General features: G+C 46.9%; 2 pseudogenes; one reads left to right on the forward strand and one right to left on the reverse strand.

Moving 5' to 3' along the window:
- Positions 1-22,069: 22,069 nt before the first annotated feature.
- On the reverse strand, positions 22,070-22,276 carry LOC142261651 (U2 spliceosomal RNA; annotated as a pseudogene).
- Positions 22,277-54,698: 32,422 nt separating this feature from the next.
- On the forward strand, positions 54,699-54,907 carry LOC142261652 (U2 spliceosomal RNA; annotated as a pseudogene).
- The last annotated feature ends 17,182 nt before the right edge of the window (positions 54,908-72,089 follow it).

Below are 72,089 nucleotides of genomic sequence, written 5' to 3' on the forward strand. Positions count from 1 at the left end.
GCACCCACCGACAATAGAATAGCGCCAGATTTAGGAAGCTGGCTGAGGTCTGCAAAGTCTGTAGCCAGGTGACAAAATTGTCCAACCTGGGTTTCTTCCTTAAGTAGTCTCTGGTATGATGATATGGTATAATCCTGGCAGCCGGAGTCGAAATCCCTAGATTGCGGTTATGATCTCCAATCGGAATTGGAGCCCCTAGATTGAAGCCATGTAGCCAAGTGATCCTCTAGTTGAAGCCAAAGTCCCTAGACCGAGTCCACAAGGCATCAAGCTGCATGGATAATGTTCATTTAAATGATGTGGATAGAAAGACTGAAGATATCTACATGTAGTCTGAAATCCATCATGAATCAATACTATTTTACACAGTCATAAGCAGCCCATGGGCATTCACCTGCATTCAAACCAATAACAGCTCATAGACCAGACAATCCATCTACCACTGGACCAAAGACAGGAAGTTAAATCCACTGCCTGCGGTAACCAACTTAATCCTATAGGCTACTCACACAACAAACCCAACAGAAAGGAAAAAAACATGGCTTCGATTATCCATCCAATGAAAACGCATAACCATTGTGAGCCATTGGACAATGCAATTGGACACTTGGTGACATGGTGCACGGCCCAATGAATCAAGTCTTTACTTCATATTCACGGTTTAAGCCCTTGGGTTCTAATGTGCCCAGAGTACATATCCAGAAAGATTCTCTTTCTTTGAGCTAAACACAAGTCAACAATACATTGTAAGCAGATTCTATTACCAGTCCCACACCATTTTGTGACGCATAATCACACAGTGATCCAATTAAGATTCCAAGTCATCGAACATGTCCAAGCCATACGCAGAGGAGGCAATAGAATTAGGAAGCTCAAAGAAAGGGAATCTTTCTGGATATATACTCTGGGCACATTGGAACCCAAAGGCTTAAACCATGAATATGAAGTACAGACTTGATTCATTGGGCCATGCATGGACATAATGGACATAATTCTAATAGGCAGGACAGGTAATAAGGAGCACAAGTTATATGCTAAAATGTGTTGTGTGACAAGACAGACACAGGAAAGGACATGATAACAGGTGTAGGGACCAACAAGGTGAGACAAGGGGTATCAGGATAGGGTCAAGTAGGTATGAATGTAGTAATGGGGCAGGCATAGAGAATTGTATGTGAATGTGAATTACAATAAATCACTAAGGAAAGGAATATGTGAGTGTGTGCCTAATGTAAACTAATATTGTACTGGCAAAATTATAGATGGAAAGGGAGAAGGGGAGGGGGGAGAGAGGAGGCTGTAATTGACTACAAGGGTATGAGTTATGAGTGATCATAGGGATAGTGTTACATAAGTGGAAATACCTATGGAGGACCGGATGTGTAAGCGCATACCTTATACAAACCTATAGAGTGCTGATGGGTGAGAGTGTGATGTTAGATATAAGACATCCTATAGTGAATAGTGAGCCGTAATCAAGTGCAACAGGGATATTTCACGTGACTATGGGAACCTGGAAGGTAAAGAAAGGGGAGAAAAAACTGTTAGACAAGGTAATCAGACATAATGTAACCAGTTGATCAGACATGATCACCTGGTTTGAGACCCCCTGCCTTACACTATATAGATATCATGTTCATTCCCCATCTATCTTGCTCAGGAGAGCATCTCCCTCCCCCGGCACCAAGAGCAGCTCATACTGAATTGTTACATTGACTAGTAACACTGCACACAGAAATGCACCTTAATATTCCACTGTTAACCCTTTCCTCCCAGCAGTAACACACAACTCCTCACCTTGATATCATGGTGATTTATGGTCAGAATGACTTCAATGCGATCAGTGATTTCTATTCTAGCTCTGCTCACATAGATTTTATATCCACACTCAACTATAGGCCGTTCTTCATATTTTGGGGGCTTTTAGTCAGATATACTAGTTTGTGCCTGTATAGTATTGGTGTAGATGGGAGTGTAGGGCATGGGTTACATGGCACTGTGGTGGAATACTGATGGGAGGTATTGGTGCTGTGTTTGATGCTTCTACTGGGTATTTTCCTACAAATACTGGAACAGCTCACTGCTTAGAATGATCCTTCCCAGCTCTATAATATATTATATATACCCCACAATGCAGGCTCACACACACATTTGTCTCAAGTGTGTTGTAGGGACACAGATACAGTCTTGGTCATGTGACTAAAGGCTACTTTACACACTGCGATATCGGTCCCGATATCGCTAGTGTGGGTACCCGCCCCCATCTGTTGCGCGACACGGGCAAATCGCTGCCCATGCCGCACAACACCGACCAGACCCGTCACACATACTTACCTGCCCGGCGACGTCGCTGTGTCCGGCGAACCGCCTCCTTTCTAAGGGGGCGGTCCGTGCGGCGTCACAGCGACGTCACTGAGCGACGGCCCAATAGCAGCGGAGGGGCGGAGATGAGTGGCCGGAACATCCCGCCCACCTCCTTCCTTCCTCATAGCGGCTGGGAGGCAGGTAAGGAGAGGTTCCTCGTTTCTGCGGTGTCACACGGAGCGATGTGTGCTACCGCAGGAGCGACGAACTACATCGTTACTGCTGCAGTAACGATAATCGAGAATGGAGACCCATGTCACCGATGAGCGATTTTGCACGTTTTTGCAACGATGCAAAATCGCTCATCGGTATCACACGCAGCAACATCGCTAATGCGGCCGGATGTGCGTCACAAATTCCGTGACCCCAACGACTCCGCATTAGCGATGTCGCAGCGTGTAAAGCCCCCTTTAGTGGGAGTGATGTACAGGGTCTTAGCAGTAAAGAGTATTCCATATTTCTGCCAGATACCCACAGAGATATTGAAATCTGAAAAAAGAGACTTCTGCTCATTGAAGGTAAGAACTACTCACATAGCGTTCAACTCCACAGCAAACGAGTGCTCTAGCACTGGCATCTCAGCAGGGATATTCCCCTACTACACATGTGTGTCTAGGTCACTGTGACAGTTTACAGGACATAACTCAGGGCACCTAGACAGAAGGCAGAGGGACTACTTTCTATTTCTGGTGTAGAGCTTAGTACAATATATATATATTTATACTATTACATGGGACACATGTACCTTGTATTACCATTATTCGCTGTATATGAACCCCTTTTCTCCGGGCATTATTTGTCTATAGCATTTTTCACGAACCTGAGGCAACTGAGAACCCTTCAGTGAAGGAATTCCACTAACCCTCACAATACCTACCAGGGGCCTCCCTGCAGTAACTCAGGTAGTTGTACCCATTCTCTTTCCGCATTCTATGTGTTCTTCTTCTTTCTTCTTTTTTTTCTTTTTTCTTCTTTTTATTTCTATCATGTAGTTCAGGGGTTTATAGATATATGTCCTGCATCTCATATTTCCTTTAGTGGTGCTTCTTACCCATTCTCATATCATTTACCCTAGTATTTCATGATCCTGAGGCGACTGAGAACCCTTTAATAAAGGAATCCTTTTTCACCTGAATTGTCAAGTGATACTTACCAGTGACTATCACGTAATGTTACAGGTAGTTCCATTTTCTTCCTCTTCTTTCTCTCCTTTCTTCTTTGTCACACGGTCCATTGTGTTATAGCCCACGTGTCATGATAACACTTGTACCATCTTTTCATTTAGATTCCACCTACAATTATTTACCGATTCCAGTTCTGGAATAGGCTTTCATCATCTACTCACTAGAATTCTCAAGTTCATAAGGTACTGAGACATATACATGTTCACACCATTATAAAGAACAAAGTATAAACATTGAGGTTTTTCTCACACCCATGTTCCTGTGTTCTTTGATATGATATGTGTTCATTTCCTTCACTATATAGGATTGCAAGTTTTCCATTTGTACCTTAATGGCAATGACGCTATACAATTGAACACATATCATCCTGTTATCCATATAGGTGTGTATTTACCTGCTTGACTATTTTTGGTTGTTTGATCCAGAATGTTTCTCCAGATAGGTCATGTGGAAATTTTCTTTCCTCAGTACAAATGTTTTCACTATGGCTTTGGAAAATTTTTTTGTATGTGCATCATGGTCATTTGACCCATTGTACTCTCAAGTAGCAATATATTGTACTGTTATGTTGTACTATGTACTAATTACGTGTTTATATGGTTTTGTAACCCTTTATGATCTTAGATAACTTTATCCTTGATAAAGACCTAAAAACAAGCTCGAAACGTTGGATGAATTATCCTTTTGCACAAATAAAGAATTTTCAGCATTCTAAGAGTTCTTTTCTTACGTTATTGATCACTATAGTGTGCCAGAGCTATTTCTATTGAATTGACTCTTATTTTTTCTGAGCACCTGCTATATACACAGTGAGCCAGACATATTCAATTTTCATTCAGAAGGCAGAGGGAAGCCTTAGCAGCTGAGCCTATATCTTGGCTTGTGAGCATTAGAACAGGCCGGCGATTACAGGGTAACATGAAAAATGTCCAGCTTGCATTATGACTAGAACATGACAATATCCTTTTAAGTACTAACCTATGATGCGTTCCTAAGCAGTTGATGTTATATGTTCTACATTTCATTTTCTGCATACTTTACAAGTAGTAGAATTTGCTTTGATATAGGCAACTGGATTTTCATTTTTTTTCTGTTTATCAGTAGGACTTCAAAATAACAAAGGTGATCGCCTCCCGTTGCCTGGGAACCGTCCAGGCACAAGAGGGCTATGTGTCACCAGAAGGCGCACACACTCCCTCAAGGCCGGCAGACGTGCAATCCCAGGCACCTTCCAGTACCGACCAAGGTAGCGTCCTCCGAAACTACACTTGATCTTAGCCAAAAGGCCGAGAAGCTATAACCCGAATTGGTTACGGCCTTGAGTGGCACCCTGGCCTATACCGGACACATCTTAGGGAGAGGGAGACAAACCCACGCCTACAGAAGACATTTTGTCACCCAAGCCAAACCCTTGAAAAGGCTGTTTTGCAGAGCAAAAACAAGGAGAATGGTGCTTTTTGCAGCCGCCGCCCACTGCAATGAATCTGAATAACTCCTCCTTTTGGGCACAAGCACCTCCCCTCCCCCTTGCAGTCTTTCCAATTCATGATACAAAAAGACGGACGGACAGGACAGGACAGGACCATCTGCCTGACTTTCCGTCACTGCCACCCTTTGCCATCCTTGCCCGTAGAAAGCCCTTTCATCATCCCCAAACCCTAATCTTTTCCCTTCCCTTCCCAGCTGCGTCTCACTCCCTTTCATTAGGAAGTGAGCGCAGCCTTTTCTCCGTTCTGCACATGCGCGACGTTAAACACAAATGCGCAGGCGTGCGTTCCATTAGCCTCACTGCATTCCACTCCCATACAGGAAGTGGGCACAGCTATTACTACGGTCGCACATAAAAGAACCCACGGCCACCACTGCACATAGCTGACTCCACCACAGGACACCCACTTCTACACCAACGCAGGTAAGACAGGATCGGCACCTCTATGCTCCCGTTACAATCAGGCTCAGTCACCATGTGATAACGCTCTCAACTCTTTAGTTGCAGGCTCCCCTTGCTTCACCTCCACTGGCTGTGCTGCCATTTCCTCTCCCACCTGGAAGGTATACTTTATTCCACTATTTTCCTGTTTCTCTCTTCCCCCTTTTCCCATAACCTACTTTTATCTGCATTTGTGGGGTATCTATATGCTATTTACATCATAGTTTTATTCATTAATATGGAAGGGAAGAGTGCCCATGAGAGTGTTGAACTGCGGAGAGCAAAAGATTAAGCTGCTCCGATTTGCCACCATTGATAAGCTGTTCTCAGTAGATACACATGCTATCCAAACAGCAGCATCCACCATTGCTTCAGCCCACCCATTCAGTGACAGCTCACCAAGTCAGCCAGAGGAGTGGTGTAAGGAATTACACGTAGGCACTGACTCCACACCTTCACATCACAAGAAGGGGGTCTACAGGCTAGTGCAAGAATACGAGCAAGTCTTCAGCAAACATCCGCTAGACTTTTGAAAAATAAAAGGGGTCAAACACTACATCCCCACAAGTGCACACCCACCCATCAAAGAGAGATATAAGCCAAATCTACCTGCACATTACCAGTGTACCAAGGACATGTTGAGCAACATGAAGGAGGCTGGGGTTATCCGTGACAGTTGTAGCCTCTGGGCAGCTCCGTTGGTCCTGTTAAAGAAGAAGGACAGCACCACTCCCCTGTATTGAGGAATAGCTAGCTGCATTGACAACTGCAAATTATTTTTCTACCCTTGATCTCACTAGTCACTATTGGCAAGTGTCCGTTGCTGAGGCAGACCGGGAGAAGACCGCCTTTGCCACCCCGATGGGTCTCTGCGAGTTCAAAAGCATGCCCTTCGAGCTGTGCAATTTGCCAGGAACCTTCCAGAGGCTGATGGAATGCTGCTTGGGACACCGAAACTTTGAAACGGTACTGCTATACCTTTATGATGTTATTGTTTATTCTAACGCAAACAAGATTTTAGGGTGTATAAAAAGGGAGATTAGATCCGATGATCCCAACGTATTGTTACCCCTCTATAAATCACTTGTAAGGCCACATCTGGAATATGGGGTAAAGTCCTGAGCAGGTTGATAACCATTGGTTTGAGCATGGTAGGGTGTAGTACGCATCTTCCTGCATCGGTAAAAGCTGCAGAAGTCCTTGAAGATTTCCGCTTCAAAGGCAGTGCCTTGATCTGTGAGGACTCTCTCTGAGTAGCCATGAGGTCTGCATAAGTGTGCTTGGAAGACCTTCGCTGCAGTATGGGCCATTAGATCTTTGACTTGTACCACAACCATAAATCTCGAGTAGTTGTCTACCATCGTAAGTGCATACGTGAGCTCACCTCGATATTCTGCAACAAAACTCCCTTTTTCGATTTCAGTTTCAGCAAACACTCCTCTTCCTGTAGAAAATATTTATCATTACCTAAGACAGTCATTCTAATGCATGACAATATTAAGGCAATTTAGTTAAAACTTGTTTTAACTCACCTTTAAGGGGATTGATGTATTTCATGGTCAATCCAGGTTTGTCAGTGATGGCACTGACATAATGTATGGCGTCTTTTTCGGGCGTTATCCTTTGCCTTTTCATTGTGAAAATCCAGTTGCCTATATCAAAGCAAATTCTACTACTTGGAAAGTATGCAGAAAATGAAATGTAGAACATATAACATCAACTGCTTAGGAACGCATCATAGGTTAGTACTTAAAAGGATATTGTCATGTTCTAGTCATAATGCAAGCTGGACATTTTTCATGTTACCCTGTAATCGCCGGCCTGTTCTAATGCTCACAAGCCAAGATATAGGCTCAGCTGCTAAGGCTTCCCTCTGCCTTCTGAATGAAAATTGAATATGTCTGGCTCACTGTGTATATAGCAGGTGCTCAGAAAAAATAAGAGTCAATTCAATAGAAATAGCTCTGGCACACTATAGTGATCAATAACGTAAGAAAAGAACTCTTAGAATGCTGAAAATTCTTTATTTGTGCAAAAGGATAATTCATCCAACGTTTCGAGCTTGTTTTTAGGTCTTTATCAAGGATAAAGTTATCTAAGATCATAAAGGGTTACAAAACCATATAAACACGTAATTAGTACATAGTACAACATAACAGTACAATATATTGCTACTTGAGAGTACAATGGGTCAAATGACCATGATGCACATACAAAAAAATTTTCCAAAGCCATAGTGAAAACATTTGTACTGAGGAAAGAAAATTTCCACATGACCTATCTGGAGAAACATTCTGGATCAAACAACCAAAAATAGTCAAGCAGGTAAATACACACCTATATGGATAACAGGATGATATGTGTTCAATTGTATAGCGTCATTGCCATTAAGGTACAAATGGAAAACTTGCAATCCTATATAGTGAAGGAAATGAACACATATCATATCAAAGAACACAGGAACATGGGTGTGAGAAAAACCTCAATGTTTATACTTTGTTCTTTATAATGGTGTGAACATGTATATGTCTCAGTACCTTATGAACTTGAGAATTCTAGTGAGTAGATGATGAAAGCCTATTCCAGAACTGGAATCGGTAAATAATTGTAGGTGGAATCTAAATGAAAAGATGGTACAAGTGTTATCATGACACGTGGGCTATAACACAATGGACCGTGTGACAAAGAAGAAAGGAGAGAAAGAAGAGGAAGAAAATGGAACTACCTGTAACATTACGTGATAGTCACTGGTAAGTATCACTTGACAATTCAGGTGAAAAAGGATTCCTTTATTAAAGGGTTCTCAGTCGCCTCAGGATCATGAAATACTAGGGTAAATGATATGAGAATGGGTAAGAAGCACCACTAAAGGAAATATGAGATGCAGGACATATATCTATAAACCCCTGAACTACATGATAGAAATAAAAAGAAGAAAAAAGAAAAAAAAGAAGAAAGAAGAAGAACACATAGAATGCGGAAAGAGAATGGGTACAACTACCTGAGTTACTGCAGGGAGGCCCCTGGTAGGTATTGTGAGGGTTAGTGGAATTCCTTCACTGAAGGGTTCTCAGTTGCCTCAGGTTCGTGAAAAATGCTATAGACAAATAATGCCTGGAGAAAAGGGGTTCATATACAGCGAATAATGGTAATACAAGGTACATGTGTCCCATGTAATAGTATAAATATATATATATTGTACTAAGCTCTACACCAGAAATAGAAAGTAGTCCCTCTGCCTTCTGTCTAGGTGCCCTGAGTTATGTCCTGTAAACTGTCACAGTGACCTAGACACACATGTGTAGTAGGGGAATATCCCTGCTGAGATGCCAGTGCTAGAGCACTCGTTTGCTGTGGAGTTGAACGCTATGTGAGCAGTTCTTACCTTCAATGAGCAGAAGTCTCTTTTTTCAGATTTCAATATCTCTGTGGGTATCTGGCAGAAATATGGAATACTCTTTACTGCTAAGACCCTGTACACCACTCCCACTAAAGGGGGCTTTACACGCTGCGACATCGCTAATGCGGAGTCGTTGGGGTCACCGAATTTGTGACGCACATCCGGCCGCATTAGCGATGTTGCTGCGTGTGATACCGATGAGCGATTTTGCATCGTTGCAAAAACGTGCAAAATCGCTCATCGGTGACATGGGTCTCCATTCTCGATTATCGTTACTGCAGCAGTAACGATGTAGTTCGTCGCTCCTGCGGTAGCACACATCGCTCCGTGTGACACCGCAGAAACGAGGAACCTCTCCTTACCTGCCTCCCAGCCGCTATGAGGAAAGAAGGAGGTGGGCGGGATGTTCCGGCCACTCATCTCCGCCCCTCCGCTGCTATTGGGCGGTCGCTCAGTGACGTCGCTGTGACGCCGCACGGACCGCCCCCTTAGAAAGGAGGCGGTTCGCCGGACACAGCGACGTCGCCGGGCAGGTAAGTATGTGTGACGGGTCTGGTCGGTGTTGTGCGGCATGGGCAGCGATTTGCCCGTGTCGCGCAACAGATGGGGGCGGGTACCCACACTAGCGATATCGGGACCGATATCGCAGTGTGTAAAGTAGCCTTTAGTCACATGACCAAGACTGTATCTGTGTCCCTACAACACACTTGAGACAAATGTGTGTGTGAGCCTGCATTGTGGGGTATATATAATATATTATAGAGCTGGGAAGGATCATTCTAAGCAGTGAGCTGTTCCAGTATTTGTAGGAAAATACCCAGTAGAAGCATCAAACACAGCACCAATACCTCCCATCAGTATTCCACCACAGTGCCATGTAACCCATGCCCTACACTCCCATCTACACCAATACTATACAGGCACAAACTAGTATATCTGACTAAAAGCCCCCAAAATATGAAGAACGGCCTATAGTTGAGTGTGGATATAAAATCTATGTGAGCAGAGCTAGAATAGAAATCACTGATCGCATTGAAGTCATTCTGACCATAAATCACCATGATATCAAGGTGAGGAGTTGTGTGTTACTGCTGGGAGGAAAGGGTTAACAGTGGAATATTAAGGTGCATTTCTGTGTGCAGTGTTACTAGTCAATGTAACAATTCAGTATGAGCTGCTCTTGGTGCCGGGGGAGGGAGATGCTCTCCTGAGCAAGATAGATGGGGAATGAACATGATATCTATATAGTGTAAGGCAGGGGGTCTCAAACCAGGTGATCATGTCTGATCAACTGGTTACATTATGTCTGATTACCTTGTCTAACAGTTTTTTCTCCCCTTTCTTTACCTTCCAGGTTCCCATAGTCACGTGAAATATCCCTGTTGCACTTGATTACGGCTCACTATTCACTATAGGATGTCTTATATCTAACATCACACTCTCACCCATCAGCACTCTATAGGTTTGTATAAGGTATGCGCTTACACATCCGGTCCTCCATAGGTATTTCCACTTATGTAACACTATCCCTATGATCACTCATAACTCATACCCTTGTAGTCAATTACAGCCTCCTCTCTCCCCCCCTCCCCTTCTCCCTTTCCATCTATAATTTTGCCAGTACAATATTAGTTTACATTAGGCACACACTCACATATTCCTTTCCTTAGTGATTTATTGTAATTCACATTCACATACAATTCTCTATGCCTGCCCCATTACTACATTCATACCTACTTGACCCTATCCTGATACCCCTTGTCTCACCTTGTTGGTCCCTACACCTGTTATCATGTCCTTTCCTGTGTCTGTCTTGTCACACAACACATTTTAGCATATAACTTGTGCTCCTTATTACCTGTCCTGCCTATTAGAATTATGTCCATTATGTCCATGCATGGCCCAATGAATCAAGTCTGTACTTCATATTCATGGTTTAAGCCTTTGGGTTCCAATGTGCCCAGAGTATATATCCAGAAAGATTCCCTTTCTTTGAGCTTCCTAATTCTATTGCCTCCTCTGCGTATGGCTTGGACATGTTCGATGACTTGGAATGTTAATTGGATCACTGTGTGATTATGCGTCACAAAATGGTGTGGGACTGGTAATAGAATCTGCTTACAATGTATTGTTGACTTGTGTTTAGCTCAAAGAAAGAGAATCTTTCTGGATATGTACTCTGGGCACATTAGAACCCAAGGGCTTAAACCGTGAATATGAAGTAAAGACTTGATTCATTGGGCCGTGCACCATGTCACCAAGTGTCCAATTGCATTGTCCAATGGCTCACAATGGTTATGCGTTTTCATTGGATGGATAATCGAAGCCATGTTTTTTTCCTTTCTGTTGGGTTTGTTGTGTGAGTAGCCTATAGGATTAAGTTGGTTACCGCAGGCAGTGGATTTAACTTCCTGTCTTTGGTCCAGTGGTAGATGGATTGTCTGGTCTATGAGCTGTTATTGGTTTGAATGCAGGTGAATGCCCATGGGCTGCTTATGACTGTGTAAAATAGTATTGATTCATGATGGACTACATGTAGATATCTTCAGTCTTTCTATCCACATCATTTAAATGAACATTATCCATGCAGCTTGAAATCCATCCAATAAGAGAAGCAACCTTGTACAACCAATCTGATAAGGGCACAGTATATCCTAAGGGAAGGTTATGGCGGATGCAGGAAGATGCGCACTACACCCTACCATGCTCAAACCAATGGTTATCAACCTGTTCAGGACTTTACCCCATATTCCAGATGTGGCCTTACAAGTGATTTATAGAGGGTTAACAATACGTTGGGATCACCGGATCTAATCTCCCTTTTTATACACCCTAAAATCTTGTTTGCTTTAGAATAAACAATAACATCATAAAGGTATAAGATGACGCCATTATTAGCGTCACCATACCGCTACTCTGCCTTCTAAAACGGTCTCTGCTCAAAACCAAACATGATGCATTGCAGGCGGAGCGCGATGAGTTGCAGCAAGAAACAGTAGTGGGTGTGGGTGATAACACACAGCCCAGCCTCGTCTCATCACAACGTGCAGTGGAGGACTATGACGAGGAGGAGGATGAAGACATGGAGCAAATCTCCGGCCAAATTGAGGATATGACATGCACACCAGTCATATCCTCGGTTCAGCGTGGCTGGCCAGAGGACAGGGTAGATGAGGAGGAGGAGGAGGAGGAGGAGGAGGACAGCATGTTCAGTCAACGTGTTGGTCAGGCTACTGAAGTCCTGGCTGTTAAGAGTCTGGCGCACATGGCTGACTTTATGGTAAGCTGCCTGTCTCGTGACCCTCGCGTTAAGAACATCTTGGCCGACAATCATTACTGGTTGGTAACACTGTTAGACCCACGCTACAAGGAGAACTTTATGTCTCTTATTCCCGAGGCGGAGAGGTCAACCAAAATGCAGCAGTTCCGGAAGGCCATAGTCACGGAAGTAGGCAAAGCATTCCCCTCACAAAACGCTAGCGGCATAGGTCAGGAATCAGTGGACAACCAAGGCGTACAGCCGAGAGAGGCACAAGTCCAATCCGCCAGAGGTAGGGGAACAGTCTTTAAGATGTGGGACAGTTTTCTCAGCCCCTCACGTACCACAGCCCCTGAGGTGCGGGGTAGTGCCACAAGAAATCCTAAGTTTGCCCAGATGCTCAAGGAGTACCTTGCAGATCGAACAACTGTACTCCGACATTCCTCTGTGCCTTACAATTATTGGGTATCCAAGGTGGACACGTGGCATGAATTGGCTCTCTACGCCTTGGAAGTCCTGGCCTGCCCTGCCGCTAGCGTTTTGTCAGAGCGTGTTTTTAGTGCCGCAGGTGGAATCATTACAGATAAACGCACCCGCCTGTCAACTGAAAATGCTGACAGGCTGACTCTGATCAAGATGAACAAGGGTTGGATTGGGCCAGACTTCACCACACCACCAGCAAATGAGAGCGGAATTTAAAGTTTGTAACGGGAATTTGCCATGTACCTCCAGTCACCCATGGGTACACACTTCTGGACTTTGGATAATCGCTGGACTGCTCCTCCTTCTCCTCATGCGCCACCATGATGACCGTTACAAGAGTTAGGCCTTTGTTTCAGGTATACCCCCAGTGGTAATTTTTTTCGCCCATTCTTTGCAGAATGGACATTACAACGACAGGAGACCCGCTCCTTTGCAATGGGAACAATGTTTTGAGGCCCTCATGCACGTCTCTATGCAGGGACAACGTGGAGCCTCCCAATTTTTGGCTGCCCTGCCAAAGGGCTATACTATAATACACCCACTTCCTGACAATGGACACTTAATGTTTTGAGGCCCTCATGCACGTCCCTATCCAGGGACAACGTGGAGCCTCCCAATTTTTGGCTGCCCTGCCAAAGGGCTATACTACAAAAGACCCACTTCCTGACAATGGACACTTAATGTTTTGAGGCCCTCATGCACGTCTCTATCCAGGGACAACGTGGAGCCTCCCAATTTTTGGCTGCCCTGCCTAAGGGCTATACTATAATACACCCACTTCCTGACAATGGACACTTAATGTTTTGAGGCCCTCATGCACGTCTCTATCCAGGGACAACGTGGAGCCTCCCAATTTTTGGCTGCCCTGCCAAAGGGCTATACTACAAAAGACCCACTTCCTGACAATGGACACTTAATGTTTTGAGGCCCTCATGCACGTCTCTATCCAGGGACAACGTGGAGCCTCCCAATTTTTGGCTGCCCTGCCTAAGGGCTATACTATAATACACCCACTTCCTGACAATGGACACTTAATGTTTTGAGGCCCTCATGCACGTCTCTATCCAGGGACAACGTGGAGCCTCCCAATTTTTGGCTGCCCTGCCAAAGGGCTATACTATAATACACCCACTTCCTGACAATGGACACTTAATGTTTTGAGGCCCTCATGCACGTCTCTATCCAGGGACAACGTGGAGCCTCCCAATTTTTGGCTGCCCTGCCAAAGGGCTATACTACAAAAGACCCACTTCCTTCCAATGGGCACTTCAGGTTTACAGGCCCTCATGCACGTCTCTATCCAGGGACAACGTGGAGCCTCCCAATTTTTGGCTGCCCTGCCTAAGGGCTATACTATAATACACCCACTTCCTGACAATGGACACTTAATGTTTTGAGGCCCTCATGCATGTCTCTATCCAGGGACAACGTGGAGCCTCCCAATATTTGGCTGCCCTGCCAAAGGGCTATACTACAAAAGACCCACTTCCTTCCAATGGGCACTTCAGGTTTACAGGCCCTCATGCACGTCTCTATCCAGGGACAACGTGGAGCCTCCCAATTTTTGGCTGCCCTGCCAAAGGGCTATACTACAAAAGACCCACTTCCTTCCAATGGGCACTTCAGGTTTACAGGCCCTCATGCACGTCTCTATCCAGGGACAACGTAGAGCCTCCCAATTTTTGGCTGCCCTGCCTAAGGGCTATACTACAATAGACCCACTTCCTTACAATGGGCACTTCAGGTTTACAGGCCATCATGCACGTCTGTATGCAGGGGCATTGGTGAACCTCACAATTTTGGACTGCCCTGGCAAAGGAAAATACTACAAAGACTCAGTTCCTCAAAATGGGCACATTAGACTCAGAGGCCTTTATGTACGTCTCTTCTCAGGGACATCGGAGTGCCACACAATGTTTTACGTAAAATCTTTCATGTATTGATCTCAAAAAGTAACATACATTAGCTCTATCTCACTATTGGGTATGTGCCCTTAACATTTCCGCTATGAAAAATCATTTTGGTGTCATTTTGGAAGGTTTTCTGGTGAGTCCGTAAAAATGGCGTAAAACGTGGACAAAATTATTCACAGCTGTGACTTTTGAGTGATAAATGCTTCAAGGGGTCTTCCCCATGCTGTTGCCATGTCATTTGAGCACTCTTCGGAGACTTTTGTGCCATTTTTAGGGTTTCTACATGCTGCCGGTGGTCATTTCACAAAAATACTCGGGTCTCCCATAGGATAACATTGGGCTCGGTGCTCGGGCCGAGTACACGAGTATCTTGGGAGGCTCGGCCCGAGCTTCGAGCACCCGAGCTTTTTAGTACTCGCTCATCACTACTAATAAACCTAAAAAATAAAAATAAATTGAATAAAAATCATGAATGTTGTGTTATAACAGGAAATTCGGTGTAAGAATGAATATCCGGGATGAGAGTTCAGCGAATGAGTTATAGAAATTGTTACAAAAAGGAGTGTGTACGGTTTATGCGTAAATTTTCAGAATGCGTACATGAAAATTATATGTATGTGAGAATGTCCCCCATGCTTTGTAAAAAGTTATTTATGAAAATGTAAATAAAATATATAAAAATGCCTAATTATTTATAATTTATGAGAAAGATATATATGTATGGAAGAATGTTATAAGGTGTCCAAGAACCATAAAGAAAAAGGGTGCATATATAATGTTAGAGGTCTAGAGTTCCACCAGGCTATATCACCCCTAAAGAAATAGAAAGAAGACCTTACTACCTGTGTACCCCAAAAAAAGCTATATTTCTTAGCCAGGATTATGGTGGAGATATGCACAAGTGAAATAAGAATATAAAGTAATACAATAAGATTATAAAACCAATATGTGTGCATTCATGCACCACCCGGTACGCTACCCTTGCCAAATTGTTCACTCTAGATCCCCACACGATCCATGAAGCCGTTCCCCCGGTCACACCGCCTGCTGCCGGTTCCCACTCATCCCTGGGGGAGTTAGGCGAGTGGTATCGAGAGCTACATGTCGGCACTGATGATACCCCCATACACCACAAGGAAGGGGTATACCGGGTGGTACAGGAGTATGAGCGGGTTTTTAGCAAGCACCCTCTAGATTTTGGGCAGATTAAAGGGGTTCAACACCACATCCCTACCGGTACACACTCCCCTATTAAAGAGAGATACAGGCCTATTCCCCCTGCGCACTACCAATGCGCCAAAGACATGTTGAGGAACATGAAGGAGGCAGAGGTTATTAGGGACAGCTGTAGTCCCTGGGCCGCTCCGTTGGTGCTGGTTAAGAAGAAGGATGGCACCATGCGGATGTGTGTGGATTACCGGAAGATTAACCAGATAACGCATAAGGATGCTTACCCTCTGCCCCGCATCAAAGAGTCCCTGGCCTCGCTGAGAACCGCTAACTACTTCTCCACCCTTGACCTCACCAGCGGGTACTGGCAGGTGGCCGTGGCACCGGAAGACTGAGAGAAGACTGCCTATGGGACCGTTTTGCTGTACTTGGATGATGTGATTGTGTACTCACAGACGTATGAAGCCCACCTGGAGCACCTAGCCGAGGTGTTCGCGTCCCTTGCCAAGTATGGGATGAAGTTGAAGCCCTCAAAGTGTCATCTGCTGAAACCCAGAGTGCAGTACCTAGGACATGTGGTTGGTGCGGAAGGTGTCGCCCCCAACCCCGAGAAGATCACCGCCATCCAAGACTGGCCGAGACCGACCACAGTGAGGGAAGTGAGGCAGTTTCTGGGCCTGGTGGGATATTACCGTCGCTTCATTAAGGGGTACACAAAGATGGCTGCCCCCATGCAAGACCTCCTCGTAGGACAGACCAAGGGTGGTAGATCCCTAGTAGCCCCATTGGTGTGGGAAGAAAAGCATGAGGAATCCTTCCGCCAGCTGAGAACAGCCCTGACCGGAGAGGAAATCCTAGCGTACCCTGACTACAGCCGCCCATTCATCCTCTACACCGACGCCAGCAATGTGGGCTTGGGGGCTGTTCTATCCCAGGTCCAAGACAGAAGGGAAAAGGTAATAGCTTATGCTAGCCGAAAACTCCGACCGACTGAGAGGAACCCTGAGAACTACATCTCCTTCAAGCTTGAGCTCTTGGCACTGGTGTGGGCTATCACCGAGCGTTTCCGCCATTACCTGGCAGCAGCCAAGTTCACCGCGTACACAGACAATAACCTGCTGACCCATCTAGATACGGCCAAGCTGGGCGCGTTGGAGCAGCGGTGGGTGACCAGGTTAGCCAACTACGATTTCACCATCAAGTACCGGGCCGGCCGTACCAACGTCAATGCCAATGCACTCTCCCGGATGCCCCACCTGTCGGAAGAGGGGCCAGAGGATGATGACCTCGAAGAGATCGAGTTGCCTGCATTTCACCGGCCATTCACTGAGAAGGTGCACGTCTACCAACAACGGGTGAACCTGGATCCGCTGCCCCGACAGGACTGGCAGGAAGCTCAGGACCAGGCACCTGCTGTCCGCCTGGTCAAGACTCTAGTGGAACAGGGTTCTGCTGGGATAGACCCTGCTGCCCCTGCCGAAGCCCAACGTCTGTGGCAAGAACGGACCCGGCTATACCTACACCAGGGGAAGTTGTATCGCGAGCTGATTAATCCAAAGACTCACGAGAAGATCCGCCAGCTGGTGATTCCCCAGGCTAAAGTGCCCACCGTCCTGCAAGCATACCATGATGGTGCAGTGCACTTCGGGTGGAAGAAGCTAGAGATGTTGTTAAGAGAGCGGTTCTATTGGAGTGGAATGCGGGAATCTGTGGAGGCCTGGTGCCGAGAATGTGGCCCTTGCGCATTGAGAAGGAAGGACGAGGCCAGCCAGAAGGCACCCCTACACCCGATCATTACACACCAACCGCTGGAGCTGGTTGCCCTTGACCATGTAAAGCTCACCCCCAGCCGAAGTGGGTACACCTACGCTCTGACCATCGTAGACCACTACTCGAGGTTCCTGGTGGTTGTCCCAGTTAAGGACTTAACCGGCCGCACCGCTGCTAAGGCTTTCCAGGCTTATTTCTGTTGACCGCATTGGTACCCGGAGAGGGTGCTTACCGACCAGGGTCCGGCCTTTGAAGCAGAGGTATTCCAGGAATTCTGCCAGTTGTACGGCTGCAAGAAAATCCGGACCACGCCTTACCACGCCCAAACCAATGGCATTTGTGAAAAGATGAACCACTTGGTCCTGGGCCTCCTCAAGACGTTACCACTGGAAGAGCGGAACCTGTGGCTGGAGAAGCTACCTGACCTGGTCGATATGTACAACAACATCCCTTCCAGCTCTACGAAATGCACTCCAGCATACCTGATGAGAGCTCGTCCCGGCCGGCTACCAGTGGATCTGGAAATGGGCTTGGAAGCTTCAGAAGCACTCCTGTCGACAGCTGAATGGGACACTCGGCGGAGGACACAGTACCGACAGGTCCAGGAGTATGTTGAAAAGAACTTGTGCCGGAGTCGGGGACAACAGGAGCAGTGCTTCAACAAGAAGGCGCCTGCCGGTTCCTTCCAACCTGGGGATGTAGTGCTGAAGCGGAAAAGAAGGGCCCACAAGCTGGATGATCAATGGGAAAAAACCCCGTATGTAGTCCAGCCCACAGGATGGGAGAATGGGAAGGCCTACCAGATCAGCCGTGACCAGGGGGGGACTTTGGCCACGGTTTCCCGAGACCACCTGAAGAAGTGCCCACCAGCATTGAGAGTAGCGGATGAGGCTCCAGTTCCCAGTCCAGTGGAGAAGGAAAAAGAGGTAATCCACACCATGATGGGTGATTTTCCAGCAGACTGGCCTACACAGAACGGTGCGGTGATCCTTCCAGTGATACTGTTCCCACAACCCGTGGATGAAGAAATGATGGAAACGGTTAACCGCGAGCCAGTGCCCAGGGATGTACCTGTACCCAGCTCCCCTACGCCTCCGCCTGCCCCACATGATAGCAGGGAGGAGGAACTGACTGTTCCCTCTGCCCCACTGCCTGTCACCACTGACACCGGACCCCGAAGGTCCACTCGCTCCAACCTAGGTAGACCCCCACTTAGGTACAGGGAAACTACTCTTTAAAAGGGGGGGGCTTTATGTGTTGAGTGTACCAGTTTGAAAGTTTTAAATGATAAGTAAAGATGATCAACCTCTATAAATCACTTGTAAGGCTACATCTGGAATATGGGAACCAGTTTTGGGCTCCACATTTTAAAAAGGACATTCAGAAGTTAGAGTCAGTTCAAAGGTGGGCAACTAGACTACTACAAGGAATGGAAGGCCTCCCATATGATGACAAGTTGAAAAAGTTATTAAGTGATTATTGGCTGCAATGGGGCTTTCTGGCTGGTGCCAGCCTCTCTTCTTAGCACACAGGAACCACAATCCCTACACCATGCTTCAATGGATTCTCTCATCCCAGCCCAGTAAAACTACATATTTTACACAGTCATAAGCAGCCCATGGGCATTCACCTGCATTCAAACCAATAACAGCTCATAGACCAGACAATCCATCTACCACTGGACCAAAGACAGGAAGTTAAATCCACTGCCTGCGGTAACCAACTTAATCCTATAGGCTACTCACACAACAAACCCAACAGAAAGGAAAAAAACATGGCTTCGATTATCCATCCAATGAAAACGCATAACCATTGTGAGCCATTGGACAATGCAATTGGACACATGGTGACATGGTGCACGGCCCAATGAATCAAGTCTTTACTTCATATTCACGGTTTAAGCCCTTGGGTTCTAATGTGCCCAGAGTACATATCCAGAAAGATTCTCTTTCTTTGAGCTAAACACAAGTCAACAATACATTGTAAGCAGATTCTATTACCAGTCCCACACCATTTTGTGACGCATAATCACACAGTGATCCAATTAAGATTCCAAGTCATCGAACATGTCCAAGCCATACGTAGAGGAGGCAATAGAATTAGGAAGCTCAAAGAAAGGGAATCTTTCTGGATATATACTCTGGGCACATTGGAACCCAAAGGCTTAAACCATGAATATGAAGTACAGACTTGATTCATTGGGCCATGCATGGACATAATGGACATAATTCTAATAGGCAGGACAGGTAATAAGGAGCACAAGGGATATGCTAAAATGTGTTGTGTGACAAGACAGACACAGGAAAGGAGATGATAACAGGTGTAGGGACCAACAAGGTGAGACAAGGGGTATCAGGATAGGGTCAAGTAGGTATGAATGTAGTAATGGGGCAGGCATAGAGAATTGTATGCGAATGTGAATTACAATAAGTCACTAAGGAAAGGAATATGTGAGTGTGTGCCTAATGTAAACTAATATTGTACTGGCAAAATTATAGATGGAAAGGGAGAAGGGGAGAGGGGAGAGAGGAGGCTGTAATTGACTACAAGGGTATGAGTTATGAGTGATCATAGGGATAGTGCTACATAAGTGGAAATACCTATGGAGGACCGGATGTGTAAGCGCATACCTTATACAAACCTATAGAGTGCTGATGGGTGAGAGTGTGATGTTAGATATAAGACATCCTATAGTGAATAGTGAGCCGTAATCAAGTGCAACAGGGATATTTCACGTGACTATGGGAACCTGGAAGGTAAAGAAAGGGGAGAAAAAACTGTTAGACAAGGTAATCAGACAAACATGACAAATAAAAAACAAGGAAGAATGGAACTCCATACATACTGGAGCCATATATAGTGTGAACACGAAAAAGAACCGGGCGTTAGAAAAAATGTGCACGGCCCAATGAATCAAGTCGGTTCTTCATATTCATGGTTTAAGCCCTTGGGTTCCAACGTGCCCAGAGTATATATCCAGAAAGATTCCCTTTCTTTGAGCTTCCTAATTCTATCGCCTCCTCTGCGTATGGCTGGGACATGTTCGATGACTTGGAATCTTAATTGGGCCACTGTGCGATTATGCGTCACAAAATGGTGTGGGACTGGTAATAGAATCTGCTTACAACGTATTGTTGACTTGTGCTTAGCACAAAGAAAGGGAATCTTTCTGGATATGTACTCTGGACACATTAGAACCCAAGGGCTTAAACCGTGAATATGAAGTACAGACTTGATTCATTGGGCCGTGCACCATGTCACCATGTGTGCAATTGCATTGTCCAATGGCTCACAATGGTTATGCGTTTTCATTGGATGGATAATCGAAGCCATGTTTTTTTCCTTTCTCTTGGGTTTGTTGTGTGAGTAGACTATAGGATTAAGTTAGTTACCGCAGGCAGTGGATTTAGCTTCCTGTCTTTGGTCCAGTGGTAGATTGATTGTTTGGTCTATGAGCTGTTATGGGTTTTAATCCAGGTGAATGCCCATGGGCTGCTTATAACTGTGTGAAATATGTAGTTTTACTGGGCTGGGATGAGAGAATCCATCGAAGCATGGTGTAGGGATTGTGGTTCCTGTGTGCTAAGAAGAAAGGCTGGCACCAGCCAGAAAGCCCCATTACAGCCAATAATCAACCGCTAGCCGCTGGAACTCGTTGCTCTAGATCATGTCAAACTCACACCAAGCAGGAATAGATACATTAGCCCACCATCCCACCCAAAGAGCAACTTCTGCTGCGCAGCTGGCTTTCTAGGCAGCAGCGCTATCGTGATGTCAGCGGGGGACATTGTGACAAGCCAGTGTTCCGTCACTTCATGTTGTGCACTGTTCAAACGGAAAATACATCAACAGGCAGACTACAGAAAAGCTTACTAACAAAGGTTAGAGAGGGGCTTTCTCAGAGGGCTTTTTACAGTTTGTCTATTCCCAATTAGCCGTTTAAGTATGCTTAATGAAAGTACTAATTCTTTCATAGGCCGCCCATTCTTAGTATTTGACGTTCCTTATATTGCGGTATCAGGCTTCGCAGCAGGTTGCAAAACATTCATCACCCATGACTGTCCCCAATTGGGCTCAGAAGCTAAATGTCTATCATGACCTCTCTTTTTGAAAGTCCAAGAGCAAGCAAACTCTTCCTCCAGGAGAGGGAGCCAACAGATCACTAAAGACATCATCATTGCTCAAAGAAAACACCGAAAAACAATGGAAGCTTTAATTGGAGTGGAATCTGATAGACAGCACCTGATGCCAAGTCTGCATCTTCTAACACCTGCAGTCACTGCAGCAGCTGAATCCAATGTGTCCAAAAGGGATCTATTCTATTCAATTGCAAATGATCTAGATAAGACTGAGAATAAGATACTGCACGGGACATAGCAGAGTTGGTCAAGTTGAGTGGAGATGAGTTTGCTATTTGGCACAGCTTTTGCATCAATAAAGCAAGTAAAAGGTGTGAAAGATAAAAAAAAGGGTGAAAGTGTGAAAAGTGAATTGGCCAAATTGAGGTGCATATAAAGTTTTTGCTTTCTTTCAATTCACTAATGGGGCTCATTTGAATCAGGTGAATTGAGTTCTGCTTTTGGAAACTGGGTTAAGAAGGGGTGCACCGGTCCTGGAGGTACTGCAATACCAGGTCAATGCGTGGAGTGGACAGAGCAAGATTTTTTCCATCTCCTTGTTCTAAAAATCCATTTAATATATGGTCCCCAGAGAGGGGACGTATCAGATATTAAACTGATAAGAACAGATTTAATTTTTTTTTTTTTCTGTTTATCAGTAGGACTTCAAAATAACAAAGGTGATCGCCTCCCGTTGCCTGGGAACCGTCCAGGCACAAGAGGGCTATGTGTCACCAGAAGGCGCACACACTTCCTCAAGGCCGGCAGACGTGCAATCCCAGGCACCTTCCAGTACCGACCAAGGTAGCGTCCTCCGAAACTACACTTGATCTTAGCCAAAAGGCCGAGAAGCTATAACCCGAATTGGTTACGGCCTTGAGTGGCACCCTGGCCTATACCGGACACATCTTAGGGAGAGGGAGACAAACCCACGCCTACAGAAGACATTTTGTCACCCAAGCCAACCCTTGAAAAGGCTGTTTTGCAGAGCAAAAACAAGAAGAATGATGCTTTTTGCAGCCGCCGCCCACTGCAATTAATCTGAATAACTCCTCCTCCTCCAAGCACCTCCCCTCCCCCTTGCAGTCTTTCCAATTCATGATACAAAAAGACGGACGGACAGGACAGGACAGGACAGGCTGCCTGACTTTCCGTCACTGCCACCCTTTGCCATCCTTGCCCGTAGAAAGCCCTTTCATCATCCCCAAACCCTAATCTTTTCCCTTCCCTTCCCAGCTGCGTCTCACTCCCTTTCATTAGGAAGTGAGCGCAGCCTTTTCTCCGTTCTGCACATGCGCGACGTTAAACACAAATGCGCAGGCGTGCGTTCCATTAGCCTCACTGCATTCCACTCCCATACAGGAAGTGGGCGCAGCTATTACTACGGTCGCACATAAAAGAACCCACGGCCACCACTGCACACAGCTGACTCCACCACAGGACACCCACTTCTACACCAACGCAGGTAAGACAGGATCGGCACCTCTATGCTCCCGTTACAATCAGGCTCAGTCACCATGTGATAACGCTCTCAACTCTTTAGTTGCAGGCTCCCCTTGCTTCACCTCCACTGGCTGTGCTGCCATTTCCTCTCCCACCTGGAAGGTATACTTTATTCCACTATTTTCCTGTTTCTCTCTTCCCCCTTTTCCCATAACCTACTTTTATCTGCATTTGTGGGGTATCTATATGCTATTTACATCATAGTTTTATTCATTAATATGGAAGGGAAGAGTGCCCATGAGAGTGTTGAACTGCGGAGAGCAAGAGATTAAGCTGCTCCGATTTGCCACCATTGATAAGCTGTTCTCAGTAGATACACATGCTATCCAAACAGCAGCATCCACCATTGCTTCAGCCCACCCATTCAGTGACAGCTCACCAAGTCAGCCAGAGGAGTGGTGTAAGGAATTACACGTAGGCACTGACTCCACACCTTCACATCACAAGAAGGGGGTCTACAGGCTAGTGCAAGAATACGAGCAAGTCTTCAGCAAACATCCGCTAGACTTTTGAAGAATAAAAGGGGTCAAACACTACATCCCCACAAGTGCACACCCACCCATCAAAGAGAGATATAAGCCAAAACTACCTGCACATTACCAGTGTACCAAGGACATGTTGAGCAACATGAAGGAGGCTGGGGTTATCCGTGACAGTTGTAGCCTCTGGGCAGCTCCGTTGGTCCTGTTAAAGAAGAAGGACAGCACCACTCCCCTGTATTGAGGAATAGCTAGCTGCATTGAGAACTGCAAATTATTTTTCTACCCTTGATCTCACTAGTCGCTATTGGCAAGTGTCCGTTGCTGAGGCAGACCGGGAGAAGACCGCCTTTGCCACCCCGATGGGTCTCTGCGAGTTCAAAAGCATGCCCTTCGAGCTGTGCAATTTGCCAGGAACCTTCCAGAGGCTGATGGAATGCTGCTTGGGACACCGAAACTTTGAAACGGTACTGCTATACCTTTATGATGTTATTGTTTATTCTAAAGCAAACAAGATTTTAGGGTGTATAAAAAGGGAGATTAGATCCGGTGATCCCAACGTATTGTTAACCCTCTATAAATCACTTGTAAGGCCACATCTGGAATATGGGGTAAAGTCCTGAGCAGGTTGATAACCATTGGTTTGAGCATGGTAGGGTGTAGTGCGCATCTTCCTGCATCGGTAAAAGCTGCAGAAGTCCTTGAAGATTTCCGCTTCAAAGGCAGTGCCTTGATCTGTGAGGACTCTCTCTGAGTAGCCATGAGGTCTGCATAAGTGTGCTTGGAAGACCTTCGCTGCAGTATGGGCCATTAGATCTTTGACTTGTACCACAACCATAAATCTCGAGTAGTTGTCTACCATCGTAAGTGCATACGTGAGCTCGCCTCGATATTCTGCAACAAAACTCCCTTTTTCGATTTCAGTTTCAGCAAACACTCCTCTTCCTGTAGAAAATATTTATCATTACCTAAGACAGTCATTCTAATGCATGACAATATTAAGGCAATTTAGTTAAAACTTGTTTTAACTCACCTTTAAGGGGATTGATGTATTTCATGGTCAATCCAGGTTTGTCAGTGATGGCACTGACATAATGTATGGCGTCTTTTTCGGGCGTTATCCTTTGCCTTTTCATTGTGAAAATCCAGTTGCCTATATCAAAGCAAATTCTACTACTTGTAAAGTATGCAGAAAATGAAATGTAGAACATATAACATCAACTGCTTAGGAACGCATCATAGGTTAGTACTTAAAAGGATATTGTCATGTTCTAGTCATAATGCAAGCTGGACATTTTTCATGTTACCCTGTAATCGCCGGCCTGTTCTAATGCTCACAAGCCAAGATATAGGCTCAGCTGCTAAGGCTTCCCTCTGCCTTCTGAATGAAACTTGAATATGTCTGGCTCACTGTGTATATAGCAGGTGCTCAGAAAAAATAAGAGTCAATTCAATAGAAATAGCTCTGGCACACTATAGTGATCAATAACGTAAGAAAAGAACTCTTGGAATGCTGAAAATTCTTTATTTGTGCAAAAGGATAATTCATCCAACGTTTCGACCTTGTTTTTAGGTCTTTATCAAGGATAAAGTTATCTAAGATCATAAAGGGTTACAAAACCATATAAACACGTAATTAGTACATAGTACAACATAACAGTACAATATATTGCTACTTGAGAGTACAATGGGTCAAATAACCATGATGCACATACAAAAAATTTTTCCAAAGCCATAGTGAAAACATTTGTACTGAGGAAAGAAAATTTCCACATGACCTATCTGGAGAAACATTCTGGATCAAACAACCAAAAATAGTCAAGCAGGTAAATACACACCTATATGGATAACAGGATGATATGTGTTCAATTGTATAGCGTCATTGCCATTAAGGTACAAATGGAAAACTTGCAATCCTATATAGTGAAGGAAATGAACACATATCATATCAAAGAACACAGGAACATGGGTGTGAGAAAAACCTCAATGTTTATACTTTGTTCTTTATAATGGTGTGAACATGTATATGTCTCAGTACCTTATGCACTTGAGAATTCTAGTGAGTAGATGATGAAAGCCTATTTCAGAACTGGAATCGGTAAATAATTGTAGGTGGAATCTAAATGAAAAGATGGTACAAGTGTTATCATGACACGTGGGCTATAACACAATGGACCGTGTGACAAAGAAGAAAGGAGAGAAAGAAGAGGAAGAAAATGCAACTACCTGTAACATTACGTGATAGTCACTGGTAAGTATCACTTGACAATTCAAGTGAAAAAGGATTCCTTTATTAAAGGGTTCTCAGTCGCCTCAGGATCATGAAATACTAGGGTAAATGATATGAGAATGGGTAAGAAGCACCACTAAAGGAAATATGAGATGCAGGACATATATCTATAAACCCCTGAACTACATGATAGAAATAAAAAGAAGAAAAAAGAAAAAAAAGAAGAAAGAAGAAGAACACATAGAATGCGGAAAGAGAATGGGTACAACTACCTGAGTTACTGCAGGGAGGCCCCTGGTTGGTATTGTGAGGGTTAGTGGAATTCCTTCACTGAAGGGTTCTCAGTTGCCTCAGGTTCGTGAAAAATGCTATAGACAAATAATGCCCGGAGAAAAGGGGTTCATATACAGCGAATAATGGTAATACAAGGTACATGTGTCACATGTAATAGTATATATATATATATTGTACTAAGCTCTACACCAGAAATAGAAAGTAGTCCCTCTGCCTTCTGTCTAGGTGCCCTGAGTTATGTCCTGTAAACTGTCACAGCGACCCAGACACACATGTGTAGTAGGGGAATATCCCTGCTGAGATGCCAGTGCTAGAGCACACGTTTGCTGTGGAGTTGAACGCTATGTGAGCAGTTCTTACCTTCAATGAGCAGAAGTCTCTTTTTTCAGATTTCAATATCTCTGTGGGTATCTGGCAGAAATATGGAATACTCTTTACTGCTAAGACCCTGTACACCACTCCCACTAAAGGGGGCTTTACACGCTGCGACATCGCTAATGCGGAGTCGTTGGGGTCACGGAATTTGTGACGCACATCCGGCCGCATTAGCGATGTTGCTGCGTGTGACACCGATGAGCGATTTTGCATCGTTGCAAAAACGTGCAAAATCGCTCATCGGTGACATGGGTCTCCATTCTCGATTATCGTTACTGCAGCAGTAACGATGTAGTTCGTCGCTCCTGCGGCAGCACACATTGCTCCGTGTGACACCGCAGAAACGAGGAACCTCTCCTTACCTGCCTCAAAGCCGCTATGAGGAAGGAAGGAGGTGGGCGGGATGTTCCGGCCACTCATCTCCGCCCCTCCACTGCTATTGGGCGGTCGCTCAGTGACGTTGCTGTGACGCCGCACGAACCGCCCCCTTAGAAAGGAGGCGGTTCGCCGGTCACAGCGACGTCGCCGGGCAGGTAAGTATGTGTGACTGGTTCTGTTCGGTGTTGTGCAGCATGGGCAGCAATTTGCCCGTGTCGCGCAACAGATGGGGGCGGGTACCCACACTAGCGATATCAGGACCGATATCGCAGTGTGTAAAGTAGCCTTTAGTCACATGACCAAGACTGTATCTGTGTCCCTACAACACACTTGAGACAAATGTGTGTGTGAGCCTGCATTGTGGGGTATATATAATATATTATAGAGCTGGGAAGGATCATTCTAAGCAGTGAGCTGTTCCAGTATTTGTAGGAAAATACCCAGTAGAAGCCTCAAACACAGCACCAATACCTCCCATCAGTATCCCACCACAGTGCCATGTAACCCATGCCCTACACTCCCATCTACACCAATACTATACAGGCACAAACTAGTATATCTGACTAAAAACCCCCAAAATATGAAGAACGGCCTATAGTTGAGTGTGGATATAAAATCTATGTGAGCAGAGCTAGAATAGAAATCACTGATCGCATTGAAGTCATTCTGACCATAAATCACCATGATATCAAGGTGAGGAGTTGTGTGTTACTGCTGGGAGGAAAGGGTTAACAGTGGAATATTAAGGTGCATTTCTGTGTGCAGTGTTACTAGTCAATGTACAAATTGTCTCTCCAGTAAAGGAGACAAACTCTAGCACAGCGCCACCTATTGGAAGTAGCGATCCTAAAAGTCACAAGTGGATTTTCAACAATCCATTGCAATATGACTCAGGATATATAAGCCAGATCAGAATCCCAATTTGCAGACACGGTGTTTCGGGGTGCTTGCCCCTCGTCAGTGCAAAGTATGGGGGTGTCAATGTAGTCATTGTAACAATTCAGTATGAGCTGCTCTTGGTGCCGGGGGAGGGAGATGCTCTCCTGAGCAAGATAGATGGGGAATGAACATGATATCTATATAGTGTAAGGCAGGGGGTCTCAAACTCGGCTGGGTGTATGGGCCGCACAGAGGAAAAAAATAATGTGGGGGGCTGCATTCTTTGCAGGACAAAGTGACATTTTTATTGGTACCATATATATATTTTTTTTTCACACACCTTTGGATGACTGATTTTCAACATTTTTCACTTGTTTATTATAACAAATGTGCACATTCTTTGGTTAAATCTAAAAAAAAAAAATTGATGTTAAAAAAAAGTTATGCCTTATTTTGTTTTTTTTACAGTTTATCCCTTTCTTTTAACTAATAGTGTTACAATTATGATGCTAGCGTTTTGTGAAGGGAATGCTTTGCCTACTTCCGTGACTATGGCCTTCCAGAACTGCTGCATTTTGGCTGACCTCTCCGCCTCGGGAATAAGAGACATAAAGTTCTCCTTGTAGCGTGGGTCTAACAGTGTTACCAACCAGTAATGATTGTCGGCCAAGATGTTCTTAACGCGAGGGTCACGAGACAGGCAGCTTACCATAAAGTCATCCATGTGCGCCAGACTCTTAACAGCCATCACTTCAATATCCAGACCAACACGATGACTGAACATGCTGTCCTCCTCCTTCTCCTCCTCCTCCTCCTCATCTACCCTGTCCTCTGGCCAGCCACGCTGAACTGAGCATATGACTGGTATGCATGTCATATCCTCAATTTGGTCGGAGAGTTGCTCCATGTCTTCATCTTCCTCCTCGTCATAGTCCTCCACTGCACGTTGTGATGAGACGAGGCTGGGCTGTGTGTTATCACCCACACCCACTACTGTTTCTTGCTCCAACTCATCGTGTTCCGCCTGCAATGCATCATGTTTGGTTTTGAGCAGAGACCGTTTTAGAAGGCAGAGAAGCGGTATGGTGACGCTAATAATGGCGTCATCGCCGCTCACCATCTTGGTGGAGTCCTCAAAGTTTTGGAGGATGGTACATAGGTCGGACATCCATCTCCACTCCTCAGGTGTTATGTGTGGAGTTTGACCCATTTCCCGATGGCTTAGGTGATGCAGGTACTCAACAACTGCCCTCTTCTGCTCACATATCCTGATCAACATGTGCAGAGTTGAATTCCAATGCGTGGGGACATCACACACCAGTCTGTGAGCCGGAAGATGCAAATGACGCTGAAAGCCGGCAAGGCCGGCTGAAGCAGTAGGTGACTTTCGAAAATGTGCAGACAGGCGGCGAACTTTTACCAGCAGATCAGACAGCTCTGGGTATGAGTTTAGAAACCGCTGAACCACGAGGTTGAGCACATGGGCCACGCATGGAACATGTGTCAGCTGGCCTCGCCTCAAAGCCGCCACCAGGTTCCGGCCATTGTCACACACAACCTTTCCTGGCTTTAGGTTCAGAGGTGTGAGCCAGTGATCTGCATGCTGTTTTAGAGCTGTCCACACCTCTTCTGCATTGTGGAGTTTGTCACCTATGCAGATTAGCTGCAGCACAGCCTGTTGCCGCTTCGCCGAGGCAGTGCTGCAGTGCTTCCAGCTTGGGACTGGTGTGGAGGGTAAAGTGGATGAGGATGCGCAGGAGGAGGAGGAGGCTGAAGAGCATGACATTCCGGAGCTGTAGAGTGTGGGTGAAACCCTGACTGAGGTAGGGCCTGCAAACCTTGGTGTGGGAAGGACTTGTTCCATTCCTCGCTCAAACTGGGTCCCAGCTGGGCTGGGCTGGGTCCCTACCCGGCTGGGTAGGGCGTTGTGGGGGGTTTGTCTATCTCCGTTTGAGGTGAGTTTGTTTAAGTTAGCCTTTTCTTTGGCGTTTTTTGGAGCCCTGCGGGTTGGGGAGTTGGTATCGCCCAGTAAGGCGTTCCCCGGGGGCTTGGATTGGGGTGACATTATGTCAGTGGAAAACGGAGTTGAATTTTGGATTAGGAAATCGAAAACTGATCAGAGAGGTGTGGGTAGACTAGTCCGTTTGGGGATGGTTGTGGCATCTGATATGTGCCCGTTCAAGTGTCTCGGGAATTTTCAACAGATCCGTCCGAAGGTGGATGGCCCCTTATTACATATATCTTTTTATCGAGATACCAATTTGTGAGTGTTTTTAGGGCATGTTTGAAGTCGTTGGGGTTAGATCCGAAGTCTTTCGGATTGGGGCAGCGACGGAGGCCTCTATATGCGGCCTACCGGAGGAGACAGTTAAGCAGATTGGTAGGTGGAAGTCGCAGCGCTTTAAGTCGTATGTACGTCCCCAGGTGGTTGTTGGCAATTGAGGGGAAAAGGGGGGGGGTATTAGGGTATTAGGGTAGCAATGGGGGGGGTGAGAGTGTGTGTTTTTTGTCAATTTGGTTTGGTGAGGCAATAAAATGGTGTCGTCTGTACATTTTGTATTGCAGAAGCACCCCCCCTTCCTTCCCTGGTCTGGATCCTTGGCCACTCTTATGTGTATTGGGGAGCCCGACGAGCGGACGCGAGATGGAACTGGAGACAGCTAGGTTTTGAGAAGGACCTGGCTCTCGTGCGATGGCTCGGTGTTCGGGGGTTAGGGTGCAGGAGGTGCATAGATACGCCCGGTTGGACAGACCTCCTGACATCTTAGTGTTGCATGCCGGGGGGAATGATTTGGGTGGGCGTCCTTTTCGAATCTTGATAAAGGACATCAAACATGATTTGTTACGGTTATGGGCGTCGTTTCCAGGTCTAACGATAGTCTGGTCAGAGATAGTAGCGAGAAAGAGTTGGCAGAAAGCGCGGTCAGTTGACAGGTTGAACAAGGCGCGGGCGAAGGTTAATAGGGCGATCTCGAAGTTTGTTAGTCGGAACGGGGGTATAGCAATACGGCATGTTGAGTTGGAAAGGACGGAAGAGGAATTTTGGTTGGCTGACGGGGTACACCTTAATGCGGTGGGAACTGACTTATGGGCTCTTGGCTTGCAGGGAGGTATTGAGAGGGCCCTTTGCTTGCGGGGGGTCTCAGGCACTTGAAGGGTTTCAAGGTGCCTTCGTTGTGGTGTTGTTTATTGGTGGGTCCTTGAAGTTGGTTTAAAATTGGTTCGGGGATTCATCCGGGTATGGATCCCCTCATTGGCAGAATTGATGGTCCCCTGGTGATTTTGGGGGGGAACCCCGACGGGGTATGTCGGGGCCCCTGGGGGTGTGGTTGGGGTTGACGGAGGATTAACCCTTATAATTTGGTGCTCCTGAGCCAGTGTGGGTAACGGCTGGGAGCAAGTTGAGGTTTTTTATTGCTCGGTTATGGGAATCACCAGGGTTTTGGTAGCTTCAAGGACCTTACCACATTGCAAATTTAATTGGTTATGTATTCTTGTTAATAAAATGGCTGCTATGGCCAAAATTATCCAAAGATAAATTTGTGTCTGTGTAATTACTTTTAAATAAGAAATGGGAATGGAGGTGTGGGGTATGAAAGGAAGACCGGAGTCAACAATTCCAGGGTCAAGCATGTTTATTTGCGTAAGCTTCGTTCCAGGGTAGAAAGGGTAAGAGTGCCTTTCAGAATTCGAAGTGATCAGACTGTACGGACCACCAAGAACTGCAGGAGAGCTTGAACATCTTCCCATGGATTTGCGACATCCTCCCTCATCAGTTACGTAGGTAAGCAGGTTCTCAGCATTGCAGCCCATTTGTTGTCTTAAGTTAGTTAAGCGGGGTTAACTAACCTGTCAGTTCAGCCTCAGGTCTAAAGCAGAGGCCTGGACTCCACTCCTTACTCCTCACTCCACAACTCTCCTTAAAAACAACTGACTCCTTTTTCCTGCCCCGGGGTCTCCAGACCCCTAGGTGGGCGTTTCCTTCCGTCTGGTCCTGCCCACTGGTGTGCCTGTCTTTCCCTAGGGGAGGTGACTAGGGTTTTCTGGTTGGCTTTGTGTGACTTAGGTGAGGGAAGTTGTTATGCGGGGGCCTATGTGTGACTATCTGCAGTGTCAGGGCGTCACATATGTATGTGTGTATGTCTGCTAAAGGAATCCGCACCGTCATATTTACAAACACAAAATTTTGCAGACACCTCATGTGACTCAGGGAACGTTGTAGACTATGTTTTAACAGGAATATTTAACCTTTACAGTTACTCTCCAAAAAACCTGCCTCCATTAAACTGAATGGAGGTGGGAGCTGCAAGTTATTAATAGCAGCTGTGATTGGTTGCTATAGGAACAAAGGACATTCATAGTATAAGAAGCTTATGTGTGAGATAATATGATGTCAGTGGGGAGACAGATAGAGAGAGACAGACACAGACTGAGAGACAAACAGACAGAGACAGATAGGCATAGACAGACAGGGAAAGAGACAGAGACAAACAGACAGAGGCAGACAGGGAAAGAGACAGACAGAGATAGACAGGGAAAAAAGGCAGACAGACAGAGACAGAGAAAGAGACAGAGGCAGATAGGGAAACAGACAAAGACAAACATACAGAGACAGGCAGGAGAAAAGGCAGACCGACAGGGAAACAGACAGACAGGGGAAGAGACAGACAGAGAGAGACAGACAGATAGAGACAGACAAAGAAATACAGAGATAGACAGGGAAAGAGACAAACGGGGAATGAGTCAGACAGAGAGAGACAAAGAGAGACAGGCAGAGAGAGACAGGGAAAGAGACAGACAGGGGAAGAGACAGACAGAGACAGACAAAGAAATACAGAGACAGACAGGGGAAGAGACAGACAGGGGAAGAGACAGACAGGGGAAGAGACAGACAGACAGGGAAAGAGACAGACCTGGAAAAGAGACAGACCTGGAAAAGAGACAGACAGACATAGAAACAGACAGCCACAAAGAGAGAAAGACAGACAGACACAGAGAGACAGACAGAGATAGAGAGACAGAGAGACATGGATAGAGATAGAGACACACAGAGACAGACAGATGACAGAGACTGGGAGAGAGACAGACAGAAGCATAAATCCCTAACTAAAACTTAACATTTAATGATAGTTTTAAAAGGTAAAAAAACACAAATCATGTAAATAGCATGACTCTCTTCTGTGCATAGAGTCAAAATTTTGTGTTTGTAAATATGACGGTGCGGATTCCTTTAGCAGACATACACACATACATATGTGACGCCCTGACACTGCAGGTAGTCACACATAGGCCCCCGCATAACAACTTCCCTCACCTAAGTCACACAAAGCCAACCAGAAAACCCTAGTCACCTCCCCCAGGGAAAGACAGGCACACCAGTGGGCAGGACCAGACGGAAGGAAACGCCCACCTAAGGGTCTGGAGACCCCGGGGCAGGAAAAAGGAGTCAGTTGTTTTTAAGGAGAGTTGTGGAGTGAGGAGTAAGGAGTGGAGTCCAGGCCTCTGCTTTAGACCTGAGGCTGAACTGACAGGTTAGTTAACCCCGCTTAACTAACTTAAGACAACAAATGGGCTGCAATGCTGAGAACCTGCTTACCTACGTAACTGATGAGGGAGGATGTCGCACATCCATGGGAAGATGTTCAAGCTCTCCTGCAGTTCTTGGTGGTCCGTACAGTCCGACCACTTCGAATTCTGAAAGGCACTCTTACCCTTTCTACCCTGGAACGAAGCTTACGCAAATAAACATGCTTGACCCTGGAATTGTTGACTCCGGTCTTCCTTTCATACCCCACACCTCCATTCCCATTTCTTATTTAAAAGTAATTACACAGACACAAATTTATCTTTGGATAATTTTGGCCATAGCAGCCATTTTATTAACAAGAATACATAACCAATAAAATTTGCAATGTGGTAAGGTCCTTGAAGCTACCAAAACCCTGGTGATTCCCATAACCGAGCAATAAAAAACCTCAACTTGCTCCCAGCCGTTACCCACACTGACTCAGTAGCACCAAATGGTTAGGGTTAATCCTCCGTCAACCCCAACCACACCCCCAGGGGCCCCGACATACCCCGTCGGGGTTCCCCCCCAAAATCACTAGGGGACCATCAATTCTGCCAATGAGGGGATCCATACCCGGATGAATCCCCGAACCAATTTTAAACCAACTTCAAGGACCCACCAATAAACAACACCACAACGAAGGCACCTTGAAACCCTTCAAGTGCCTGAGACCCCCCGCAAGCAAAGGGCCCTCTCAATACCTCCCTGCAAGCCAAGAGCCCATAAGTCAGTTCCCACCGCATTAAGGTGTACCCCGTCAGCCAACCAAAATTCCTCTTCCGTCCTTTCCAACTCAACATGCCGTATTGCTATACCCCCGTTCCGACTAACAAACTTCGAGATCGCCCTATTAACCTTCGCCCGCGCCTTGTTCAACCTGTCAACTGACCGCGCTTTCTGCCAACTCTTTCTCGCTACTATCTCCGACCAGACTATCGTTAGACCTGGAAACGACACCCATAACCGTAACAAATCATGTTTGATGTCCGTTATCAAGATTCGAAAAGGACGCCCACCCAAATCATTCCCCCCGGCATGCAACACTAAGATGTCAGGAGGTCTGTCCAACCGGGCGTATCTATGCACCTCCTGCAACACCCTGTTCCACCCTAACCCCCGAACACCGAGCCATCGCACGAGAGCCAGGTCCTTCTCAAAACCTAGCTGTCTCCCGTTCCATCTCGCGTCCGCTCGTCGGGCTCCCCAATACACATAAGAGTGGCCAAGGATCCAGACCAGGGAAGGAAGGGGGGGTGCTTCTGCAATACAAAATGTACAGACGACACCATTTTATTGCCTCACCAAACCAAATTGACAAAAAACACACACTCTCACCCCCCCCATTGCTACCCTAATACCCCCCCCTTTTCCCCTCAATTGCCAACAACCACCTGGGGACGTACATACGACTTAAAGCGCTGCGACTTCCACCTACCAATCTGCTTAACTGTCTCCTCCGGTAGGCCGCATATAGAGGCCTCCTTCGCTGCCCCAATCCGAAAGACTTCGGATCTAACCCCAACGACTTCAAACATGCCCTAAAAACACTCACAAATTGGTATCTCGATAAAAAGGACCCATCCTCGTGACATAATAAGGGGCCATCCACCTTCGGACGGATCTGTTGAAAATTCCCGAGACACTTGAACGGGCACATATCAGCAATGCGTGGGGACATCACACACCAGTCTGTGAGCCGGAAGATGCAAATGACGCTGAAAGCCGGCAAGGCCGGCTGAAGCAGTAGGTGACTTTCGAAAATGTGCAGACAGGCGGCGAACTTTTACCAGCAGATCAGACAGCTCTGGGTATGAGTTTAGAAACCGCTGAACCACGAGGTTGAGCACATGGGCCACGCATGGAACATGTGTCAGCTGGCCTCGCCTCAAAGCCGCCACCAGGTTCCGGCCATTGTCACACACAACCTTTCCTGGCTTTAGGTTCAGAGGTGTGAGCCAGTGATCTGCATGCTGTTTTAGAGCTGTCCACACCTCTTCTGCATTGTGGGGTTTGTCACCTATGCAGATTAGCTGCAGCACAGCCTGTTGCCGCTTCGCCGAGGCAGTGCTGCAGTGCTTCCAGCTTGGGACTGGTGTGGAGGGTAAAGTACTGATGGGGTGGGTGTCTGTGTGGCCCAATTTTTGGAAAAAAGGGAGACTCCGCTTGGAGTAACCCTTGCTTGCTGTGTTTTTAAAAGAAGCCAAGATGAACAGAGCTGGGATCAGGAAAGACTTTGCTACCTACCCCGGTGTCATCCTGGGGACGGTTAATTATGGCGTATTTTTGATTTTGCTTGATGCAAATCAAAACATCCTGTTTGCAACTAGGGCCCAAGTGCTGCCACTGATGGGGTGGGTGTCTGTGTGGCCCAATTTTTGGAAAAAAGGGAGACTCCGCTTGGAGTAACCCTTGCTTGCTGTGTTTTTAAAATAAGCCAAGATGAACAGAGCTGGGATCAGGAAAGACTTTGCTACCTACCCCGGTGTCATCCTGGGGACGGTTAAGAATAGCGTATTTTTGAATGTGCTTGATGCAAATGTAGCTGTGAAGTGTACAACTGGGGCACAACTGCTGCCACTGAAGGGGTGGGTGTGTGTGGGGCCCAATTTTTGGAAAAAAGGGAGACTCCTCTTGGAGTCACCTTGCGGTGTTTTACATGATTTTAGAATGGCGTGCCATGCCTATATCTGTGTGTCCTCCTCTTTTTCCTTGTCCAGCTGTTTTGTTTTCGCATGAGTATATGTCCTTGTCACTTTCCCATGTGTTTGTGTTGTGTTGTGAGTTGTTTGTCACCTTTTGGACACCTTTGAGGGTGTTTTCTAGGTGTTTTACTGTGTTTGTGATTGCCTGCCATTGTTTCCTATTGGCTCGAGTTCGGTTCGTCGAACGTTCGACGAGCCGAACTCGAACGGGAGCTCCGTTCGGCGAACCGACCTCGAGCCGAACCGGGACCGGTTCGCTCATCTCTACTCCTGGACATACCTACCCCGGTGTCATCCTGGGGACGGTTAAGAATAGCGTATTTTTGAATGTGCTTGATGCAAATGTAGCTGTGAAGTGTACAACTGGGGCACAACTGCTGCCACTGAAGGGGTGGGTGTGTGTGGGGCCCAATTTTTGGAAAAAAGGGAGACTCCGCTTGGAGTAACCCTTGCTTGCTGTGTTTTTAAAAGAAGCCAAGATGAACAGAGCTGGGATCAGGAAAGACTTTGCTACCTACCCCGGTGTCATCCTGGGGACGGTTAATTATGGCGTATTTTTGAATGTGCTTGATGCAAATCAAAACATCCTGTTTGCAACTAGGGCCCAAGTGCTGCCACTGATGGGGTGGGTGTCTGTGTGGCCCAATTTTTGGAAAAAAGGGAGACTCCGCTTGGAGTAACCCTTGCTTGCTGTGTTTTTAAAAGAAGCCAAGATGAACAGAGCTGGGATCAGGAAAGACTTTGCTACCTACCCCGGTGTCATCCTGGGGACGGTTAAGAATAGCGTATTTTTGAATGTGCTTGATGCAAATGTAGCTGTGAAGTGTACAACTGGGGCACAACTGCTGCCACTGAAGGGGTGGGTGTGTGTGGGGCCCAATTTTTGGAAAAAAGGGAGACTCCGCTTGGAGTAACCCTTGCTTGCTGTGTTTTTAAAAGAAGCCAAGATGAACAGAGCTGGGATCAGGAAAGACTTTGCTACCTACCCCGGTGTCATCCTGGGGACGGTTAATTATGGCGTATTTTTTAATGTGCTTGATGCAAATCAAAACATCCTGTTTGCAACTAGGGCCCAAGTGCTGCCACTGATGGGGTGGGTGTCTGTGTGGCCCAATTTTTGGAAAAAAGGGAGACTCCGCTTGGAGTAACCCTTGCTTGCTGTGTTTTTAAAAGAAGCCAAGATGAACAGAGCTGGGATCAGGAAAGACTTTGCTACCTACCCCGGTGTCATCCTGGGGACGGTTAATTATGGCGTATTTTTGAATGTGCTTGATGCAAATCAAAACATCCTGTTTGCAACTAGGGCCCAAGTGCTGCCACTGATGGGGTGGGTGTCTGTGTGGCCCAATTTTTGGAAAAAAGGGAGACTCCGCTTGGAGTAACCCTTGCTTGCTGTGTTTTTAAAAGAAGCCAAGATGAACAGAGCTGGGATCAGGAAAGACTTTGCTACCTACCCCGGTGTCATCCTGGGGACGGTTAAGAATAGCGTATTTTTGAATGTGCTTGATGCAAATGTAGCTGTGAAGTGTACAACTGGGGCACAACTGCTGCCACTGAAGGGGTGGGTGTGTGTGGGGCCCAATTTTTGGAAAAAAGGGAGACTCCGCTTGGAGTAACCCTTGCTTGCTGTGTTTTTAAAAGAAGCCAAGATGAACAGAGCTGGGATCAGGAAAGACTTTGCTACCTACCCCGGTGTCATCCTGGGGACGGTTAATTATGGCGTATTTTTGAATGTGCTTGATGCAAATCAAAACATCCTGTTTGCAACTAGGGCCCAAGTGCTGCCACTGATGGGGTGGGTGTCTGTGTGGCCCAATTTTTGGAAAAAAGGGAGACTCCGCTTGGAGTAACCCTTGCTTGCTGTGTTTTTAAAAGAAGCCAAGATGAACAGAGCTGGGATCAGGAAAGACTTTGCTACCTACCCCGGTGTCATCCTGGGGACGGTTAATTATGGCGTATTTTTGAATGTGCTTGATGCAAATCAAAACATCCTGTTTGCAACTAGGGCCCAAGTGCTGCCACTGATGGGGTGGGTGTCTGTGTGGCCCAATTTTTGGAAAAAAGGGAGACTCCGCTTGGAGTAACCCTTGCTTGCTGTGTTTTTAAAAGAAGCCAAGATGAACAGAGCTGGGATCAGGAAAGACTTTGCTACCTACCCCGGTGTCATCCTGGGGACGGTTAATTATGGCGAATTTTGGAATGTGCTTGATGCAAATCAAAACATTCTGTTTGCAACTAGGGCCCAAGTGCTGCCACTGATGGGGTGGGTGTCTGTGTGGCCCAATTTTTGGAAAAAAGGGAGACTCCGCTTGGAGTAACCCTTGCTTGCTGTGTTTTTAAAAGAAGCCAAGATGAACAAGTCATGGGTCAGCAAAGACTTTATCTACCTACCCCGGTGTCATCCTGGGGACGGATAAGAATGGCGTATTTTTGAATGTGCTTGATGCAAATCAAAACATCCTGTTTGCAACTAGGGCCCAAGTGCTGCCACTGATGGGGTGGGTGTCTGTGTGGCCCAATTTTTGGAAAAAAGGGAGACTCCGCTTGGAGTAACCCTTGCTTGCTGTGTTTTTAAAAGAAGCCAAGATGAACAGAGCTGGGATCAGGAAAGACTTTGCTACCTACCCCGGTGTCATCCTGGGGACGGTTAATTATGGCGTATTTTTGAATGTGCTTGATGCAAATCAAAACATCCTGTTTGCAACTAGGGCCCAAGTGCTGCCACTGATGGGGTGGGTGTCTGTGTGGCCCAATTTTTGGAAAAAAGGGAGACTCCGCTTGGAGTAACCCTTGCTTGCTGTGTTTTTAAAAGAAGCCAAGATGAACAGAGCTGGGATCAGGAAAGACTTTGCTACCTACCCCGGTGTCATCCTGGGGACGGTTAATTATGGCGTATTTTTGAATGTGCTTGATGCAAATCAAAACATCCTGTTTGCAACTAGGGCCCAAGTGCTGCCACTGATGGGGTGGGTGTCTGTGTGGCCCAATTTTTGGAAAAAAGGGAGACTCCGCTTGGAGTCACCTTGCGGTGTTTTACATGATTTTAGAATGGCGTGCCATGCCTATATCTGTGTGTCCTCCTCTTTTTCCTTGTCCAGCTGTTTTGTTTTCGCATGAGTATATGTCCTTGTCACTTTCCCATGTGTTTGTGTTGTGTTGTGAGTTGTTTGTCACCTTTTGGACACCTTTGAGGGTGTTTTCTAGGTGTTTTACTGTGTTTGTGATTGCCTGCCATTGTTTCCTATTGGCTCGAGTTCGGTTCGTCGAACGTTCGACGAGCCGAACTCGAACGGGAGCTCCGTTCGGCGAACCGACCTCGAGCCAAACCGGGACCGGTTCGCTCATCTCTACTCCTGGACATAGCATTCGAATTACCAGGTCCCTGAAGGCTGAAATGCGTAGTGGCCGGAAATCATGAACAATTACAATGGGCGTATGTGCTGTAGATCCTGCGTCAGTTGTAGCTTGGAACTTTGTCTTTTCACGGATTTGCCCGTCTCTCATGGTGTTGGGCTATTTTCTGATCAAAATGGTGTGTCCCTCCTTGGCCCGTATCATGGGTTATTTCAGGGGCAAATTTAACTCTCTTAGCACTTTTCTCCTTAATTGTGGCCGTTGAATTGTTGGGTCAAGGTCTATCCAACCAGCATATTTGTTGTTTTTCAGACAATTTAGGGCTCGTGCATAGTAATAATAACACAGGTTTCCAAGGGTAAAAATTTTTGAAAGATGTGATTTTTTTCATACTTTTGATCATTGGACTCAGTAAAAATATTGAAAAAATATCATCACGTACAGTTTTTTCACAAACACTGATTCTATAGGTGTTAGGGCCAGGTGGACGGGCAGACCCAGGAGGTGGATCCACTGGGCCGAACACCTTAATGAAGGCAAGGGGTCCGGTAGCCGGAGCACTACGGGTAGCAGGACAGTCCGTGCAAAAGAGTGGAATGGAGAAGTCCCTGGGACCACGGAGTCACTGATGGTAGTCCGGGTGACGGAGCTCAGGTTCGGAGGCCGAGATGTCAGGCAGAGTCCGGAACCGATGGAGCGAGAGGACGGGTCACCACAGGGATCAGAGATGGTACGGACTGACGGGATGGCAGATAGTCAGCGTTCGGGGTTCGGGAATCGGCAGGACCGGATGGCGAGGCAGGAGCGGCTCTAGAAGAGAGATAGGTAAGTATATCACAGAGACACAAGGAGACCTGACTCCTAGCTTAGGAAACACGAAGAACAGGCCCCGCCCACTTGGACATTAAACCCCTTTATACCCTGTACCTGTGTGTTCAATTTCCTGTCAGTGGACGCTGGCCCTTTAAGAGAGGGTCAATGACCGCGCGCGCGCCCTAATGCGCATGCGCGAGGCCCGGGTGCCAGAAGCCAGGGCAGGGAGCGGTGTATAGGAAGCAGGGGAGCCGGCCTGGAGCAGGGCTGCCGACGGGCGCCGGGAGTGGGGACCGGGCCGCCTGGGGACCGCAGGTGGTGGAGGCTGGAGACCGTGGAGCGGGGGATGTCTGCCAGAGGAGCCGGGGAGCGAAGCAGGGAAGCCGGGGAGCGTGGCAGGTGAGCCGGGGGGCAGAGCAGGGGACCCGGAGAGCGTGACAATAGGTTTCCAAAAGGTTAGAATTCTGAAAAGATTCCCTCCATACTTTTCTGAAGATGGTGCTCTAGTGTATTCAAGCGATGTTCCTGTGCTGATGGAAAATGTAACATTAAGTACAATGTGAGCGAGTGGAGACACGTCATTGTTTCATCCAAAAAGTCTGAAAGCTGTGCTACTGCTCAATGGCAGTAAGTATTCTTCAGTGTGTGTAGGGCATGTGTCGCGGGCAGAGGGGCCACGCACGCTACGCTCGGGTTCGGGGACTTCTGCTGCTGCTGCTGCTCGGTGGCTCGAGCGGAGGGCCAGATCCGGGGACTCGAGCAGCGCTCCTCGCCCACGAGTGAAAAGGGGGTGGTTTGTTTGGGGAGATAGTTAGTGACGTCACCCACAGGTCGTGGTGATAATGGGCACCACCACTGCTGGTGACGGGGATCCCGGGAGCGATGGCAGGGAGCAGCTAGGATGTTGGTTCCCCCTCCGTGGGTAGGGGTTGGTGATCCCGGGGCCCGGTGGCGGTACGGGGAGGCTGGATGGCTGGGGTGTACGTACCGAGGGAGCCCGTTTGCCCGCAGGCGCTGGCCCTTGGATCTCTAGCCTATGGCGGTGGCTTTTTATCCTCACGGTGTGGACGGTTGCCTTCTGTCGGGTCTTGGGTGTTAGGGAACCCCTGGGATTCCGGTCACTCTCGGATTTGACCATTGTCGGCGGCTCCTAGCCTGGTCAGGGTCCAATGGCCCTGCCTTTGTGCTTGGTACAGATCCGCTCACCGGTTCAGTTCCCTTCGGGTCACCGCCCGTCCCCGATCCTACGGTTCAGCTGACTTGTACCACCTCCTGCAGACGGCCACCACCGTCTGCCGACCTTGCTGACAGTGCCTGGGCTCCTACCCAGACACTAACAGTTTCTGTCCTCTCACTTTCCACTACAAAACTAAACTAACTGCTTTTTCCCGCCTCCAGGCCTGTGAACTCCTCGGTGGGTGGGGCCAACCGCCTGGCTCCGCCCCACCTGGTGTGGACATCAGACCCTGGAGGAGGCAACAAGGATTTTGTGTGACTGATGTAGACTATCCAGGGGAGGGGGTGTGTGTGATTTTGTGTTTGTGACTACCTGGCTAGTCCAGGGCGTCACACATGCTATGCACTTGGAAGAAAGCTGTGAGAATTTAGACTTTATTCTCAAGAAACTTAACTACAAGGAGCATGGATGGTCAATATGTGGTGGTCTAAAAATGTTCTCATTGCTTCTTGGGCAGCAAGGAGGATATATTAAATACCCATGCTGTTCTGCCTCATGGCAGCCTGCTAATAGTCATTCATTAAAATTTCTGTTACAACCCCTAGAGGTCATTGTTATTCTTTTGAATTGCTGAGTTTCCCTTTAAGCTAAATGTATTCTGGGTAAGGAATGCCTCCCTGAGCTGAGAAGAAGCCTGCAGCCATTTTCTCTTTGGATTTGTCAGGAAAGGACATGCCGACTTACCTCTCTGTACATTCACCCCTGCCTAGTGTAATCCGGTGAGCAAAGCAAATTACATGTGTTAGTGATAGAATCCTAGATGGAAGAGTGTAGTAAATGCATTGTACATTGTACTTCTACACCTTTAGTGTCATCCCTGTCTTGTTTGTCTAGATAAGATTTCTATGTATTGCAGATGCAGTGACCTTTCACCTACATTCTCGTAAGAACTGCATCTCATGTACTGTTATGCTATGTTAACTCTGTATTAACACTGTACTGACTGTAATCATTTTCTTGTTATAGTTTTTACCCGTATAAAACAGTATCTTGGATATACCGTATTCTGTCTTCAACTGCATCTTGGATATTCCTATATTCACTGTATATTCCATGTATACTGCAATCAAGTTCACGTTACCAGCTAATAAATCAAGGCTATTGAACTCCACAGTCTGTTTATTTGAAATGTGAACTAGGGTTTAGCTGTATGCTAGAGATTCACAGCATTACGTAAAAGAAGGCAGAACACATGCTTTTTGTGTGAATTGGAAAGCCAGGTTAGGACTCTTCACTGGAGCAAAAAAAATTGGCCAACAAGAACATCTTTGTAACCGGGACTCAAGAACATTGTTGCATAAAGCTTAGTTGATCCCACCTAAAGTTCTCTTGCCACCACTCCACTGTAAGCTTGGACTGATGAAGCTGTTTGTGAAAGCGCTACTGAAAGAAGGAGAGATGTTTAAGTACCTGTGTACCAAGTTTCAGGGACTGTCAGAATCAAGTCTGAAGGAAGGTGTGATGCCCTGGCAAAACCAGGTAGTTACAGATAGGCCCCCGCACAACACCTTTCCTCACTTAGGAAACACACAGCCGACCTGAAACCCTAGTCACCTAGGACCCTGAAGCCAGGACCGAAAACAGCGGCCTAGCTAATTAAATGATTGAGGGCAGGATTATAGGTCCTATCCCACCTAAAGTCCCTCAAAGAAGACAACAGCCCACTGATAGGGATAAGGCCACCGCCAGGGCCCTTAGATCCCACGGGCCAGCGCCTGCGGGCACGGCTCCTTAGGCCATATCCAGCCGGGAGCGGACTCCTGAGTTCCAGACCAGGCAGTCCACCATACACAAAAACAAGTGCAGAGTAAAGGACAGCGACCACCAGCCTGGGTGGGGGACCTGAATGCAACCGGCCGGGGCGGCAGGCCACCAGCACCTTTGGTTTACCGAAAGACTCGTGTGATTCATTTACTGTGAGTAACCAAACATCCCCCTGCTTGCTCAGGCGCGCCGGCCCTTGCCATCACCATACCCTGCACAAAGACACTGGGCCCCGGGGCAATCATCCCTACACACGGAGGGGTTAACATCCAGCTGCCACTACATCTCTCCCGGGTATCCCATAACGGCAGCGGTGGTGTCCCACCTCACCACACACCGTTGGTGGCGTCACAAACTTAATACGGCCTAGCCCATACATCTACATTCCTCCTTTTATTCGACATGTCCGCGAGACCCCCGGGTCGAGCCACTCTCTTAGAAGGTCTGGATCCGACCAACGGCGGCTGCTGGCACAGGGGCAGCACAAAAGCATTTTTGTGGGTTCGGATATTCAGAAACCCATGAATGAAGGATGACGTGTTTTAAACAATAATGAAAACTGTTGAAAAAAGGGCTTGGGACTCTTTGAAAGAAGCAATAAATACGTTTCTAGGTAACAACAAAGAATCAAAATTTAAGTCCATCGTGGAGAACATGCTGAAACGTTTCAAAGCCTTGGGTTGTCTAATGAATTTGAAGTTACATTTTTTACATTCCTATTTGGACTACTTGTCTGAAAACCTTGGTGCTGGTGGGAAGAACAAGAAGGTTTTCATCGGAATATCAAGGAGATGGAACGACGATACCAAAGTAAATGAAACGTGAACATGATTGCCGGATGCTTCACAGAGAAGATCCACAGGCCTTCTATAAGAGAAAAGGGGGATCTAGAGAAAAGGAAAAAGTGCAAGAATAAATTTCTAATAAAGTTGCAGAATGACTGTACAATAAATAAATGTATTTTATATATAAAATTGTGAATATTTTTGGTTACAATAAGTATTTTTCTTGTTCATGTCACTTGTATGTAACTTCACACATGGATTGTACAAAATCAATATTTGATGGTTAAAAAAAAATATTTATTTTTTTTTTTAAATCAGGACATTAGAAAACATAATAATCAGTCACTGGATTTGAAGTTTCATAAACCAAAATTTTACATAGCTGTGTAATTTGTCGGGCACCCACCGACAATAGAATAGCGCCAGATTTAGGAAGCTGGCTGAGGTCTGCAAAGTCTGTAGCCAGGTGACAAAATTGTCCAACCTGGGTTTCTTCCTTAAGTAGTCTCTGGTATGATGATATGGTATAATCCTGGCAGCCGGAGTCGAAATCCCTAGATTGCGGTTATGATCTCCAATCGGAATTGGAGCCCCTAGATTGAAGCCATGTAGCCAAGTGATCCTCTAGTTGAAGCCAAAGTCCCTAGACCGAGTCCACAAGGCATCCTGGTTCTGATCCCCTAGCCAGCTCCTAAGAGCTTAGACTAGATCATGCAACATCCATCAACAACCTGGTGACTCCAAGAAGTCCCCTTTTATAGCCATAACCTTCCCTTAGGATATACTGTGCCCTTATCAGATTGGTTGTACAAGGTTGCTTCTCTTATTGGATGGATTTCAAGCTGCATGGATAATGTTCATTTAAATGATGTGGATAGAAAGACTGAAGATATCTACATGTAGTCTGAAATCCATCATGAATCAATACTATTTTACACAGTCATAAGCAGCCCATGGGCATTCACCTGCATTCAAACCAATAACAGCTCATAGACCAGACAATCCATCTACCACTGGACCAAAGACAGGAAGTTAAATCCACTGCCTGCGGTAACCAACTTAATCCTATAGGCTACTCACACAACAAACCCAACAGAAAGGAAAAAAACATGGCTTCGATTATCCATCCAATGAAAACGCATAACCATTGTGAGCCATTGGACAATGCAATTGGACACTTGGTGACATGGTGCACGGCCCAATGAATCAAGTCTTTACTTCATATTCACGGTTTAAGCCCTTGGGTTCTAATGTGCCCAGAGTACATATCCAGAAAGATTCTCTTTCTTTGAGCTAAACACAAGTCAACAATACATTGTAAGCAGATTCTATTACCAGTCCCACACCATTTTGTGACGCATAATCACACAGTGATCCAATTAAGATTCCAAGTCATCGAACATGTCCAAGCCATACGCAGAGGAGGCAATAGAATTAGGAAGCTCAAAGAAAGGGAATCTTTCTGGATATATACTCTGGGCACATTGGAACCCAAAGGCTTAAACCATGAATATGAAGTACAGACTTGATTCATTGGGCCATGCATGGACATAATGGACATAATTCTAATAGGCAGGACAGGTAATAAGGAGCACAAGTTATATGCTAAAATGTGTTGTGTGACAAGACAGACACAGGAAAGGACATGATAACAGGTGTAGGGACCAACAAGGTGAGACAAGGGGTATCAGGATAGGGTCAAGTAGGTATGAATGTAGTAATGGGGCAGGCATAGAGAATTGTATGTGAATGTGAATTACAATAAATCACTAAGGAAAGGAATATGTGAGTGTGTGCCTAATGTAAACTAATATTGTACTGGCAAAATTATAGATGGAAAGGGAGAAGGGGAGGGGGGAGAGAGGAGGCTGTAATTGACTACAAGGGTATGAGTTATGAGTGATCATAGGGATAGTGTTACATAAGTGGAAATACCTATGGAGGACCGGATGTGTAAGCGCATACCTTATACAAACCTATAGAGTGCTGATGGGTGAGAGTGTGATGTTAGATATAAGACATCCTATAGTGAATAGTGAGCCGTAATCAAGTGCAACAGGGATATTTCACGTGACTATGGGAACCTGGAAGGTAAAGAAAGGGGAGAAAAAACTGTTAGACAAGGTAATCAGACATAATGTAACCAGTTGATCAGACATGATCACCTGGTTTGAGACCCCCTGCCTTACACTATATAGATATCATGTTCATTCCCCATCTATCTTGCTCAGGAGAGCATCTCCCTCCCCCGGCACCAAGAGCAGCTCATACTGAATTGTTACATTGACTAGTAACACTGCACACAGAAATGCACCTTAATATTCCACTGTTAACCCTTTCCTCCCAGCAGTAACACACAACTCCTCACCTTGATATCATGGTGATTTATGGTCAGAATGACTTCAATGCGATCAGTGATTTCTATTCTAGCTCTGCTAACATAGATTTTATATCCACACTCAACTATAGGCCGTTCTTCATATTTTGGGGGCTTTTAGTCAGATATACTAGTTTGTGCCTGTATAGTATTGGTGTAGATGGGAGTGTAGGGCATGGGTTACATGGCACTGTGGTGGAATACTGATGGGAGGTATTGGTGCTGTGTTTGATGCTTCTACTGGGTATTTTCCTACAAATACTGGAACAGCTCACTGCTTAGAATGATCCTTCCCAGCTCTATAATATATTATATATACCCCACAATGCAGGCTCACACACACATTTGTCTCAAGTGTGTTGTAGGGACACAGATACAGTCTTGGTCATGTGACTAAAGGCTACTTTACACACTGCGATATCGGTCCCGATATCGCTAGTGTGGGTACCTGCCCCCATCTGTTGCGCGACACGGGCAAATCGTTGCCCATGCCGCACAACACCGACCAGACCCGTCACACATACTTACCTGCCCGGCGACGTCGCTGTGTCCGGCGAACCGCCTCCTTTCTAAGGGGGCGGTCCGTGCGGCGTCACAGCGACGTCACTGAGCGACGGCCCAATAGCAGCGGAGGGGCGGAGATGAGTGGCCGGAACATCCCGCCCACCTCCTTCCTTCCTCATAGCGGCTGGGAGGCAGGTAAGGAGAGGTTCCTCGTTTCTGCGGTGTCACACGGAGCGATGTGTGCTACCGCAGGAGCGACGAACTACATCGTTACTGCTGCAGTAACGATAATCGAGAATGGAGACCCATGTCACCGATGAGCGATTTTGCACGTTTTTGCAACGATGCAAAATCGCTCATCGGTATCACACGCAGCAACATCGCTAATGCGGCCGGATGTGCGTCACAAATTCCGTGACCCCAACGACTCCGCATTAGCGATGTCGCAGCGTGTAAAGCCCCCTTTAGTGGGAGTGGTGTACAGGGTCTTAGCAGTAAAGAGTATTCCATATTTCTGCCAGATACCCACAGAGATATTGAAATCTGAAAAAAGAGACTTCTGCTCATTGAAGGTAAGAACTACTCACATAGCGTTCAACTCCACAGCAAACGAGTGCTCTAGCACTGGCATCTCAGCAGGGATATTCCCCTACTACACATGTGTGTCTAGGTCACTGTGACAGTTTACAGGACATAACTCAGGGCACCTAGACAGAAGGCAGAGGGACTACTTTCTATTTCTGGTGTAGAGCATATATATATATTTATACTATTACATGGGACACATGTACCTTGTATTACCATTATTCGCTGTATATGAACCCCTTTTCTCCGGGCATTATTTGTCTATAGCATTTTTCACGAACCTGAGGCAACTGAGAACCCTTCAGTGAAGGAATTCCACTAACCCTCACAATACCTACCAGGGGCCTCCCTGCAGTAACTCAGGTAGTTGTACCCATTCTCTTTCCGCATTCTATGTGTTCTTCTTCTTTCTTCTTTTTTTTCTTTTTTCTTCTTTTTATTTCTATCATGTAGTTCAGGGGTTTATAGATATATGTCCTGCATCTCATATTTCCTTTAGTGGTGCTTCTTACCCATTCTCATATCATTTACCCTAGTATTTCATGATCCTGAGGCGACTGAGAACCCTTTAATAAAGGAATCCTTTTTCACCTGAATTGTCAAGTGATACTTACCAGTGACTATCACGTAATGTTACAGGTAGTTCCATTTTCTTCCTCTTCTTTCTCTCCTTTCTTCTTTGTCACACGGTCCATTGTGTTATAGCCCACGTGTCATGATAACACTTGTACCATCTTTTCATTTAGATTCCACCTACAATTATTTACCGATTCCAGTTCTGGAATAGGCTTTCATCATCTACTCACTAGAATTCTCAAGTTCATAAGGTACTGAGACATATACATGTTCACACCATTATAAAGAACAAAGTATAAACATTGAGGTTTTTCTCACACCCATGTTCCTGTGTTCTTTGATATGATATGTGTTCATTTCCTTCACTATATAGGATTGCAAGTTTTCCATTTGTACCTTAATGGCAATGACGCTATACAATTGAACACATATCATCCTGTTATCCATATAGGTGTGTATTTACCTGCTTGACTATTTTTGGTTGTTTGATCCAGAATGTTTCTCCAGATAGGTCATGTGGAAATTTTCTTTCCTCAGTACAAATGTTTTCACTATGGCTTTGGAAAATTTTTTTGTATGTGCATCATGGTCATTTGACCCATTGTACTCTCAAGTAGCAATATATTGTACTGTTATGTTGTACTATGTACTAATTACGTGTTTATATGGTTTTGTAACCCTTTATGATCTTAGATAACTTTATCCTTGATAAAGACCTAAAAACAAGCTCGAAACGTTGGATGAATTATCCTTTTGCACAAATAAAGAATTTTCAGCATTCTAAGAGTTCTTTTCTTACGTTATTGATCACTATAGTGTGCCAGAGCTATTTCTATTGAATTGACTCTTATTTTTTCTGAGCACCTGCTATATACACAGTGAGCCAGACATATTCAATTTTCATTCAGAAGGCAGAGGGAAGCCTTAGCAGCTGAGCCTATATCTTGGCTTGTGAGCATTAGAACAGGCCGGCGATTACAGGGTAACATGAAAAATGTCCAGCTTGCATTATGACTAGAACATGACAATATCCTTTTAAGTACTAACCTATGATGCGTTCCTAAGTAGTTGATGTTATATGTTCTACATTTCATTTTCTGCATACTTTACAAGTAGTAGAATTTGCTTTGATATAGGCAACTAGATTTTCACAATGAAAAGGCAAAGGATAACGCCCGAAAAAGACGCCATACATTATGTCAGTGCCATCACTGACAAACCTGGATTGACCATGAAATACATCAATCCCCTTAAAGGTGAGTTAAAACAAGTTTTAACTAAATTGCCTTAATATTGTCATGCATTAGAATGACTGTCTTAGGTAATGATAAATATTTTCTACAGGAAGAGGAGTGTTTGCTGAAACTGAAATCGAAAAAGGGAGTTTTGTTGCAGAATATCGAGGTGAGCTCACGTATGCACTTACGATGGTAGACAACTACTCGAGATTTATGGTTGTGGTACAAGTCAAAGATCTAATGGCCCATACTGCAGCGAAGGTCTTCCAAGCACACTTATGCAGACCTCATGGCTACTCAGAGAGAGTCCTCACAGATCAAGGCACTGCCTTTGAAGCGGAAATCTTCAAGTGATTTATAGAGGGTTAACAATACGTTGGGATCACCGGATCTAATCTCCCTTTTTATACACCCTAAAATCTTGTTTGCTTTAGAATAAACAATAACATCATAAAGGTATAAGATGACGCCATTATTAGCGTCACCATACCGCTACTCTGCCTTCTAAAACGGTCTCTGCTCAAAACCAAACATGATGCATTGCAGGCGGAGCGCGATGAGTTGCAGCAAGAAACAGTAGTGGGTGTGGGTGATAACACACAGCCCAGCCTCGTCTCATCACAACGTGCAGTGGAGGACTATGACGAGGAGGAGGATGAAGACATGGAGCAAATCTCCGGCCAAATTGAGGATATGACATGCACACCAGTCATATCCTCGGTTCAGCGTGGCTGGCCAGAGGACAGGGTAGATGAGGAGGAGGAGGAGGAGGAGGAGGACAGCATGTTCAGTCAACGTGTTGGTCAGGCTACTGAAGTCCTGGCTGTTAAGAGTCTGGCGCACATGGCTGACTTTATGGTAAGCTGCCTGTCTCGTGACCCTCGCTTTAAGAACATCTTGGCCGACAATCATTACTGGTTGGTAACACTGTTAGACCCACGCTACAAGGAGAACTTTATGTCTCTTATTCCCGAGGCGGAGAGGTCAACCAAAATGCAGCAGTTCCGGAAGGCCATAGTCACGGAAGTAGGCAAAGCATTCCCCTCACAAAACGCTAGCGGCATAGGTCAGGAATCAGTGGACAACCAAGGCGTACAGCCGAGAGAGGCACAAGTCCAATCCGCCAGAGGTAGGGGAACAGTCTTTAAGATGTGGGACAGTTTTCTCAGCCCCTCACGTACCACAGCCCCTGAGGTGCGGGGTAGTGCCACAAGAAATCCTAAGTTTGCCCAGATGCTCAAGGAGTACCTTGCAGATCGAACAACTGTACTCCGACATTCCTCTGTGCCTTACAATTATTGGGTATCCAAGGTGGACACGTGGCATGAATTGGCTCTCTACGCCTTGGAAGTCCTGGCCTGCCCTGCCGCTAGCGTTTTGTCAGAGCGTGTTTTTAGTGCCGCAGGTGGAATCATTACAGATAAACGCACCCGCCTGTCAACTGAAAATGCTGACAGGCTGACTCTGATCAAGATGAACAAGGGTTGGATTGGGCCAGACTTCACCACACCACCAGCAAATGAGAGCGGAATTTAAAGTTTGTAACGGGAATTTGCCATGTACCTCCAGTCACCCATGGGTACACACTTCTGGACTTTGGATAATCGCTGGACTGCTCCTCCTTCTCCTCATGCGCCACCATGATGACCGTTACAAGAGTTAGGCCTTTGTTTCAGGTATACCCCCAGTGGTAAATTTTTTCGCCCATTCTTTGCAGAATGGACATTACAACGACAGGAGACCCGCTCCTTTGCAATGGGAACAATGTTTTGAGGCCCTCATGCACGTCTCTATGCAGGGACAACGTGGAGCCTCCCAATTTTTGGCTGCCCTGCCAAAGGGCTATACTATAATACACCCACTAATAAAGGAATCCTTTTTCACTTGAATTGTCAAGTGATACTTACCAGTGACTATCACGTAATGTTACAGGTAGTTGCATTTTCTTCCTCTTCTTTCTCTCCTTTCTTCTTTGTCACACGGTCCATTGTGTTATAGCCCACGTGTCATGATAACACTTGTACCATCTTTTCATTTAGATTCCACCTACAATTATTTACTGATTCCAGTTCTGAAATAGGCTTTCATGATCTACTCACTAGAATTCTCAAGTGCATAAGGTACTGAGACATATACATGTTCACACCATTATAAAGAACAAAGTATAAACATTGAGGTTTTTCTCACACCCATGTTCCTGTGTTCTTTGATATGATATGTGTTCATTTCCTTCACTATATAGGATTGCAAGTTTTCCATTTGTACCTTAATGGCAATGACGCTATACAATTGAACACATATCATCCTGTTATCCATATAGGTGTGTATTTACCTGCTTGACTATTTTTGGTTGTTTGATCCAGAATGTTTCTCCAGATAGGTCATGTGGAAATTTTCTTTCCTCAGTACAAATGTTTTCACTATGGCTTTGGAAAAATTTTTTGTATGTGCATCATGGTCATTTGACCCATTGTACTCTCAAGTAGCAATATATTGTACTGTTATGTTGTACTATGTACTAATTACGTGTTTATATGGTTTTGTAACCCTTTATGATCTTAGATAACTTTATCCTTGATAAAGACCTAAAAACAAGGTCGAAACGTTGGATGAATTATCCTTTTGCACAAATAAAGAATTTTCAGCATTCCAAGAGTTCTTTTCTTACGTTATTGATCACTATAGTGTGCCAGAGCTATTTTTATTGAATTGACTCTTATTTTTTCTGAGCACCTGCTATATACACAGTGACCCAGACATATTCAAGTTTCATTCAGAAGGCAGAGGGAAGCCTTAGCAGCTGAGCCTATATCTTAGCTTGTGAGCATTAGAACAGGCCGGCGATTACAGGGTAACATGAAAAATGTCCAGCTTGCATTATGACTAGAACATGACAATATCCTTTTAAGTACTAACCTATGATGCGTTCCTAAGCAGTTGATGTTATATGTTCTACATTTCATTTTCTGCATACTTTACAAGTAGTAGAATTTGCTTTGATATAGGCAACTGGATTTTCACAATGAAAAGGCAAAGGATAACGCCCGAAAAAGACGCCATACATTATGTCAGTGCCATCACTGACAAACCTGGATTGACCATGAAATACATCAATCCCCTTAAAGGTGAGTTAAAACAAGTTTTAACTAAATTGCCTTAATATTGTCATGCATTAGAATGACTGTCTTAGGTAATGATAAATATTTTCTACAGGAAGAGGAGTGTTTGCTGAAACTGAAATCGAAAAAGGGAGTTTTGTTGCAGAATATCGAGGCGAGCTCACGTATGCACTTACGATGGTAGACAACTACTCGAGATTTATGGTTGTGGTACAAGTCAAAGATCTAATGGCCCATACTGCAGCGAAGGTCTTCCAAGCACACTTATGCAGACCTCATGGCTACTCAGAGAGAGTCCTCACAGATCAAGGCACAGCCTTTGAAGCGGAAATCTTCAAGGACTTCTGCAGCTTTTACCGATGCAGGAAGATGCGCACTACACCCTACCATGCTCAAACCAATGGTTATCAACCTGCTCAGGACTTTACCCCATATTCCAGATGTGGCCTTACAAGTGATTTATAGAGGGGTAACAATACGTTGGGATCACCGGATCTAATCTCCCTTTTTATACACCCTAAAATCTTGTTTGCTTTAGAATAAACAATAACATCATAAAGGTATAGCAGTACCGTTTCAAAGTTTCGGTGTCCCAAGCAGCATTCCATCAGCCTCTGGAAGGTTCCTGGCAAATTGCACAGCTCGAAGGGCATGCTTTTGAACTCGCAGAGACCCATCGGGGTGGCAAAGGCGGTCTTCTCCCGGTCTGCCTCAGCAACGGACACTTGCCAATAGCGACTAGTGAGATCAAGGGTAGAAAAATAATTTGCAGTTCTCAATGCAGCTAGCTATTCCTCTATACAGGGGAGTGGTGCTGTCCTTCTTCTTTAACAGGACCAACGGAGCTGCCCAGAGGCTACAACTGTCACGGATAACCCCAGCCTCCTTCATGTTGCTCAACATGTCCTTGGTACACTGGTAATGTGCAGGTAGTTTTGGCTTATATCTCTCTTTGATGGGTGGGTGTGCACTTGTGGGGATGTAGTGTTTGACCCCTTTTATTCTTCAAAAGTCTAGCGGATGTTTGCTGAAGACTTGCTCGTATTCTTGCACTAGCCTGTAGACCCCCTTCTTGTGATGTGAAGGTGTGGAGTCAGTGCCTACGTGTAATTCCTTACACCACTCCTATGGCTGACTTGGTGAGCTGTCACTGAATGGGTGGGCTGAAGCAATGGTGGATGCTGCTGTTTGGATAGCATGTGTATCTACTGAGAACAGCTTATCAATGGTGGCAAATCGGAGCAGCTTAATCTCTTGCTCTCCGCAGTTCAACACTCTCATGGGCACTCTTCCCTTCCATATTAATGAATAAAACTATGATGTAAATGTAAATAGCATATAGATACCCCACAAATGCAGATAAAAGTAGGTTATGGGAAAAGGGGGAAGAGAGAAACAGGAAAATAGTGGAATAAAGTATACCTTCCAGGTGGGAGAGGAAATGGCAGCACAGCCAATGGAGGTGAAGCAAGGGGAGCCTGCAACTAAAGAGTTGAGAGCGTTATCACATGGTGACTGAGCCTGATTGTAACGGGAGCATAGAGGTGCCGATCCTGTCTTACCTGCGTTGGTGTAGAAGTGGGTGTCCTGTGGTGGAGTCAGCTATGTGCAGTGGTGGCCGTGGGTTCTTTTATGTGCGACCGTAGTAATAGCTGCGCCCACTTCCTGTATGGGAGTGGAATGCAGTGAGGGTAATGGAACGCACGCCTGCGCATTTGTGTTTAACGTCGCGCATGTGCAGAACGGAGAAAAGGCTGCGCTCACTTCCTAATGAAAGGGAGTGAGACGCATCTGGGAAGGGAAGGGAAAAGATTAGGGTTTGGGGATGATGAAAGGGCTTTCTACGGGCAAGGATGGCAAAGGGTGGCAGTGACGGAAAGTCAGGCAGCCTGTCCTGTCCTGTCCTGTCCGTCCGTCTTTTTGTATCATGAATTGGAAAGACTGCAAGGGGGAGGGGAGGTGCTTGTGTCCAAAAGGAGGAGTTATTCAGATTCATTGCAGTGGGCGGCGGCTGCAAAAAGCACCATTCTTCTTGTTTTTGCTCTGCAAAACAGCCTTTTCAAGGGTTGGCTTGGGTGACAAAATGTCTTCTGTAGGCGTGGGTTTGTCTCCCTCTCCCTAAGATGTGTCCGGTATAGGCCAGGGTGCCACTCAAGGCCGTAACCAATTCGGGTTATAGCTTCTCGGCCTTTTGGCTAAGATCAAGTGTAGTTTCGGAGGACGCTACCTTGGTCGGTACTGGAAGGTGCCTGGGATTGCACGTCTGCCGGCCTTGAGGAAGTGTGTGCGCCTTCTGGTGACACATAGCCCTCTTGTGCCTGGACGGTTCCCAGGCAACGGGAGGCGATCACCTTTGTTATTTTGAAGTCCTACTGATAAACAGAAAAAAAAAAAAAAATTAAATCTGTTCTTATCAGTTTAATATCTGATACGTCCCCTCTCTGGGGACCATATATTAAATGGATTTTTAGAACAAGGAGATGGAAAAAATCTTGCTCTGTCCACTCCACGCATTGACCTGGTATTGCAGTACCTCCAGGACCGGTGCACCCCTTCTTAACCCAGTTTCCAAAAGCAGAACTCAATTCACCTGATTCAAATGAGCCCCATTAGTGAATTGAAAGAAAGCAAAAACTTTATATGCACCTCAATTTGGCCAATTCACTTTTCACACTTTCACCCTTTTTTTTATCTTTCACACCTTTTACTTGCTTTATTGATGCAAAAAGCTGTGCCAAATAGCAAACTCATCTCCACTCAACTTGACCAACTCTGCTATGTCCCGTGCAGTATCTTATTCTCAGTCTTATCTAGATCATTTGCAATTGAATAGAATAGATCCCTTTTGGCTGCTTATGACTGTGTAAAATATGTAGTTTTACTGGGCTGGGATGAGAGAATCCATTGAAGCATGGTGTAGGCATTGTGGTTCCTGTGTGCTAAGAAGAGAGGCTGGCACCAGCCAGAAAGCCCCATTGCAGCCAATAATCACTTAATAACTTTTTCAACTTGTCATCATATGGGAGGCCTTCCATTCCTTGTAGTAGTCTAGTTGCCCACCTTTGAACTGACTCTAACTTCTGAATGTCCTTTTTAAAATGTGGAGCCCAAAACTGGTTCCCATATTCCAGATGTAGCCTTACAAGTGATTTATAGAGGTGTAACAATACGTTGGGATCACGGGATCTAATCTCCCTTTTTATACACCCTAAAATCTTGTCCCAAGCAGCATTCCATCAGCCTCTGGAAGGTTCCTGGCGCATTGCACAGCTCGAAGGGCATGCTTTTGAACTCGCAGAGACCCATAGGGGTGGCGAAGGCGGTCTTCTCCCGGACTGCCTCAGCAACGGACACTTGCCAATAGTGACTAGTGAGATCAAGGGTAGAAAAATAATTTGCAGTTCTCAATGCAGCTAGCAATTCCTCAATACGGGGAGTGGTGCCGTCCTTCTTTTTTAACAGGATCAACAGAGCTGCCCAAAGGCTACAACTGTCACGGATAACCCCAGCCGCCTTCATGTTGCTCAACATGTCCTTGGTACACTGGCAATGTGAAGGTGGTATTGGCTTATAGCTCTCTTTGATGGGTGGGTGTGCACCTGTGGGGATGTGGTGTTGGACCCCTTTTATTCCCCCAAAATCTAGCGGGCTTCCCACCGGTAACCCGCTCCCCAGCTTGGATGGATGCTGAGGGAGCCCCTTTTGCCCGCAGGCTCTGGCCCTGGGAACTGTAGCCTTGGCGGTGACTGTGCTTCCCTCTACGGTGTGAGCTGTTGCCTTCAATCGGGTCTTGACTGCTGGGAAACCCTGGAGGTTCCTGTCGCTAACGGATTTGACCGGTTTTACGGCGACTCCTAGCCTGGTCGGGGTCCGTAGGCCCTGCCGGATGGTGCTGGCTTCTCTTCACTCCCCGATCTGGTACCGGCGGGCCACCGCCCATCCCCGGTCCGTACGGTTCACTCCAATCAGCCTCTCCTGCAGAAGGTCACCACCGTCTGCCAACCTTGCTGAGTGCCCGGGCCACACACCCGGACACGGTCAGTCTCCTCTCCTCTTCACTTCTCTAACTCCAAAACTGATCTCTAATCTGACTCCTTTTCCCGCCTCCAGGACTGTGAACTCCTCGGTGGGTGGGATCAACCGCCTGGCCCACCCCCTGGTGTGGACATCAGCCCCTGGAGGAAGGCAACTAGGATTTGTGTTTAGCTTCGGTGTGCCTAGCCGGAGTGTAGAGTGTGTTGGTGTAGTACCTGTGACGACCTGGCTTGTCCAGGGCGCCACATTCCCCTATAGTAAAATGCAGACCGTCCGCGGGCTGCCCGTCCATCACCGGTTTTATTTTCACAACTGAAAAAGAATAAAACGGTAAAACATGTAAAAGCATCATAAACATTTTACAACGGTACAGCTTCCGCTCTTCTCCCACCCAAACAACCTGGCCCTGATGCTGCCCCTAAGAAGCGGGCAGCACCCCTTGACCCCAGTCCAGCACCAAGTTGCCCGAGCGGGTTCTGTCTCTTTCAGGGGGCCCACGTCCAAGGGGACCCATGAACCCCCGGAGGATCGCCACCGGTTACGGTAGTGGCGGGCCTAGGCCATCCCTTTCCTCCAGGCCCATCCTCCCAAATCAGCCTCTCCGGAGGCGGTAACGGTGTCAAGCCAACAAACATTTTTATTTACATTGCACTAAGTTTGTGGTTGCCCTGCAAGTTCTCGGGCTTGTCCGTAAGCAGTTCCTTACGCAATGGTTGCACAGTCCCTACGGGGACAACAGTTGCCGGCAACGGCCGGTTTAATCACGGTTCAATCAGGTAAACTTCTTTGGTTGATCATCTTTACTTATCATTTAAAACTTTCAAACTGGTACACTCAACACATAAAGCCCCCCCCTTTTAAAGAGTAGTTTCCCTGTACCTAAGTGGGGGTCTACCTAGGTTGGGGCGAGTGGACCTTCGGGGTCCGGTGTCAGTGGTGACAGGCAGTGGGGCAGAGGGAACAGTCAGTTCCTCCTCCCTGCTATCATGTGGGGCAGGCGGAGGCGTAGGGGAGCTGGGTACAGGTACCTCCCTGGGCACTGGCTCGCGGTTAACCGTTTCCATCATTTCTTCATCCACGGGTTGTGGGAACAGTATCACTGGAAGGATCACCGCACCGTTCTGTGTAGGCCAGTCTGCTGGAAAATCACCCATCATGGTGTGGATTACCTCTTTTTCCTTCTCCACTGGACTGGGAACTGGAGCCTCATCCGCTACTCTCAATGCTGGTGGGCACTTCTTCAGGTGGTCTCGGGAAACCGTGGCCAAAGTCCCCCCCTGGTCACGGCTGATCTGGTAGGCCTTCCCATTCTCCCATCCTGTGGGCTGGACTACATACGGGTTTTTTTCCCATTGATCATCCAGCTTGTGGGCCCTTCTTTTCCGCTTCAGCACTACATCCCCAGGTTGGAAGGAACCGGCAGGCGCCTTCTTGTTGAAGCACTGCTCCTGTTGTCCCCGACTCCGGCACAAGTTCTTTTCAACATACTCCTGGACCTGTCGGTACTGTGTCCTCCGCCGAGTGTCCCATTCAGCTGTCGACAGGAGTGCTTCTGAAGCTTCCAAGCCCATTTCCAGATCCACTGGTAGCCGGCCGGGACGAGCTCTCATCAGGTATGCTGGAGTGCATTTCGTAGAGCTGGAAGGGATGTTGTTGTACATATCGACCAGGTCAGGTAGCTTCTCCAGCCACAGGTTCCGCTCTTCCAGTGGTAACGTCTTGAGGAGGCCCAGGACCAAGTGGTTCATCTTTTCACAAATGCCATTGGTTTGGGCGTGGTAAGGCGTGGTCCGGATTTTCTTGCAGCCGTACAACTGGCAGAATTCCTGGAATACCTCTGCTTCAAAGGCCGGACCCTGGTCGGTAAGCACCCTCTCCGGGTACCAATGCGGTCAACAGAAATAAGCCTGGAAAGCCTTAGCAGCGGTGCGGCCGGTTAAGTCCTTAACTGGGACAACCACCAGGAACCTCGAGTAGTGGTCTACGATGGTCAGAGCGTAGGTGTACCCACTTCGGCTGGGGGTGAGCTTTACATGGTCAAGGGCAACCAGCTCCAGCGGTTGGTGTGTAATGATCGGGTGTAGGGGTGCCTTCTGGCTGGCCTCGTCCTTCCTTCTCAATGCGCAAGGGCCACATTCTCGGCACCAGGCCTCCACAGATTCCCGCATTCCACTCCAATAGAACCGCTCTCTTAACAACATCTCTAGCTTCTTCCACCCGAAGTGCACTGCACCATCATGGTATGCTTGCAGGACGGTGGGCACGTTAGCCTGGGGAATCACCAGCTGGCGGATCTTCTCGTGAGTCTTTGGATTAATCAGCTCGCGATACAACTTCCCCTGGTGTAGGTATAGCCGGGTCCGTTCTTGCCACAGACGTTGGGCTTCGGCAGGGGCAGCAGGGTCTATCCCAGCAGAACCCTGTTCCACTAGAGTCTTGACCAGGCGGACAGCAGGTGCCTGGTCCTGAGCTTCCTGCCAGTCCTGTCGGGGCAGCGGATCCAGGTTCACCCGTTGTTGGTAGACGTGCACCTTCTCAGTGAATGGCCGGTGAAATGCAGGCAACTCGATCTCTTCGAGGTCATCATCCTCTGGCCCCTCTTCCGACAGGTGGGGCATCCGGGAGAGTGCATTGGCATTGACGTTGGTACGGCCGGCCCGGTACTTGATGGTGAAATCGTAGTTGGCTAACCTGGTCACCCACCGCTGCTCCAACGCGCCCAGCTTGGCCGTATCTAGATGGGTCAGCAGGTTATTGTCTGTGTACGCGGTGAACTTGGCTGCTGCCAGGTAATGGCGGAACCGCTCGGTGATAGCCCACACCAGTGCCAAGAGCTCAAGCTTGAAGGAGATGTAGTTCTCAGGGTTCCTCTCAGTCGGTCGGAGTTTTCGGCTAGCATAAGCTATTACCTTTTCCCTTCTGTCTTAGACCTGGGATAGAACAGCCCCCAAGCCCACATTGCTGGCGTCGGTGTAGAGGATGAATGGGCGGCTGTAGTCAGGGTACGCTAGGATTTCCTCTCCGGTCAGGGCTGTTCTCAGCTGGCGGAAGGATTCCTCATGCTTTTCTTCCCACACCAATGGGGCTACTAGGGATCTACCACCCTTGGTCTGTCCTACGAGGAGGTCTTGCATGGGGGCAGCCATCTTTGTGTACCCCTTAATGAAGCGACGGTAATATCCCACCAGGCCCAGAAACTGCCTCACTTCCCTCACTGTGGTCGGTCTCGGCCAGTCTTGGATGGCGGTGATCTTCTCGGGGTTGGGGGCGACACCTTCCGCACCAACCACATGTCCTAGGTACTGCACTCTGGGTTTCAGCAGATGACACTTTGAGGGCTTCAACTTCATCCCATACTTGGCAAGGGACGCGAACACCTCGGCTAGGTGCTCCAGGTGGGCTTCATACGTCTGTGAGTACACAATCACATCATCCAAGTACAGCAAAACGGTCCCATAGGCAGTCTTCTCTCGGTCTTCCGGTGCCACGGCCACCTGCCAGTACCCGCTGGTGAGGTCAAGGGTGGAGAAGTAGTTAGCGGTTCTCAGCGAGGCCAGGGACTCTTTGATGCGGGGCAGAGGGTAAGCATCCTTATGCGTTATCTGGTTAATCTTCCGGTAATCCACACACATCCGCATGGTGCCATCCTTCTTCTTAACCAGCACCAACGGAGCGGCCCAGGGACTACAGCTGTCCCTAATAACCCCTGCCTCCTTCATGTTCCTCAATATGTCTTTGGCGCATTGGTAGTGCGCAGGGGGAATAGGCCTGTATCTCTCTTTAATAGGGGAGTGTGTACCGGTAGGGATGTGGTGTTGAACCCCTTTAATCTGCCCAAAATCTAGAGGGTGCTTGCTAAAAACCCGCTCATACTCCTGTACCACCCGGTATACCCCTTCCTTGTGGTGTATGGGGGTATCATCAGTGCCGACATGTAGCTCTCGATACCACTCGCCTAACTCCCCCAGGGATGAGTGGGAACCGGCAGCAGGCGGTGTGACCGGGGGAACGGCTTCATGGATCGTGTGGGGATCTAGAGTGAGCAATTTGGCAAGGGTAGCGTACCGGGTGGTGCATGAATGCACACATATTGGTTTTATAATCTTATTGTATTACTTTATATTCTTATTTCACTTGTGCATATCTCCACCATAATCCTGGCTAAGAAATATAGCTTTTTTTGGGGTACACAGGTAGTAAGGTCTTCTTTCTATTTCTTTAGGGGTGATATAGCCTGGTGGAACTCTAGACCTCTAACATTATATATGCACCCTTTTTCTTTATGGTTCTTGGACACCTTATAACATTCTTCCATACATATATATCTTTCTCATAAATTATAAATAATTAGGCATTTTTATATATTTTATTTACATTTTCATAAATAACTTTTTACAAAGCATGGGGGACATTCTCACATACATATAATTTTCATGTACGCATTCTGAAAATTTACGCATAAACCGTACACACTCCTTTTTGTAACAATTTCTATAACTCATTCGCTGAACTCTCATCCCGGATATTCATTCTTACACCGAATTTCCTGTTATAACACAACATTCATGATTTTTATTCAATTTATTTTTATTTTTTAGGTTTATTAGTAGTGATGAGCGAGTACTAAAAAGCTCGGGTGCTCGAAGCTCGGGCCGAGCCTCCCAAGATACTCGTGTACTCGGCCCGAGCACCGAGCCCAATGTTATCCTATGGGAGACCCGAGTATTTTTGTGAAATGACCACCGGCAGCATGTAGAAACCCTAAAAATGGCACAAAAGTCTCCGAAGAGTGCTCAAATGACATGGCAACAGCATGGGGAAGACCCCTTGAAGCATTTATCACTCAAAAGTCACAGCTTTGAATAATTTTGTCCGCGTTTTACGCCATTTTTACGGACTCACCAGAAAACCTTCCAAAATGACACCAAAATGATTTTTCATAGCGGAAATGTTAAGGGCACATACCCAATAGTGAGATAGAGCTAATGTATGTTACTTTTTGAGATCAATACATGAAAGATTTTACGTAAAACATTGTGTGGCACTCCGATGTCCCTGAGAAGAGACGTACATAAAGGCCTCTGAGTCTAATGTGCCCATTTTGAGGAACTGAGTCTTTGTAGTATTTTCCTTTGCCAGGGCAGTCCAAAATTGTGAGGTTCACCAATGCCCCTGCATACAGACGTGCATGATGGCCTGTAAACCTGAAGTGCCCATTGTAAGGAAGTGGGTCTATTGTAGTATAGCCCTTAGGCAGGGCAGCCAAAAATTGGGAGGCTCCACGTTGTCCCTGGATAGAGACGTGCATGAGGGCCTCAAAACATTAAGTGTCCAGTGTCAGGAAGTGGGTGTATTATAGTATAGCCCTTAGGCAGGGCAGCCAAAAATTGGGAGGCTCCACGTTGTCCCTGGATAGAGACGTGCATGAGGGCCTGTAAACCTGAAGTGCCCATTGGAAGGAAGTGGGTCTTTTGTAGTATAGCCCTTTGGCAGGGCAGCCAAAAATTGGGAGGCTCCACGTTGTCCCTGGATAGAGACGTGCATGAGGGCCTGTAAACCTGAAGTGCCCATTGGAAGGAAGTGGGTCTTTTGTAGTATAGCCCTTTGGCAGGGCAGCCAAAAATTGGGAGGCTCCACGTTGTCCCTGGATAGAGACATGCATGAGGGCCTCAAAACATTAAGTGTCCATTGTCAGGAAGTGGGTGTATTATAGTATAGCCCTTAGGCAGGGCAGCCAAAAATTGGGAGGCTCCACGTTGTCCCTGGATAGAGACGTGCATGAGGGCCTGTAAACCTGAAGTGCCCATTGGAAGGAAGTGGGTCTTTTGTAGTATAGCCCTTTGGCAGGGCAGCCAAAAATTGGGAGGCTCCACGTTGTCCCTGGATAGAGACGTGCATGAGGGCCTCAAAACATTAAGTGTCCATTGTCAGGAAGTGGGTGTATTATAGTATAGCCCTTTGGCAGGGCAGCCAAAAATTGGGAGGCTCCACGTTGTCCCTGGATAGAGACGTGCATGAGGGCCTCAAAACATTAAGTGTCCATTGTCAGGAAGTGGGTGTATTATAGTATAGCCCTTAGGCAGGGCAGCCAAAAATTGGGAGGCTCCACGTTGTCCCTGGATAGAGACGTGCATGAGGGCCTCAAAACATTAAGTGTCCATTGTCAGGAAGTGGGTCTTTTGTAGTATAGCCCTTTGGCAGGGCAGCCAAAAATTGGGAGGCTCCACGTTGTCCCTGGATAGAGACGTGCATGAGGGCCTCAAAACATTAAGTGTCCATTGTCAGGAAGTGGGTGTATTATAGTATAGCCCTTAGGCAGGGGAGCCAAAAATTGGGAGGCTCCACGTTGTCCCTGGATAGAGACGTGCATGAGGGCCTCAAAACATTAAGTGTCCATTGTCAGGAAGTGGGTCTTTTGTAGTATAGCCCTTTGGCAGGGCAGCCAAAAATTGGGAGGCTCCACGTTGTCCCTGGATAGAGACGTGCATGAGGGCCTCAAAACATTAAGTGTCCATTGTCAGGAAGTGGGTGTATTATAGTATAGCCCTTTGGCAGGGCAGCCAAAAATTGGGAGGCTCCACGTTGTCCCTGCATAGAGACGTGCATGAGGGCCTCAAAACATTGTTCCCATTGCAAAGGAGCGGGTCTCCTGTCGTTGTAATGTCCATTCTGCAAAGAATGGGCGAAAAAATTTACCACTGGGGGTATACCTGAAACAAAGGCCTAACTCTTGTAACGGTCATCATGGTGGCGCATGAGGAGAAGGAGGAGCAGTCCAGCGATTATCCAAAGTCCAGAAGTGTGTACCCATGGGTGACTGGAGGTACATGGCAAATTCCCGTTACAAACTTTAAATTCCGCTCTCATTTGCTGGTGGTGTGGTGAAGTCTGGCCCAATCCAAGCCTTGTTCATCTTGATCAGAGTCAGCCTGTCAGCATTTTCAGTTGACAGGCGGGTGCGTTTATCTTTAATGATTCCACCTGCGGCACTAAAAACACGCTCTGACAAAACGCTAGCGGCAGGGCAGGCCAGGACTTCCAAGGCGTAGAGAGCCAATTCATGCCACGTGTCCACCTTGGATACCCAATAATTGTAAGGCACAGAGGAATGTCGGAGTACAGTTGTTCGATCTGCAAGGTACTCCTTGAGCATCTGGGCAAACTTAGGATTTCTTGTGGCACTACCCCGCACCTCAGGGGCTGTGGTACGTGAGGGGCTGAGAAAACTGTCCCACATCTTAAAGACTGTTCCCCTACCTCTGGCGGATTGGACTTGTGCCTCTCTCGGCTGTACGCCTTGGTTGTCCACTGATTCCTGACCTATGCCGCTAGCGTTTTGTGAGGGGAATGCTTTGCCTACTTCCGTGACTATGGCCTTCCGGAACTGCTGCATTTTGGTTGACCTCTCCGCCTCGGGAATAAGAGACATAAAGTTCTCCTTGTAGCGTGGGTCTAACAGTGTTACCAACCAGTAATGATTGTCGGCCAAGATGTTCTTAACGCGAGGGTCACGAGACAGGCAGCTTACCATAAAGTCAGCCATGTGCGCCAGACTCTTAACAGCCAGGACTTCAGTAGCCTGACCAACACGTTGACTGAACATGCTGTCCTCCTCCTCCTCCTCCTCCTCCTCATCTACCCTGTCCTCTGGCCAGCCACGCTGAACCGAGGATATGACTGGTGTGCATGTCATATCCTCAATTTGGCCGGAGATTTGCTCCATGTCTTCATCCTCCTCCTCGTCATAGTCCTCCACTGCACGTTGTGATGAGACGAGGCTGGGCTGTGTGTTATCACCCACACCCACTACTGTTTCTTGCTGCAACTCATCGCGCTCCGCCTGCAATGCATCATGTTTGGTTTTGAGCAGAGACCGTTTTAGAAGGCAGAGTAGCGGTATGGTGACGCTAATAATGGCGTCATCACCACTCACCATCTTGGTGGAGTCCTCAAAGTTTTGGAGGATGGTACATAGGTCGGACATCCATCTCCACTCCTCAGGTGTTATGTGTGGAGTTTGACCCATTTCCCGACGGCTTAGGTGATGCAGGTACTCAACAACTGCCCTCTTCTGCTCACATATCCTGACCAACATGTGCAGAGTTGAATTCCAACGCGTGGGGACATCACACACCAGTCTGTGAGCCGGAAGATGCAAACTGCGCTGAAAGCCGGCAAGGCCGGCTGAATCAGTAGGTGACTTTCGAAAATGTGCAGACAGGCGGCGAATTTTTACCAGCAGATCAGACAGCTCTGGGTATGACTTTAGAAACCGCTGAACCACGAGGTTGAGCACATGGGCCACGCATGGAACATGTGTCAGCTGGCCTCGCCTCAAAGCCGCCACCAGGTTCCGGCCATTGTCACACACGACCTTTCCTGGCTTTAGGTTCAGAGGTGTGAGCCAGTGATCTGCCTGCTGTTTCAGAGCTGTCCACAGCTCTACTGCATTGTGGGGTTTGTCACCTATGCAGATTAGCTTCAGCACAGCCTGTTGCCGCTTCGCCGAGGCAGTGCTGCAGTGCTTCCAGCTTGGGACTGGTGTGGAGGGTACAGTGGATGAGGATGCGCAGGAGGAGGAGGAGGCTGAAGAGCATGACATTCCGGAGCTGTAGAGTGTGGGTGAAACACTGACTGAGGTAGGGCCTGCAAACCTTGGTGTGGGAAGGACGTGTTCCGTCCCTCGCTCAGACTGGGTCCCAGCTTCCACAATATTAACCCAGTGTGCCGTCAACGAGATGTAGCGGCCTTGCCCACAAGCACTTGTCCACGTGTCTGTGGTTAGGTGGACTTTGGGTGAAACAGCGTTGTTCAGGGCACGTGTGATATTTTGTGACACGTGGTTATGCAACGCGGGGACGGCACACCGGGAGAAATAGTGGCGGCTGGGGACCGAGTAACGTGGGACAGCTGCCGCCATCAGGTCGCGGAATGCTTCTGTCTCCACCAGCCTAAAAGGCAACATTTCCAGCGCAAGCAGTCGCGAAATGTTAGCATTTAGAACTGTGGCATGTGGGGTGTTGGCAGTGTATTTGCGCCTGCGTTCAAAGGTTTGCTGAATGGATAACTGAACGCTGCGCTGGGACAAGGACGTGCTTGATGATGGTGTTATTTCTGAGTAGGCAACTGCAGGTGCAGGACCGGAGGAGGCTTGTTCGCAGGCAGCATGGACAGGGGATTGGCTCGCATGCACAACCAGCGAACACGTAGCAGTGACATTAGCAAGCACTGCTCCTCGACTCTGTTGTACTTCCCACAAAGTCGGGTGCTTGGCTGACATGTGCCTGATCATGCTGGTGGTGGTCAGGCTGCTAGTTTTGGTACCCCTGCTGATGCTGGCACGGCAGGTGTTGCAAATGGCCTTTTTAGAATCATCTGGATCCAACTTAAAAAACTGCCAGACTCGGGAAGACCTAACATTTGTACAGGCACCTTGTGTCGTGTTGTTGTTCCGGGGAACGGTTGCCTGACTTCTGCCTGGAGCCACCACCCTGCTTCTTACTGCCTGTTGGGATGCTACGCCTCCCTCCCCCTGTGCACTGCTGTCCTCGCTCTGCATATCCTCCTGCCAGGTTGGGTCAGTTACTGGATCATCCACCACGTCGTCTTCCTCTTCCGCACCCTGCTCCTCCTCCTGACTTCCTGACAATTGTGTCTCATCATCGTCCACCCCTTGTTGAGACACGTTGCCAACTTCGTGAGAACGTGGCTGCTCAAATATTTGGCCATCTGTACATACGATCTCCTCATGACCCACTTCAACATGAGCTGGCGAGAGGCCAGAATGTGCGAATGGAAACGTGAACAGCTCTTCCGAGTGTCCAAGTGTGGGATCATTAATGTCCGAGGACGTGTACTCAGCCTTGTGGTAGGAAGGAGGATCAGGTTCTGAAATGTGCGGTGCAGTATCACGGCTACTGACACTTGACCGTGTGGAAGACAGAGTGTTTGTGGTGGTGCCAATCTGACTGGAAGCATTATCCGCTATCCAACTAACAACCTGTTGACACTGGTCTTGGTTCAAGAGCGGTGTACTGCTGCGGTCCCCAAGAATTTGGGACAGGACGTGCGAGCGACTAGATGTGGCCCTTTGTTGTGGCAAAATTAGAGCTTGCCCACGACCTCGGCCTCTGCCTGCACCACCATCACGTCCACTTCCTTGTTCCTTGCCAACGCCCTTGCGCATTTTGCAATGCTGTGCTGACGTGTATTCACTAGACTTGGGCGTTATATCAAAGTTTGTGCAAATTGTGCACCTGTACGCTGCCACCGACAGGCACACACGTGCGGTTTTTAAATGCAAGCACGGACGCACTAAGAACCTAACAGGTTTTAGGAGCAAAAATTAATGATGAGAACTCTGACACTATCAGCCACTGCTGACTGACGTGTATTATACACTACACTTGTGCGTTATATAATAGTTTGGTAAAAACGCACACAAGTGCACCTGTACGCTGCCACCGACAGGCACACACGTGCGGTTTTTAAATGCAAGCACGGACGCACTAAGAACCTAACAGGTTTTAGGAGCAAAAATTAATGACGAGAACTCTGACACTATCAGCCACTGCTGACTGACGTGTATTATACACTACACTTGTGCGTTATATAATAGTTTGGTAAAAACGCACACAAGTGCACCTGTACGCTGCCACCGACAGGCACACACGTGCGGTTTTTAAATGCAAGCACGGACGCACTAAGAACCTAACACAGGTTTTAGGAGCAAAAATTAATGACGAGAACTCTGACACTATCAGCCACTGCTGACTGACGTGTATTATACACTACACTTGTGCGTTATATAATAGTTTGGTAAAAACACACACAAGTGCACCTGTACGCTGCCACCGACAGGCACACACGTGCGGTTTTTAAATGCAAGCACGGACGCACTAAGAACCTAACACAGGTTTTAGGAGCAAAAATTAATGACGAGAACTCTGACACTATCAGCCACTGCTGACTGACGTGTATTATACACTACACTTGTGCGTTATATAATAGTTTGGTAAAAACGCACACAAGTGCACCTGTACGCTGCCACCGACAGGCACACACGTGCGGTTTTTAAATGCAAGCACGGACGCACTAAGAACCTAACACAGGTTTTAGGAGCAAAAATTAATGACGAGAACTCTGACACTATCAGCCACTGCTGACTGACGTGTATTATACACTACACTTGTGCGTTATATAATAGTTTGGTAAAAACGCACACAAGTGCACCTGTACGCTGCCACCGACAGGCACACACGTGCGGTTTTTAAATGCAAGCACGGACGCACTAAGAACCTAACAGGTTTTAGGAGCGACAATTGCTGAGAAGTCTGACACTATCAGGACTGTTTTAGACTGTGTACACCAGCCCCAGATATGATGAAGGCTGGTATACGGTCACCACTAGGAATGGCTATATACCCTGCCTGCCTGCCTGCCTGCCTGTATACTGCTACAATAGTCCTGACAAGGACTCTTTTGGTCTCTAGCCTGTATTCCAACCTGGCTATACCCTGCCTGTATACAGCAACAATAGTCCTGAGAAGGACTCTGCTACTGTACTCCGACCTGGCTATACCCTGCCTGCCTGTATACAACTAGAATAGTCCTGAGAAGGACTTTTGGTCACACTGTTTGCAGCCCTGCTACGGAAATAGCTATAAAGGGCCGCAAACCTTTCCCTGAAGCAGCGACCCTTTCCCTGCACTGACTGTCTGGATAGCTGTGCGCCCGCCGGTATAAAGGCTCGGTCACGCTGTGCAGGCCGGCCAATCACTGCAATTCCACAACTAACAGGGCTGGCATTGCAGTGGTCTGCCAGCCAATCCCTGCATGAGGGCTGGCTCTCAAAAGAGCGCCAACATGCAGGGATGAAGACCACGAGTACAGCACGAGTATCGCGAGATTACTCGGTCCCCGTCGAGTAGACCGAGTACAGTGATACTCGTGCGAGTACCGAGTAGTAACAAGCATGCTCGCTCATCACTATTTATTAGTAAAATGGCTTACACTCCCCTTTTTTCCACTTTTTTCTTCACTACTTTTATAAAGAAATTTTTCCTTTCTTTATTCTTAATGCAATTTTATATAGCAACACCACCATTTTTTGCCACGAACATAATTTTTCTTGTCCGTCATCCCGTTCACCCTTACAGGGTTGTGGACAGATGCACTTGTCACTACACTTCTAAGACTCAATACAGGGTCTGGAGCTCAATGCTCCCTTTTTGTTTTTTTTTTCTTCTTTTTTTTCTTTTTTTCATTTTGTCCTTCTTCTTCTTCTTTTTCTGATTTTTGTCTCAAAAAGCTGATGAAATTTGAAACACTATACCCCAGTGATTTTATAAATGTTTCTCAATATATCACTTGAGAACTTTTATGGCCGGTATTGTAACAGTTGACCATCCCGGCAGTATTTGAAATACAGCAGTCAGTCCTCTGACGTAGCTCCATATGTGTATATATAGAGGTTCTTCCTCCTTTGATTGCATACTGTTCTTTTTTTGCCCTGATGAAGGAGACAGTGATCTCTGAAACACATTGACCGGAAAAAAGAATAAAGAGATGAAATAATTAACATCAGTTTCCTTTGGTGACAGCGCGGCACGCACCCGATTTTCCTCCTATACGTTATTGCTCTTCTACTAGGGGCTGCGGCTGTTAGGTTCTTAGTGCGTCCGTGCGTGCATTTAAAAACCGCACGTGTGTGCCTGTCGGTGGCAGCGTACAGGTGCACCTGTGTGCGTTTTTACCAAACTCTTATATAAAGCACAAGTGTAGTGTATAATACACGTCAGTCAGCAGTGGCTGATAGTGTCAGAGTTCTCGTCATTAATTTTTGCTCCTAAAACCTGTGTTAGGTTCTTAGTGCGTCCGTGCTTGCATTTAAAAACCGCACGTGTGTGCCTGTCGGTGGCAGCGTACAGGTGCACTTGTGTGCGTTTTTACCAAACTATTATATAACGCACAAGTGTAGTGTATAATACACGTCAGTCAGCAGTGGCTGATAGTGTCAGAGTTCTCGTCATTAATTTTTGCTCCTAAAACCTGTGTTAGGTTCTTAGTGCGTCCGTGCTTGCATTTAAAAACCGCACGTGTGTGCCTGTCGGTGGCAGCGTACAGGTGCACTTGTGTGCGTTTTTACCAAACTATTATATAACGCACAAGTGTAGTGTATAATACACGTCAGTCAGCAGTGGCTGATAGTGTCAGAGTTCTCGTCATTAATTTTTGCTCCTAAAACCTGTGTTAGGTTCTTAGTGCGTCCGTGCTTGCATTTAAAAACCGCACGTGTGTGCCTGTCGGTGGCAGCGTACAGGTGCACTTGTGTGCGTTTTTACCAAACTATTATATAACGCACAAGTGTAGTGTATAATACACGTCAGTCAGCAGTGGCTGATAGTGTCAGAGTTCTCGTCATTAATTTTTGCTCCTAAAACCTGTGTTAGGTTCTTAGAGCGTCCGTGCTTGCATTTAAAAACCGCACGTGTGTGCCTGTCGGTGGCAGCGTACAGGTGCACTTGTGTGCGTTTTTACCAAACTATTATATAACGCACAAGTGTAGTGTATAATACACGTCAGTCAGCAGTGGCTGATAGTGTCAGAGTTCTCGTCATTAATTTTTGCTCCTAAAACCTGTGTTAGGTTCTTAGTGCGTCCGTGCTTGCATTTAAAAACCGCACGTGTGTGCCTGTCGGTGGCAGCGTACAGGTGCACTTGTGTGCGTTTTTACCAAACTATTATATAACGCACAAGTGTAGTGTATAATACACGTCAGTCAGCAGTGGCTGATAGTGTCAGAGTTCTCGTCATTAATTTTTGCTCCTAAAACCTGTGTTAGGTTCTTAGTGCGTCCGTGCTTGCATTTAAAAACCGCACGTGTGTGCCTGTCGGTGGCAGCGTACAGGTGCACTTGTGTGCGTTTTTACCAAACTATTATATAACGCACAAGTGTAGTGTATAATACACGTCAGTCAGCAGTGGCTGATAGTGTCAGAGTTCTCATCATTAATTTTTGCTCCTAAAACCTGTTAGGTTCTTAGTGCGTCCGTGCTTGCATTTAAAAACCGCACGTGTGTGCCTGTCGGTGGCAGCGTACAGGTGCACAATTTGCACAAACTTTGATATAACGCCCAAGTCTAGTGAATACACGTCAGCACAGCATTGCAAAATGCGCAAGGGCGTTGGCAAGGAACAAGGAAGTGGACGTGATGGTGGTGCAGGCAGAGGCCGAGGTCGTGGGCAAGCTCTAATTTTGCCACAACAAAGGGCCACATCTAGTCGCTCGCACGTCCTGTCCCAAATTCTTGGGGACCGCAGCAGTACACCGCTCTTGAACCAAGACCAGTGTCAACAGGTTGTTAGTTGGATAGCGGATAATGCTTCCAGTCAGATTGGCACCACCACAAACACTCTGTCTTCCACACGGTCAAGTGTCAGTAGCCGTGATACTGCACCGCACATTTCAGAACCTGATCCTCCTTCCTACCACAAGGCTGAGTACACGTCCTCGGACATTAATGATCCCACACTTGGACACTCGGAAGAGCTGTTCACGTTTCCATTCGCACATTCTGGCCTCTCGCCAGCTCATGTTGAAGTGGGTCATGAGGAGATCGTATGTACAGATGGCCAAATATTTGAGCAGCCACGTTCTCACGAAGTTGGCAACGTGTCTCAACAAGGGGTGGACGATGATGAGACACAATTGTCAGGAAGTCGGGAGGAGGAGCAGGGTGCGGAAGAGGAAGACGACGTGGTGGATGATCCAGTAACTGACCCAACCTGGCAGGAGGATATGCAGAGCGAGGACAGCAGTGCACACGGGGAGGGAGGCGTAGCATCCCAACAGGCAGTAAGAAGCAGGGTGGTGGCTCCAGTCAGAAGTCAGGCAACCGTTCCCCGGAACAACAACACGACACAAGGTGCCTGTACAAATGTTAGGTCTTCCCGAGTCTGGCAGTTTTTTAAGTTGGATCCAGATGATTCTAAAAAGGTCATTTGCAACACCTGCCATGCCAGCATCAGCAGGGGTACCAAAACTAGCAGCCTGACCACCACCAGCATGATCAGGCACATGTCAGCCAAGCACCCGACTTTGTGGGAAGTACAACAGAGTCGAGGAGCAGTGCTTGCTAATGTCACTGCTACGTCTTCGCTGGTTGTGCATGCGAGCCAATCCCCTGTCCATGCTGCCTGCGAACAAGCCTCCTCCGGTCCTGCACCTGCAGTTGCCTACTCAGAAATAACACCATCATCAAGCACGTCCTTGTCCCAGCGCAGCGTTCAGTTATCCATTCAGCAAACCTTTGAACGCAGGCGCAAATACACTGCCAACACCCCACATGCCACAGTTCTAAATGCTAACATTTCGCGACTGCTTGCGCTGGAAATGTTGCCTTTTAGGCTGGTGGAGACAGAAGCATTCCGCGACCTGATGGCGGCAGCTGTCCCACGTTACTCGGTCCCCAGCCGCCACTATTTCTCCCGGTGTGCCGTCCCCGCGTTGCATAACCACGTGTCACAAAACATCACACGTGCCCTGAACAACGCTGTTTCACCCAAAGTCCACCTAACCACAGACACGTGGACAAGTGCTTGTGGGCAAGGCCGCTACATCTCGTTGACGGCACACTGGGTTAATATTGTGGAAGCTGGGACCCAGTCTGAGCGAGGGATGGAACACGTCCTTCCCACACC

The sequence above is a fragment of the Anomaloglossus baeobatrachus genome, unplaced genomic scaffold, assembly GCF_048569485.1.
Source record: "Anomaloglossus baeobatrachus isolate aAnoBae1 unplaced genomic scaffold, aAnoBae1.hap1 Scaffold_231, whole genome shotgun sequence".
Lineage (NCBI taxonomy): Eukaryota > Metazoa > Chordata > Amphibia > Anura > Aromobatidae > Anomaloglossus > Anomaloglossus baeobatrachus.